Below are 72,089 nucleotides of genomic sequence, written 5' to 3' on the forward strand. Positions count from 1 at the left end.
CATCTGGGCCAGAGAGGTAGATCTGAGTGTCGTCTGCATACAGGTGGTACTGGAAGCCATGGGACTTTATGAGTTGTCCTAGGCCAAGAGTATAGATGGAAAAAAGTAGGGGTCCTAGGACAGAGCCTTGAGGGACTCCAACAGAGAGAGGGCGGGATGAGGAGGTAGTGTGGGAGTGGGAAACGCTAAATGTGCGGTTGGATAGGTATGAGGCAATCCAGGACAGGGCGAGGTCTTTGTAGAGCCCCTAGTGTGCCTAAACAGTGGAAACCCCCCACAAGTGACCTCATTTTGGAAACTAGACCCCTCAGGGAACTTATCTAGATGTGTGGGGAGCACCTTCAACCCACAGGTGATTCACAGAAATGTATAACATTGAGCCATGAAAACAAAATCACAAAAATGTTCTTTAGCCCCATTTTGTTATTTTTACAAGGGTAACAGGACAAAACGGACCCCCAAAATTGTTGTGCTATTTCTCCTGAGTATGCCAATACCCCATATGTGGAGGAAAAGTACTGTTTGGGTGCACTGCAGGGCTCGGAAGGGATGGAGCAGCATTTGACCTTTTAAACGTAAAATTGTCTGGAATCATTAGTGGATGCCATGTCACGCTTGGAGAATTCTTGATGTGCTTAAACAGTGGAAAGCCCCCACAAGTGGTTCAGACTTTGATGGAATTGTGCGTGGGTGTCATGTCGTGTTTATACATCTCGTGGTATGTCAAAACAATGGAAACCCCCCACAAGTGATCCCATGTTGGAAACTAGAACCCTCAATGAATTTATCTAGACATGTGGTGAGCACCTTGAACCCCCCAGGAGCTTCGCAGAATTTTACCACGTTTGTCTGTGAAAATGAAAACAAATTTTTTCCCACAAAACTGATGTTTTAGCCACAATTTTTTTCATTTTCACAAGGATAGCAGGAGAAAATTAACCCCAAAAATTTGCTGTGCAATTTCTCCTGAGTATGCATATACCCCATATGTGGTTGAAAACTACTTTTGAGGCACAGTGCAAAGCTCATATTGCCATATTGGAGTTCAGATTTTGCTGGATTGGTTTGAGTATGCCATGTCACATTGACAGAGCCCCTAAAATGCTAAAACAGAAACCTCCTCATATATGACCTTATGTTACAAACTGCACTCCCCAATTAATTCATTTAGGGGTGCAGTGCTCATATCAACAACACATGTGCCTCACAGAATTTTGGGCAGGGAAGAAAGAATTTTTACCCCTAAAATGTTGTTTTAGCCCCAAGTTGAATTTTTTTTCTAAGGGCTAATAGGAAAAATGGACCTGTTTGTTGTAAAAATTTCTCTTGAGTGCGCCAATACCCTACATGTAAACGGGAAATACAGGCACAGTGCAAAGCTGAGAAGGAGCGCCATATTATAGTGCAGATTTTACTGGTCTGGTTTGCGGGTGCCATGACCCACTGGGAAAGACCCTGAGGTGCCAGAACAGAACTCCTCAAAAGTGACTCCATTTTAATAAATATGCTTCTTGATGAATATTAATCTAGGGTTGCAGTGATCATATTGACACCATAGGTGTGTCAAATAAATTTATACCATTGGGCAGTGAAGAAAAAAATAATTACATTTTTACCACAAAAATTTTGTTTTAGCCCCAGATTTTACATTTTCACAAAGAGAAATGGGGAAAAAAAAATTTGCACCAAAATTTGTCCTAAAATTCAGAAATACCCCATCTGTGGCTGTACAGTACTTCTTAGCCATACGGAGAGACTCAGGAGGGACGGAGTGCTATTTGGCTCCAGAAGCCCAGATTTTCCTAGAATAGTTTGTGGACTCCATATACAGACCCCTTAAGTGCTAGAAGAGCAGAATCCTTCCTAAAGTGACCCCCTTTTGAAAATTATACCACTTTTGGAATTTGTCTACAGGCGTAGTCACAATTTTTACTCCATGGGTGTTTTCCAGAAGCAAAAAGCAGTTGATGCTACTGAGTAAATTGCAAACTGCCATTGAAATCCAGTAAGTTGCAGTGACCAGTATGTTATACCCAGCTCATGCTTCTGAAGACACGCACCTGTAAATTAGGCGGGCTCTCATCACTACAGAATTGTCAAACATGTGGGCGCTAAATGTGCTTTAGGCAGACTGGCGCTCAGAAAGGAGAGGGGTATTTGGATTTGGGAGCTCAGAATTCGCTGGATTTCTTTTGGGGTGCAAAGAGCCATGGCGCTTTTCCAGAGCCTTGGTGCTACCAGTAATGTGGAAGCCAACTATATTCCCATTGACAGATGACGGACCCAAGTGGGGACTTGCTATTTTTGTGGATTGAGTTGAAGCTTTTATTACGTTTCACATAACGTTTGGGATCACATTTATCCTGCTTTCTATGCTAAGCACTTACTTTGCGGTTTCCATCTAAGGCCGGAGTCACACTAAGGATATGTATCTCTTGGCAGAAACGCAAGTAAAAAATCCACGCTAATTTGATGCATTTTTGATGCATCTTTGGTGCGGATTTTCATGAGTTTTTTTCATGTGGATTGTATGTGTTTTTGCAGGGTAAATAAAGATCTATTATTTAACAAATAAAAAAAAAAGAATTGTGATGTCATTACTTGTCCAACCTCTTCCTTTACATACTCCATTGAAGAATAACGTTTACACACACAGATAGATATAGATCAGCGTTTCCCAAACTCCAGTCCTCACGGACCCCAACAGGTCATGTTTTCAGGATTTCCTTAGTATTGCACAGGTGATGGAAGTAACAGGAGTTCTCTCACTTGTGCAGCACTATGGAAATCCTGAAACCATGACCTGTTGGGGTCCGTGAGGACTGGAGTTTGGGAAATACTGATATAGATAGATCTATAGATAGAATAAAAATCAGGCAGCACTCCAGTTGAAGGAAAAATTGTGGGCTTTGTCAAGCACTGTGCTGTGAGGTCGAAACGTTGCACCACTTGGTGCTGGATTAAAGCCCACAATTTTTCCTTGAACTGGAGTGCTGCCTGATTTTTTTCTATTCATATTTTGTGTTGGACAACCGCATTATTCAGGAAGTATTGCACCCAAAATCTGCTCAAGTTTGTGCTGCTGTCTTTTCTATTTAGATCTATAGGTAGATAGATGATAGATAGATCTATAGATAGATGATAGATCTATAGATAGACAGATCTACACTCCACAAGGTGGGCCATTTTTATGGATACACCTAAATAAAATTGGAATGATTGGTGATATCAACTTCCTGTTTGTAGCACATTAGTATATGGGAGGGGGAGAACTTTTCAAGATGGGTGGTGACCATGGCGGCCATTTTGAAATCAGCCATTTTGGATCAAACTTTATTTTTTTCAATGGAAAGAGGGTCAGGTGACACATCAAACTTATTGAGATTTTCACAAGAAAAACAATGGTGTGCTTGGTTTTAATGTAACTTTATTCTTTCATGAGTTATTTACAAGTTTATGGGACAATGTAGAAAACGGTCAAAGGAGCGCAAAGAACACAAGGACAGGGTAGTAATTTCTTAAGCCCACAACGCGTTTTGATGGTAAACAGTCTTCATCAGGTGGTTCATCAGATGAAGACGGTTTACCGTCGAAACGCGTTGTGGGCTTAAGAAATTACTACCTTGTCCTTGTGTTCTTTGCGCTCCTTTGACCTTTTTCTACATAGTATCTGGGACAATCCTCCATTGGAGGTTCACAGCTGGAGCTGCATTGGACCGCTTATTAATTTAATTTACCTCATTCACCGCTTTCATGGCGCTCCCCAGTGACAGCTACTTTCACTGATTTTTATTTATAAGTTTATGACCACTTAAAAAAATGTGTTCAAAGTGCTGGCCATTGTGTTGGATTGTCAATGCAACCCTCATCTCCTACTCTTGACACACTGATAGCAACACCGCAGAAATGCTAGCACAGGCTTCCAGTACCCGTTGTTTCAGATGCTTCACATCTCGTATCTTCACAGCATAGACAATTGCCTTCAGATGACCCCAAAGATAAAAGTCTAAAGGGGTCAGATCAGGAGACCTCGGTGGGTGTTCATGTAGGAATGCTCAGACTTAACACCCATAATTGATGATATGGTGTGGTATATGGGGTACAAAGATAGTGGGGCCATTCTTCAGCAATGGAAACCTCAATGCCACTGGATATCTGAAATTGCTACATGATGTGTTGCCCTCTTTATGCACTAAAGATGGCACGTTCCCTGAGTTTTTCCAGCAAGATGACTTCCCCTGACGAAGCCCTCCTTTAAAGGGCAATACGCGTGGGGCTGCATTGGCCCCCTTCCTGCCTGCCTGCCTCTATACGGACTCCATACTGGTGTTCACCTCGCTCTGCGGTAACCCCTACCCCAGTATTGTCTGGGTGTCTTTTTGGTACTATGATCTGGGGCTTTCTTTGCCCACCGTCCAAACTTTGTGCCTTGGGATTTCATTGTATGACTAGTCTATATTGCATCCATGAGTGTCCCATGAGCCATGTACAGGTCCTTCTCAAAAAATTAGCATATAGTGTTAAATTTCATTATTTACCATAATGTAATGATTACAATTAAACTTTCATATATTATAGATTCATTATCCACCAACTGAAATTTGTCAGGTCTTTTATTGTTTTAATACTGATGATTTTGGCATACAACTCCTGATAACCCAAAAAACCTGTCTCAATAAATTAGCATATTTCACCTGTCCAATCAAATAAAAGTGTTTTTTAATAACAAACAAAAAAACCATCAAATAATAATGTTCAGTTATGCACGCAATACTTGGTCGGGAATCCTTTGGCAGAAATGACTGCTTCAATGCGGCGTGGCATGGAGGCAATCAGCCTGTGACACTGCTGAGATGTTATGGAGGCCCAGGATGCTTCAATAGCGGCCTTAAGCTCATCCAGAGTGTTGGGTCTTGCGTCTCTCAACTTTCTCTTCACAATATCCCACAGATTCTCTATGGGGTTCAGGTCAGGAGAGTTGGCAGGCCAATTGAGCACAGTAATACCATGGTCAGTAAACCATTTACCAGTGGTTTTGGCACTGTGAGCAGGTGCCAGGTCGTGCTGGAAAATTGAAATCTTCATCTCCATAAAGCATTTCAGCCGATGGAAGCATGAAGTGCTCCAAAATCTCCTGATAGCTAGCTGCATTGACCCTGCCCTTGATGAAACACAGTGGACCAACACCAGCAGCTGACATGGCACCCCACACCATCACTGACTGTGGGTACTTGACACTGGACTTCAGGCATTTTGGCATTTCCTTCTCCCCAGTCTTCCTCCAGACTCTGGCACCTTGATTTCCGAATGACATGCAAAATTTGCTTTCATCAGAAAAAAGTACTTGGGACCACTTAGCAACAGTCCAGTGCTGCTTCTCTGTAGCCCAGGTCAGGCGCTTCTGCCGCTGTTTATGGTTCAAAAGTGGCTTTACCTGGGGAATGCAGCACCTGTAGCCCATTTCCTGCACACGCCTGTGCACGGTGGCTCTGGATGTTTCCACACCAGACTCAGTCCACTGCTTCCTCAGGTTCCCCAAGGTCTGGAATCGGTCCTTCTCCACAATCTTCCTCGGGGTCCGGTCACCTCTTCTCGTTGTACAGCGTTTTCTGCCACATTGTTTCCTTCCAACAGACTTACCATTGAGGTGCCTTGATACAGCACTCTGGGAACAGCCTATTTGTTGAGAAATTTCTTTCTGGGTCTTACCCTCTTGCTTGAGGGTGTCAATGATGGCCTTCTTGACATCTGTCAGGTCGCTAGTCTTACCCATGATGGGGGTTTTGAGTAATGAACCAGGCAGGGAGTTTTTAAAAGCCTCAGGTATCTTTTGCATGTGTTTAGAGTTAATTAGTTGATTCAGAAGATTAGGGTAATAGGTCGTTTAGAGAACCTTTTCTTGATATGCTAATTTATTGAGACAGGTTTTTTGGGTTATCAGGAGTTGTATGCCAAAATCATCAGTATTAAAACAATAAAAGACCTGACAAATTTCAGTTGGTGGATAATGAATCTATAATATATGAAAGTTTAATTGTAATCATTACATTATGGTAAATAATGAAATTTAACACTATATGCTAAATTTTTGAGAAGGACCTGTATACAGTTAGGTCCATATATATTTGGACAGAGACAACATTTTTCTCATTTTGGTTATAGACATTACCACAATGAATTTTAAACAAAACAATTCAGATGCAGTTGAAGTTCAGACTTTCAGCTTTCATTTGAGGGTATCCACATTAAAATTGGATGAAGGGTTTAGGAGTTTCAGCTCCTTAACATGTGCCACCCTGTTTTTAAAGGGACCAAAAGTAATTGGACAGATTCAATAATTTTAAATAAAATGTTCATTTCTAGTACTTGGTTGAAAACCCTTTGTTGGCAATGACTGCCTGAAGTCTTGAACTCATGGACATCACCAGACGCTGTGTTTCCTCCTTTTTGACGCTCTGCCAGGCCTTCACTGCGGTGGTTTTCAGTTGCTGTTTGTTTGTGGGCCTTTCTGTCTGAAGTTTAGTCTTTAACAAGTGAAATGCATGCTCAATTGGGTTGAGATCAGGTGACTGACTTGGCCATTCAAGAATATTCCACTTCTTTGTTTTAATAGACTCCTGGGTTGCTTTGGCTTCATGTTTTGGGTCATTGTCCATCTGTAGTATGAAACGACGACCAATCAGTTTTGCTGCATTTGGCTGGATCTGAGCACACAGTATGGCTCTGAATACCTCAGAATTCATTTGGCTGCTTCTGTCCTGTGTCACATCATCAATAAACACTAGTGACCCAGTGCCACTGGCAGCCATGCATGCCCAAGCCATCACACTGCCTCCGCCGTGTTTTACAGATGATGTGGTATGCTTTGGATCATGAGCTGTACCACGCCTTCGCCATACTTTTCTCTTTCCATCATTCTGGTAGAGGTTGATCTTGGTTTCATCTGTCCAAAGAATGTTCTTCCTGAACTGTGCTGGCTTTTTTAGATGTTTTTTAGCAAAGTCCAGTCTAGCCTTTTTATTCTTGATGCTTATGAGTGGCTTGCACCGTGCAGTGAACCCTCTGTATTTACTTTCATGCAGTCTTCTCTTTATGATAGATTTGGATATTGATACGCCGACCTCCGGGAGAGTGTTGGTCACTTGGTTGGCTGTTGTGAAGGGGTTTCTCTTCACCATGGAGATTATTCTGCGATCACCCACCACTGTTGTCTTCCGTGGGCACCCAGGTCTTTTTGCATTGATGAGATCACCAGTGCTTTCTTTCCTTCTCAGGATGTACCAAACTGTACATTTTGCCACTCCTAATATTGTAGCAATTTCTCGGATGGGTTTTTTCTCTGTTTTCACAGCTTAAGAATGGCTTGTTTCACCTTCATGGAGAGCACTTTTGACCGCATGTTTACTTCATAGGAAAACCTTCCAAATGCAAGCACCACACCTCAAATTAACTCCAGGCCTTTTATCTGCTTAGTTGAGAATGACATAATGAAGGGATTGCCCACACCTGTCCATGAAATAGCCTTGGAGTCAATTGTCCAATTACTTTTGGTCCCTTTAAAAAACAGGGTGGCACAGGTTAAGGAGCTGAAACTCCTAAACTCTTCATCCAATTTTAATATGGATACCCTCAAATGAAAGCTAAAAGTCTGAACTTCAACTGCATCTGAATCTGAGCTATGAAGGACAATGAACACTGCGCCTGCACCAGGCAGACACGCATAGCGCAGGCGCCGGATTTAAGAAGAAACCGCGCAGGGGGCGGCGACCACATCCCCAGAAGAGAAGAGTGACGGCTGTTGGGAGATTCACAGAGGAGGCTTTGGACCGCCTCCAGGTCTAAGGACAGGTATTTAGGGCAAATTTTAAAACGCTTTATTGAGGGAATAACTGAATCAAAAACTAAAAGAGCCACCTTGTTAGACTGCAGCATTACTGCTGCACAAGGTGGCTCTTTTAGTTTATAATGGCTGGAGGGGGTGACAGTGGCCCTTTAAGTTAAAACCAAGCACATAATTGTTTTCCTGTGAAATTTTCAATAAGTGTGGCTGACTTCAAAATGGCCACCATGGTCTCCACTGATTCTGAAATATTTCCCCCTTCCCACATACTAATGTGCCACAAACAGGAAGTTGATATCACCAACCATTCCCATTTTATTTAGGTGTATCCATATAAATGGCCCACCCTCTATAGATAGATCTATCAATAGATCACCGCGGCACTCGGACCGGAGCATTCAGCTACATAGAAATACATGCAGCCACACACTCCAGTCCCGTGTGCTGGCGGCAGTGCCAGTTATTCAGGTGCGAGTTTCTCACAAGTGTGACCCCGTCCTTCAACGCAATATGTTTAATTTGAAAAAAAAATAATTTTTTTTTTAAAAAAATGGCGTGGGATCCCATGCAATTTTCTGTGCCAGAGAGTGAAAGCCAGCGACTGGGGGCAGATGTTTATAGCCTAAGAAGGGGTTAATACCCATGGATCTTCCCAGACTATGAATATCAGCCCGCAGCTGTATATTTAGCCTTTACTGGCTATTAAAATATGTGGACCCCCACAAAAAAAACAACAATGTGGGATTCCCCTATAATTAACCCCTTTCTGCCATCGGACGGAATAGTACGTCCGATGGCAGATCCCCTGCTTTGATGCAGTCTCCGGCGGTGAGCCTGCATCAAAGCCAGGACATGTCAGCTGTTTTGTACAGCTGACATGTGCCCACAATAGCAGCGGGTGGAATCGCGAATCACCTGCCGCTATTAACTTGTTCAATGCCGCTGTCAAACGCTGACAGCGACATTTAACAAGGGCTTCCGGCAATCCTGCCGGAAATGCACGCACCAGTGACCCCCTGTCAAGTGATCAGGGGTCATCGGTGCGTTGGAATAACAACCAGAGGTCCTCTGAAGACCTCTATGGTTGTTGATGCCAGATTGCTGTGAGCGCCACCCTGTGGTCGGCGCTCATAGCAATGCTGTAATTTAGCTACATAGGAGAAATCTGAGCATTGCTCCTATGTAGCAGAGCCAATCAGGCTATGCAGCTTCTAGCCTCCCATGGAGGATATTGAAGCATGGCAACAGTTAAAAAAAAAAAAAAAAGTTTAAAAAAAAATATGAAAAAAATTAATATAAAAAGTTCAAATCACCCCCCTTTCGTCCCATTCAAAATACAATAGTAAAAAAAAAAACCTACACATATTTGGTATCGCTGCGTTCAGAGTTGCCCGATCTATGAAAAAAAAAAAAAAGAGAATTAACCTGATCACTAAACAGCGTAGTGAGAAAGAAAAAATTGCAAACGCCAGAATTACTTTTTTTTGTTGCCACAACATTGCATAAAAATGCAATAACGGGCGACCAAAAGAACATCTGCACCAAAACAGCATAATTAAAAACATCAGCTCGGGGTGCAAAAAATAAGCTCTCACCCAACCCCAGATCACGGAAAATGGAGACGCTACGAGTATTGGAAAATTGCGCTTTTTTTTTTTTTTTTTTTTTTTTTTTAGCAAAGTTTGGATTTTTTTTTCACCACTTACATAAAAAATAACCTAGACATGTTTGGAGTGTATGAACTCACCTGACCTGGAGAATCATAATGGCAGGTCAGTTTTAGCATGTAGTGAACCTAGCAAAAAAGCCAAACAAAAAAAACCAGTGTGAGATTGCACTTTTTTTGCAATTTCACAGCACTTGGAATTTTTTTCCCGATTTCTAGTACACGACATGGTAAAACCAATGGTGTCGTTCAAAAGTACAACTCGTCCCACAAAAAAAATATGCCGCGATATCCATCTGCGCACGCGCGGCATCCCGCGGCCATTTTCCTGAAGCCGCGGCCAGCAGAGCGCCGCTTCTGCGCACGCGCGGCCAAAGGAAGATGGCCGCGCCCACCGATCACCAATGAAAACGAACAGCGCGCTCTTTTAAATCCCCTGGCAGAGGATTCAGGACTTTGGGCATGCGCACACCACTACGCCACCAACGGAAAACTACGCAAAATCTGGGGGAAGACAAGACGCCCTTTTGACCAGACCAGCCTGATTGACAGGCGAAAACGGAGACTTTGCAAAGGTATTTCGGCAACTTAGGTGGGTAATAAACGCATAACAAACACACTAATGTAACGCCCACCTCTGCCCCTATTTAACGCTATTTTTATCCCATCTTCCAAAAACGTGGTGACAGGTTCCCTTTAAATGGTTCAATGGTCGCAAATGAATGAAAACCTTATTAAGGAGCCCATATATTCGCTCCACAAGAAGTTCCCGCCTCTAATCTTTCAAATAGAGGCCCTGCTAGTGTCTTGTTTTTGTAGGTTTGTATCAAACAGGTGCGCGAGCCTAGCCTTAAAAACAACTAAGCGGGTTCTTCTACATTGGGTCTTCTCAACGTTTTGGGGAGACTTACCCAGTGATTGTTGATCCGAGGAGGCGGAGAGAAATGTGGGTACTTCCGCTTTTGAGGCAACGGCTGACTAAAGGACATTTCCACCGACTGTATGGTTCTCTACGCAGCCATCCAGACAAGTTTTATGAGTACTGTCGGATGAGTCTCTACATTTGACCTTCTCTTGGAGGCTGTGCAACCTGGCCTCACCTTCAAGGACACAAAGATGCACAAATGTATTTTGGCAGTGTCACAAGACACTGTTGCTTTGACAGTGAAACGCATTTTGGAATGGTGTGAGGGGAACTGTGGTGTGTCTCCTTAGGAATCCCTAAATTCCCTTTCTCTTCCACCTCTGAGCACCTTTGACTACTGAGGTTCAGACGAAGGTCCTTACCAGGATCGAAAACACATAGTAATGGATGCATAATAAAAGGAACTTTCATCTCAGATCAAAACATTTTCTGAGTGCCAAGTTTGTTTTGAATTTTCAAATATGACAATATTATATGCTGTGTGATCATGTACCACAAAATGCCAACTTCTCATCATGCGATCTGAAGGATCCAGTAGACTAAGGAACAAGCAATGGGCAGCAAAAGGCTCAATACTGACAGGACCCTTCTCCCCAGTAGTAGCACATTGGATATCTGCAGAGCCTGTCCATGAACAGACCAGGAACATTAGTATTGGGGTAAGAGAACTGCTCCACAGCACAGGCTGTGACATTGTAGGGAGAAGAACCTCCTAACCATAGCCAACATGACAATGGAGATGGGCAGAGAGATTTTAGCCTCATCTTCAATTTCTTCTTGCGCTCCTGATATGGAGATGTTTGGAAAACACAAAATGAATAGAATGTTTACACAATTATTTACTTGTGCTACTAAACTTACAAATACTAGGATATTGAAAACTTGATCAGTATTGAATTGTGGTCACCAATACAGTGATTTATTATTTATCTAAAAGGTACACACATCCCATAACATAGTTGGGTTTAATATACAGGGCACTCCATTTGTGATTAATTTGATATTGATAACTTGAAGACCATGGGTGAAGATTAGTGATGAGCGAATAGCATTGTTGATCGGGTCTCCCAGAGCACACTCGGGTGATCTCCGAGTATTTGATAGTACTCAAAGATTTAGTTTTAGTCTAATCAGCTGCATGATTTACAGCTGCTGGACAGACTGAATACATGTGGGAATTCCCTAACAAACAGGCATTCCTCACAGGTATTCAGCCTGTCTAGCAGCTGTAAATCATGCAGCTGCAGTGACGAAAACAATCTCTGAGCACTAACAAATACTCGGAGATCACCCGAGCGTGCTCTGGGAAAACCCGAGCAACGAGTATACTCGCTCATCACTAGTGAAGATATGTAGATCATTTTGTCCCTCCCTCCCATATGTAAAATTTGTGCTTAAAACCACTAAAGAATTGTCATGAACCCATGTAGTAAAGAATGTGTTCGGCTGTGTTCACATCTTCATAGAAGCCTCCATAGCGGCTAAAAGAATTTCAAAACTAAAAATTGATTTTACATTTTTTTTTTAATATGAAATATATACAGTAAGGAAAAGCAGGTGATCAATTTTCCTTGCTTATACTATACACTACATATAAAACTACGAAGCCCCTTTTCGTCTGCAAGAAAAAAAATTATATATATTTCAGTTTTCACTTTGGATCAACAGCTTCTTTAGAGTCCACATCTGTCTCCGAAAATAATAATGAAGAAAAAGAAAAACAAACCTCACACAATCTCAGACCACAACACTTGTGACATCTAAAGTAAGAAAGGAAGATGTATTTCAGATGAAAGCAAATCTTGTGTAGAAAATCACATGGCAATGTTAATGTGCTTTCAATTATCTCCAATTATCCACGAAAAAAAGTAATCCAAATCAGCTTTGTGCCTTCCTTTAAGGTCTGCAGTAAGCTATCATTTGTGAGCCTAGTCCATCGCAGGCTCTTTTTGGTATATATAGGTCTACAACTAACTCTCTAGAGTTTAATCACTTTCCGTAGTTTTCGCTCCCATGTTATTCTAATGTACATGTTACGTACATAGAACTTAGCTTCTTACACAGAGATATTAAGTTCTCATGTACTCCACATCCATAGAGTGTGCAGCACATGAGAACATAAAATATTAATACTGGTTTAATGTGACTATTTGTAACATTAAAAAAAAACTACATACCAAAAAGTAAGGGAGGAGGTGGAGGACCTGTCCACTTGCGAGGAAAACGGACGAGTGCAATCCGATAAAAAATCGGATTGCACTCGGACCAATGTTATTCAATAGGTGTCTTTTCATTTGCGTTTTTTTTCTCAGCCAAAATCGGACTGAGAAAAAAATCGCAGCATGCTGCGAGTCTCGGACGAGACTCGCCAATGCAAGTCAATGGGTGCGAGAAAAAAAAACGCATGGAATACGGACCATCCGTATTCCATCCGTTTTATACGGATACCTTACCATTCTGTGGCATAGAACACTGTAAATGGTCCTGTAAATGACTGTATAAAAATAGTTGCAGAGAAAAAAAACGGATTGCATACGGATCTCATACGGATGGTGCGATTAAAAATCGCATTGCACTCGCATGACAAACGCATGACAATCGCATACTCTGCATCCGTTTTTTCGGTCCAGATTACGGACCGTTTTTTCTCTTGCAAGTGGAAATGAGCCCTTAAGATGCATATTCACAAGTAGTTGCAGCGTTTTTACACACACATTGTATACTACTGTTTTTGAACAGAATCAGTACACTCAGGTCACAATCAAGACCAATACTCAAGACTTATTCTAAGAGTATGCTTTGCAAACGGACAGAAATCACAGTTACAGAGAGAACATTCACACAGTTGGACAAGCTGCTGTATTATTGTGCGCATTATCAAGTCTGCTGTTCTAATGGTAAAAGGCATGCCCTATATCCTAAGAGAACGGCATTACAAAGTGTCAAGATGGGTGACCGGATAGACTAGCCGCTGGCTGCTGCCTCCTCCTTGTCTTGCTTCAGTCTGTAGTCCGCCAAGGCAGCTCTGATTGCATCTTCCGCTAGCACTGGAGAAAAAAAAAAAAAAAAGTGATACATCTAAACACAGAGGACCACTGGTCCAACACTTGTGGGTTTTTTTTTACCAAATGTGTGAATGTTGCTAGTAATTTTTGTTACAGTGTCATTAAACATTTTGTATTATTTTACAGTTAGAGGTTCTGTTTCCTGCACTTTTCTGGCTACTGAGTTAACTGAGAATCCATCAGCCAGCTTGTTCTGCGATATTCACCTGTCCCCGTTCCACTGCCACGCACCGCTGTGTCTTCCGGGTCTCTGCAGTGACTGTTCAGGCAGACGGCACGCACTAACCAAGTCATCGCACCCTCTGACCTAAACGTCACAGCCAGAGGACACAGCCCAGCGGTGGAACGGGGACAGGTGAATGAACAGGGACATGGCTCACCCTCCCCGTCACACTCACCCACTCCTGGCGCGGTCTCTCTGTATGTTCCTGCTTCTCCTATGGTCTTAGGCGCACGCCGGTAGCTTGTTCCTGTGTTCAGCGGTCACGTGGTACCGCTCATTAAAGTAATGAATATGCGCTCCACGCCAACGGGAGTGGAGTCGCGTCCATATTCAATACTTCAACGAGCGGTACCACGTGACCGCTGAACACAGAAGAGCTGCAAGAACCGGAGACCATCGGAGAAGCAGGGACGTGCAGAGACCGCGCCGGGAGTAGGTGAGAATGATGTGACAGCCGCCACTCCTGCCGCTCCCCCGTCGACCCCCTGGGACAATGACTTGAGTATAAGCCGAGAGGGGCACTTTTAGCCTAAAAAAAAAAAAAAATGGGATGAAAATCTCAGCTTATACTCGAGTATATACGGTAATTACAAACTATCAAACCAAGCTCACTGATGTCTATATGGGCATGCAGGTAAATAGGAATCTGAATATAAAGATACTTTGATAACTCCCCCCTTCATGCATAATAAGCCTTGGAGGCAGAATCTTATGCAGATCAGTGTCCGGACCATAGACAGCTCATTTACATACATTAAAAACATGGATTTCTCTGTAATAAACACATTGGATGGTAGATATCAAGGTATCATTTTATTCAGCTTCCCATGACATACATGCCCACACGGCTTAGGAGGATTGATCCTAGTGACAAGATTCCATCTAAAGATTAAATCACAGAAACCAACTGTTGCTATGAAGCACAGTGAAAATTCTGCATACCATGCAATACGGCGTCCCCAGATGCAGCATAATCTGATCCAAGAGTGGACTTTTTCCCCTTAATCCCTTCAGAACCTTTGATGTAGGCTTGCATCTTTCCTGGCAGATAATGGCTGATTTAATCAGCCATCATATGTCTTTAACAGGTGCAGGTGTATCAAAACTTCGCTCACGGGTTTTAACCTGTAAATGCTTCTGTTAATCTCTGTCGAGCGCTGGCAGAGAATGCATCATTCTATGACGTGATCATGTGGCACCAATGGGTTGACATGACAGCCGGAGGTCTGCTGAAGACCTCTGTGCTTGTCATGATGATTCTCCTATGAAGGCCAGCCTGTAGCTGGCGTGCATAGGAGATCATGATTTTAATTATACGTAGCAGTGCTAATGCACTGCTATGTATAGTGCAAGCAATCACGGTAGCTTCGAATTCCAAGGGTACTATTAAATACTGTAAAAACAAAACTGAAAGATGAACTGGAGTACAAGTTGGTATACATGCAACGTGTAGGAGAAAGTTCACACTGGCCATTAAACAGACAAAATCCAAAATTAATATGCATATATACCCTGCTATAGTAAAAAGAAATATAAATAGCAGTGCACTTAGTAACCACAGCTTTTAATCAAAAAAGCGTAAAAAGTCATCCCAAGAACCAAGGTGAACCCAAGTGAGATGGCCCCTAACCTCTGGCGCCAAGCTGTATCCAACTGTTACACCTTGATGCTGAAGAGATGGCTTGCACACTATATATATTTTTTTTTAATAAACGGTTTACTAAGTACCTTGTTATTTATATGAACTATTGCTTTTTACTTCATTTTTTTTAGCTCAGGTTTGTTTAACCCCTTCACCCCCAAGGGTGGTTTGCACGTTAATGACCGGGCCAATTTTTACAATTCTGACCACTGTCCCTTTATGAGGCTATAACTCTGGAACGCTTTGACGGATCTTGGCGATTCTGACATTGTTTTCTCGTGACATATTGTACTTCATGTTAAAGGTAAAATTTATTCGATATAACTTGCGTTTATTTGTGAAAAAAATGGAAATTTGGCGAAAATTTTGAAAATTTTGCAATTTTCCAACTTTGAATTTTTGTGCCCTTAAATCACAGACATATGTCACGCAAAATACTTAATAAGTAACATTTCCCACATGTCTACTTTACATCAGTACAATTTTGGAACCAAAATTTTTTTTTGTGACGGAGTTATAAGGGTTAAAAGTTGACCAGCAATTTCTCATTTTTACACCACCATTTTTTTTTAGGGACCACATCTCATTTGAAGTCATTTTGAGGGGTCTATATGATAGAAAATACTCAAGTGTGACACCATTCTAAAAACTGCACCCCTCAAGGTGCTCAAAACCACATTCAAGAAGTTTATTAACCCTTCAGGTGTTTCACAGGAATTTTTGGAATGTTTAAATAAAAATGAACATTTAACTTTTTTTCACACAAAATTTATTTCAGCTCCAATTTGTTTTATTTTACCAAGGGTAACAGGAGAAAATGGACCCCCAAAGTTGTTGTACAATTTGTCCTGAGTACGATGATACCCCATATGTGGGTGTAAACCATTGTTTAGGCGCATGGCAGAGCTTGGAAGGGAAGGAGTGCCATTTGACTTTTCAATGCAAAATTGACTGGAATTGAGATGGGACGCCATGTTGCGTTTGGAGAGCCCCTGATGTGCCTAAACATTGAAACTCCCTACAAGTGACACCATTTTGGAAAGTAGACCCCCTAAGGAACTTATCTAGATGTGTGGTGAGCACTTTGACCCACCAAGTGCTTCACAGAAGTTTATAATGCAGAGCCGTAAAAATAAAAAATCATATTTTTTCACAAAAATGATCTTTTCGCCCCCAATTTTTTATTTTCCCAAGGGTAAGAGAAGAAATTGGACCCCAAAAAATGTTGTGCAATTTGTCCTGAGTACGCTGATACCCCATATGTGGGTGTAAACCATTGTTTGGGCGCATGGCAGAGCTTGGAAGGGAAGGAGCGCCATTTGACTTTTCAATGCAAAATTGACTGGAATTGAGATGGGACGCCATGTTGCGTTTGGAGAGCCCCTGATGTGCCTAAACATTGAAACTCCCTACAAGTGACACCATTTTGGAAAGTAGACCCCCTAAGGAACTTATCTAGATGTGTTTTGAGAGCTTTGAACCCCCAAGTGTTTCACTACAGATTATAACGCAGAGCCGTGAAAATAATTTTTTTTTTTTTTCTCAAAAATGATTTTTTAGCCCCCAGCTTTGTATTTTTACAAGGGTAACAGAATAAATTGGACCCCAAAATTTGTTTTCCAATTTGTCCTGAGTACGCTGATACCCCATATGTCGGGGGGAACCACTGTTTGGGCGCATGACAGAGCTCAGAAGGGAAGGAGCGCCATTTGGAATGCAGCCTTAAATGGATTGGTCTGCAGGCGTCACGTTGCATTTGCAGAGCCCCTGATGTACCCAAACAGTACAAACCCCCCACAAGTGACCCCATATTGGAAACTAGACCTCCCAAGGAACTTATCTAGATGTGTTGTGAGAACTTTGAACCCCCAAGTGTTTCACTACAGTTTATAATGCAGAGCCGTGAAAATAAAACATCTTTTTTTTCCCACAAAAATGATTTTTAGCCCCCCAAATTTTTATTTTCCTAAGGATAACAAGAGAACTTGGACCCCAGAAGTTGTTGTTCAATTTGTCCCGAGTACGCTGATAACACATATGTTGGGGTAAACCCCTTTTTGGGCGCACGGGAGAGCTCGGAAGGGAAGGAGCACTGTTTTACTTTTTCAACGCAGAATTGGCTGGAATTGAGATTGGACGCCATGTCGCGCTTGGAGAGCCCCTGATGTGCCTGGACAGTGGAAACCCCCCAATTCTACCTGAAACCCTAACCCAAACACACCCCTAACCCTAATCCCAACGGTAACCCTAACCACACCCCTAGCCCTGACACACCCATAATTCTAATCCCAACCCTAATCCAAACGTAAATGTAATCCAAACCCTAACCCTAACTTTAGCCCCAACCCTAACTTTAGCCCCAACCCTAACTTTACCTCCAACCCTAGCCCTAACCCTAACCCTACCCCTACCCCTAACCGTGACTGAAATACGTGGCACTGAAATACGTGGCACTGAAATACGTGGCACTTAAATAAGTGGCACTGAAATATGTGATATGTGGCACTTAAATACGTGGCACTGAAATACGTGGCACTGAAATACGTGGCACTGAAATACGTGGCACTGAAATACGTGGCACTGAAATACGTGGCACTGAAATATGTGATACGTGGCACTTAAATACGTGGCACTGAAACACGTGTCACTGAAATACGTGATACGTGGCACTGAAATACGTGGCACTGAAATACGTGCAACTGAAATACGTGGTACTAAAATATGTGGCACTGAAATACGTGATACGTGGCACTGAAATACGTGGCACTGAAACACGTGGCACTGAAATACGTGATACGTGGCACTGAAATACGTGGCACTGAAATACGTGGCACTGAAATACGTGGCACTGAAATACGTGGCACTGAAATACGTGGCACTGAAATACGTGGCACTATTACTGTCAGAAAATGTTCATTAAACGGTTAGGGGTGAGGTTAGGGGTAGAGTTAGGGTTAGGGTTTGGATCCCTTTATCACCTTGATGGTGGTGGGTGGCTTTTCAGTGTGTTTTCTGTTTTTTTCGATAAAAATGCATGCGTTTTTAACGCAAACAAACGCATGTGCTTAAAAACGCAAGAAAATACTGAAGGTTGTATTTCTGAAAATGAACGCATGCAGAAAAAAACCGCATGCGTTTGAAAACGCGACCAAACGCGTACAAAAAAACCGCATGCGTTTTCAATGTTAAATATAGGGAAAAAACGCATGCGTTTTTTTGTGCAAAAAACGCTGCAGACAAAAACGGAAGTGTGAAACCAGCGACGCTTTTTATAGCAAAAAAGTTTTTGCGTCTCCACATTTTGAGACCTATAATTTTTCCACATTTGCTCCACAGAGTCATGTGAGGTCTTGTTTTTTGCGGGACGAGTTGACGTTTTTATTGGTAACATTTTCGGACACGTGACCGTTTTTGATCGCTTTTTATTCCGATTTTTGTGAGGCAGAATGACCAAAAACCTGCTATTCATGAATTTCTTTTGGGAGAGGCGTTTATACCGTTCCGGGTTTGGTAAAATTGATAAAGCAGTTTTATTCGTCGGGTCAGTACGATTACAGCGATATCTCATTTATATCATTTTTTTTATGTTTTGGCGCTTTTATACGATAAAAACTATTTTATAGAAAAAATAATTATTTTGGTATCGCTTTATTCTCAGGACTATAACTTTTTTATTTTTTTGCTGATGATGCTGTATGGCGGCTTGTTTTTTGCGGGACAAGATGACGTTTTCAGCGGTACCATGGATATTTATATCAGTCTTTTTGATCGCGTGTTATTCCACTTTTTGTTCGGCGGTATGATAATAAAGCGTTGTTTTTTGCCTCGTTTTTTTTTTTTTTTTCTTACGGTGTTTACTGAAGGGGTTAACTAGTGTGGCAGTTTTATAGGTTGGGTCGTTACGGACGTGGCGATACTAAATATGTGTACTTTTATTGTTTTGTTTTTTTTATTTAGATAAAGAAATGTATTTATGGGAATAATATATTTTTTTTTTTTTCATTATTTTGGAATATTTTTTTTTTTTTTTTTTTTTTTTTTTTTTTTTTTTTACACATTTGGAAATTTTTTTTTTAACTTTTTTACTTTGCCCCAGGGGGGGACAATACAGATCGGTGATCTGTCAGTTTGCATAGCACTCTGACAGATCACCGATCTGCGAGAAGTGCAGGCTGCTTCACAGTGCCTGCTCTGAGCAGGCGTCTGTGAAGCCACCTCCCTCCCTGCAGGACCCGGATCCGCGGCCATCTTGGATCCGGGTCTGGAGCAGGCAGGGAGGGAGGTAAGACCCTCTCAGCAACGCGATCACATCGCGTTGCTGCGGGGGGCTCAGGGAAGCCCGCAGGGAGCCCCCTCCCTGCGCGATGCTTCCCTGCACCGCCGGCACATCGCGATCATGTTTGATCGCGGTGTGCCGGGGGTTAATGTGCCGGGGGCGGTCCGTGACCGCTCCTGGCACATAGTGCCGGATGTCAGCTGCGATATGCAGCCGACACCCGGCCGCGATCGGCCGCGCTCCCCCCGTGAGCGCGGCCGATCGGCTATGACGTACTATCCCGTCGGCGGTCATACGGGCCCACCCCACCTCGACGGGATAGTACGTCAAATGTCGGGAAGGGGTTAAACAGTCCAAAGTTAAAAAGGTTTTAAAATATGATGGGGGAGGTGCGGGGGGGGGGGGGGGGGGGGGGGGGGACTAAAGAAATTGAAAATCCGACTGCTACTTAGGCTGGGTTCACATTACGTTAGTGGCGTCCGTTAAACGGACTACGTTACACAGCGGCATAACGCGGTGTAACGTAGCCTGTTAACGCCGCCATTGACTCCAATGTCGAACGCATCACTAGCGCACGCCCACAATGGGCGTGCGCTAGCCATGTGCCATCATTGAGTGACGGACCCCGAGACTGCAGCGTTTCCGTGTCCGTCACTGCTAGCGCAGATAGAGCTAGCAGATGCTCTATCTGCGCTAGCGATGTGACAAGTCGGCACTTGCGTTAACAGCAGCCCGTTAGCGTATGTGTTGAACGGGCTGCTGTTAACGCAGTTTGAACCTAGCCTTACGTTTTTTTTTGGCCACCGCTACATTGCAATAGAACTCAATAAGAGGAGATCAAAAAGTCATATCTACCCAAAAAGGTATTAGAAAAAATGTCAGCGCAGTGAGCAAAAAAGTGAGACCTCACACCGCCCCATATTCTGGAAAAACAAAACGTAATTTTTTTAACACAAATTTCTGATTTTTTTTCTTCACTATTCAAATAATATTAATAATAATAATAATAATAATAACCTATACATATTTGGTGTGTGCATATTTGTACTTACCTGGAGAATCATATTGTCAGGTCCGTATTACCATACAGTGAACATGGTAAATAAAAAACCCAAAAAACAACTTGTAACTTGTAATTTTTCCCCCGCTTTCCAGTGCATCAAATTATAAAATTAGGTAATTCAAAAGTACAATTTGTCCCGCAAAACACAAGCCTTTATACGGCTGTGTAACATCGTAAGGCTGAAAAAAGACATTTGTCCATCCAGTTCAGCCTATATCCCGTCAGAATAAATCCCCAGATCTAGGTCCTTCTAAAGAATTTGATAACTCTAAGATAGAATACTGTTACGCTCCAGGAAGACATCCAGGCCTCTCCTGAACCCCTCGACTGAGTTCGCCATCACCACCTCCTCAGGCAAGCAATTCCAGATTCTCACTGCCCTAACAGTAAAGAATCCTCTTCTATGCTGGTGGAAAAAACTTCTCTCCTCCAGATGCAGAGAATGCCCCCTTGTGACCGTCACCTTCCTTGGTATAAACAGATCCTCGGAGAGATTTCTTTTGTCCCCTTATATACTTACTAGATGGTGGCCCGATTCTAATGCATGGGGTATTCTAGAATATGTGCCTACAACACTGCCCACGCAGCCTACAACACTGCCCACGCAGCCTACAACACTGCCCACGCAGCCTACAGCAGTGTGGGCACCATATCCCTGTTAAAAAAAAAAAAAAGAATTAAAATAAAAAATAGTTATATACTCATCCTCCGGCGTCCAGCGAAGCTGTCCCGATGCGCGCGGCTGCCGCCAGCTTCCGTTCCCAGAGATGCATTGCGAAATTACCCAGATGACTTAGCGGTCTCACGAGACCGCTAAGTCTTCTGGGTAATTTCGCAATGCATCACTGGGAACGGAAGCTGGCGGCAGCCGCGCGGGCATCGGCGGACGACAGAAGGTGAGAAGAGCAGGTTTTAAACTTTTTTTTATTATTTTTAACATCAGATCTTTTTACTATTGATGCTGCATTGGCATCATCAATAGTAAAAAGTTGGTCACACAGGGTTATTAGCAGCGTTAACGGAGTGCGTTACACCGCGGCATAACGTGGTCCGTTAACGCTGCCATTAACCCTGTGTGAGCGCTGACTGGAGGGGAGTATGGAGCGGCCATTTTGCCGCCGGACTGTGCCCGTCGCTGATTGGTCGCGGCAATACAGCCACGACTAATCAGCGACTTGGGATTTCCGTTACAGACAGACGGAAGTGACCCTTAAATTATATAGTAGATGCTTGTTGGTTACAAGCCCTCAAAAGGTGAATGGGAAAGTTGGCAAAATGAGTATGGTCAGTGCTTATAAGCAATGGGTAAAGAGCTTGTTAAGAAGGATAGTACCACCTGCAGGTCATTCTTAGGAATGACATCCTATAGAGGTACATAAATTTATTTTTATAATTTCTGTTAAAGAGAGACAGACTCTCTGTGTTTTGGGGCGGCCTATGGACTTGTCTTTCCTTGGTTTCTCTGGCTTAGAACAGGAAGATAAGATTCTGCCTACAGTCCGGCCACGGAGCACGGGCATATCATTAACTGCAACCTTTTAACATTGCTTACACAAGACTGATTTCTTCACCCCAGATATCATTTTAATCAGTGTAACACCGCCAACCTGACAGTGTCTGTAGTTTACTTGGCAAAATCCTGTTGACAGGTTCGCTTTAAGGAGGATAATTGTCCTACTCTACATTAAAGGCGGGAGTTCCATTTTTGACATATGGAGCCATAATTTCTCAATCTTTACTGGACATGGTAACAGCTGTTTAGGAGGAACACCGCTCCACCATCCTTCGCCAAGAGAAAGCATCTCTTTAGGATTAGAATGCATGAACATTACACAAAATGGTTGCTTCTTATGCCCCTTCTACAAAACAGAACAGACTGCTGACAGAGGGTCTTATAACAGACATTCTGGGTCCACTGGGGTAAATCTACTAAATCTCTGGCATGTATTAACAGTGTGGAGTTAACCTCTTCCCTCAATTCATGGTGCTTCCGAGTCTGGAAAAAATGAGGCGGGAAGGGGCAATGGCAACTAAACAATCACCAGACCAGGACCGTGGTAGCTTCGAGGGCCCCACCAAGTGTCTTTAATTATTAATAAAAATTGTCTGCTGTGGCCATCCTTATCCAAAGACTAATTGTTGTGGCTTGTCCTTTATTCTGAGACAGGGGGAGGGAATGCCGGGAGAAAGGGTAGGTGTGTTGGGTTGAAAAGTCAACCTTTCCAGAGTCATGTGTATCCAGACCTCTTAATGCACCCCATGATCCTTTTTGCCTTGGCAGCCGCTGCCCGCTCCAGGTAAGTTTATCATCTAGGATCCCCAAAGTCCTTCCCCATGTCAGATTTACCCAGTGTGGGCAGAAAAATAAAATAAGTTATGGCTCTTACAAGAAGGGGAGTAAAACTAAAACACGGAAAATCATCTGGGGGTGAAGGACTCTAGGAAAAATGTACATAAAAAAATAAATAAATAAAGTCCAAAGAGACTAGCAAAAAACACTGAAATACATGTGACTTTGTGCCATATTTTCCATTTAAAACTGTGTGAAGCTACCACCCTACCCGTTTACTAAGCCTTATTAGACTCAAAATTACATAAGGTTGGTCCTTCTCAGACGCGATTTAGTAACTGATGCTTCATACTTATTATATACTTAGAGATTCTTCACACGTTTTTTTTTTTCCTACAGCGTGTTTCTTCTGCGAGTCTCTGCCGTGAAAAAAACAAGTTTCATTGTACCAACGAAATCAAAGATTTCTGAAATCTCAAGAACATGCTGCTCGTTTTTTTCCTATGAAGTTTAGCAACATTTTCCACCCATTCAAATGGAAAAAATATTAAAAAAATTGTCAAAAATGCAGCGTTTTTTTCCTGCCAAGAGACATGTTTTTGATGGAGAAATGTCTGCAGCAAGTACTTAGTGTGTGCACATGCCCTTAAGGTAGTAGAAATCCGTTCCCCATGTACTGACCTCCAGGCACATCACAGCCTTATGCTTTATACACAATCTAATGAGAAGAGGCAGAGATACAGGACGGAGAACAGTAGACTCTGTAGCCAAACTGCAGTCACAGATCACAGCTCTGCATCACAATGTGGTCCATCTCTGATACCTTTATCCCCTACTTCGCCTATTTTTCCTGCTTCCGACACAATACATTTAAATAGACGACTGTTCACTTAGGACCCAATGTATCCCACCCTTTGAGAATGACAAATGCCATTGCCATAATATAATAAAGGTTACCCTTAGTCAATGGTTTTTTGATGTTATGCCTGATGAGCATGGATGTGACATTAAGATAGACATCTCTCTCTCTCTCTCTGTGTTTTTTTCCAGCTTCCAATACACTTGTCAGCTCACTTATTGTTCATGGGAGAGGAAGTAAAGGTACCTTCACACTCAGCAACTTTACAACGAGAACGACAGCGATCCGTGACGTTGCAGCGTCCTGGATAGTGATCTCGTTGTGTTTAACACGCAGCAGCGATAAGGATCCCGCTGTGATATCGCTGGTCAGAGCTAGAAGTCCAGAACTTTATTTCGTCGCTGATGACCCGCTGTCATCGCTGGATCGGCGTGTGTGACGCCGATCCAGCGATGTGTTCACTTGTAACAGGGTAAATATCGGGTTACTAAGCGCAGGGCCGCGCTTAGTAACCCGATATTTACCCTGGTTACCATTGTAAAAGTAAAAAAAAAAAAAAACACTACATACTTACATTCTGTGACGTCACCGCTGTTACTGCCGGTGCTGACACATTCAGTGCAGGGAAGCTCTCGGCAGCAGCGCGCCATCAGAATGTGAGTATGTAGTGGGTTTTTTTTTTTACTTTTACAATGGTAACCAGGGTAAATATCGGGTTACTAAGCGCGGCCCTGCACTTAGTAACCCGATGTTTACCCTGGTTACCCGGGTGCTGCAGGGGGACTTCGGCATCGTTGAAGACAGTTTCAACGATGCAGAAGTCGGTCCCCTGATCGTTGGTCGCTGGAGAGAGCTGTCTGTGTGACAGCTCCCCAGCGACCACACAACGACTTACCAACAATCACGGCCAGGTCGCATCGCTGGTCGTGATCGTTGGTGGATGATACAAAGATACTACAGCTTACTTAGGGTACCAGAAGGACATTTCTGCCAGATGAGAAAAGGTAAGAGTGAAATGGCGGCTCTCACTTATAGAAAACTAGATGGTAGCCCGATTCTAACGCATCGGGTATTCTAGAATATGTATGTAGTTTATTTATGAAGATTTTAGAATAATACATTTAATACACAGGACTGCGCCTGTCGCTGATTGTTCGCAGCCGGCCACGTAGTATATTGCACAGCCCACGTAGTATATTGCACAGCCCACGTAGTATATTGCACAGCCCACGTAGTATATTGCACAACCCACGTAGTATATAGCACAGCCCACGTAGTACATCCCCTTTCTGACCTTGGATGGGATAGTACGTCTGAGGTCAGATCCCCCTCTTTGATGCAGGGCTCCGGCGGTGAGCCCGCATCAAATGCAGGGCACATGTCTGTTTTGAACAGCTGACATGTGCCCTCAATAGCGGCGGGTGAAATCGCGATTCACCCGCCGCTATTAACTAGTTAAATGCCGCTGTCAAACGCAGACAGCGGCATTTAACCGGCGCTTCCGGCAGGGCATGAGCGCATCGCCGACCCCCGTCACATGATCGGGGGTCGGCGATGCTTCTGCAGAGTAACCATAGAGGTCCTTGAGACCTCTATGGTTACTGATCGCCGGTAGCTGTGAGCGCCACCCTGTGGTTGGCGCTCATAGCACACCTGCATTTCTGCTGCATAGCAGCGATCTGATGATCGCTGCTATGTAGCAGAGATCTGATGATCGCTGCTATGTAGCAGAGCCGATCGCGTTGTGCCAGCTTCTAGCCTCCTATGGAGGCTATTGAAGCATGGCAAATGTGAAAAAAAATAAATAAACAAATAAAATATGAGATTATATATATATATATATATATATATATATATATATATATATATATATATATATATATATATATATATATATATATATATATATATATATATATATATGTTCATATCACCCCCCTTTCGCCCCATTCAAAATAGATTTAAAAAAAAAAAAAAAATCAAACCTACACATATTTAGTATCGCCGCGTTCAGAATCGCCCGATCAATAAAAAAAAAAAAAGCATTAACCTAATCGCTAAAAGGCGTAGCGAGAAAAAAATTCGAAACGCCAGAATTATTATTTTTTGGTCGCCACGACATGGCATTAAAATGCAATAACTGGCGATAAAAAGAACGTATCTGCACCGAAATGGTATCATTAAAAACACCAGCTCGGCATGCAAAAAATAAGCTCTCCACCGACCCAAGATCATGAAAAATGGAGATGCTACGAGTATCGGAAAATGGCGCAATTTTTTATTTTTTTTTAGCAAAGTTTGGAATTTTTTTTCACCATTTAGATAAAAAATAACCTAGTCATGTTAGGTGTCTATGAACTCGTACTGACCTGGAGAATCATAATGGCAGGTCAGTTTTAGCATTTAGTGAACCTAGCAAAAAAGCCAAACAAAAACAAGTGTGGGACTGCACTTTTTTAGCAATTTCACCGCACTTGGAATTTTTTTCCCGTTTTCTAGTACACGACATGCTAAAACCAATGAGGTCGTTCAAAAGTACAACTTGTTTCGCAAAAAATAAGCCCTCACATGGCCAAATTGACGGAAAAAAAAAAAGCTCTGGGAAGGAGGGGAGCGGAAAACGAGCACGGAAAAATGGAAAATCCCAAGGTCATGAAGGGGATATTGCACAGCCAAAGTAGTACATTGCACAGCCCACGTAGTACATTGCACAGCCCACGTAGTATATAGCAATGTGGGCATCATATCCCTGTTAAAAAAAAAAAAGAACTAAAATAAAAAATAGTTATATACTCACCTTCCGTTGGCCCCCAGATCCAGGCGAAGCGGTTACCGACGCTCCTCGCGCGCTCTGGTCCCAAGAGTGCATTGCGGTCTCGAGAGATTATGACGTAGCGGTCTCGTGAGACCGTTACGTCATCATCTCGCGAGATCGCAATGCATGGAGCGGTCACCGCAGCGTCGCGAGGGGCCGACGGACGGTGAATATATAACTATTTTTTTATTATTATTATTAACATTAGATCTTTTTACTATTGATGCCGCATAGGCAGCATCAATAGTAAAAAGTTGGTCACACAGGGTTAATAGCAGCGTTAACGGAGTGCGTTACACCGCGGCATAATGTGGTCCGATACAGGGTTAATGGCAGCGTTAACGGAGTGCGTTACACCGCGGCATAACGTGGTCCGTTAACGCTGCCATTAACCCTGTGTGAGCGCTGACTGGAGGGGAGTATGGAGCGGCCATTTTGCCGCCGGACTGTGCCCGTCGCTGATTGGTCGCGGCAATACAGCCACGACTAATCAGCGACTTGGGATTTCCGTTACAGACAGACGGAAGTGACCCTTAAATTATATAGTAGATGCTTGTTGGTTACAAGCCCTCAAAAGGTGAATGGGAAAGTTGGCAAAATGAGTATGGTCAGTGCTTATAAGCAATGGGTAAAGAGCTTGTTAAGAAGGATAGTACCACCTGCAGGTCATTCTTAGGAATGACATCCTATAGAGGTACATAAATTTATTTTTATAATTTCTGTTAAAGAGAGACAGACTCTGTGTTTTGGGGCGGCCTATGGACTTGTCTTTCCTTGGTTTCTCTGGCTTAGAACAGGAAGATAAGATTCTGCCTACAGTCCGGCCACGGAGCACGGGCATATCATTAACTGCAACCTTTTAAAGGGCCACTGTCACCCCCCCCTGCAGTAATGCTGCAGTCTAACAAGGTGGCTCTTTTAGTTTTTGATTCATTTATTACCTCAAAAAAGCGTTTTAAAAATTGGCCACACACCAGATATTATACCAGGAGGCGGTCCGAAGCGTCCTGTATGAATCCCCCAACTGCCGTCACTCTACTCTTCAGGGGCGATGGTCCCCGCCCCCTGAGCGATGTTATCTTCTGAAATCCGGCGCCTGCGCTGTGCGTGCCTGCGCAGTGTTCATTGTCAGTCGGCCACACTGTTGCTGAAGCCCCCGCCCCGCACTGTTATTCATTATGCACAGTGCGGGGCTGGGGTTCCTGGGAAGGCGGGGGAGCGTCTAAACAGCGCAGTGCGCATGCCCAGGAACCCCAGCCCCGCACTGTGCATAATGAATAACAGTGCGGGGCGGGGGCTTCAGCAACAGTGTGGCCGCACTGACAATGAACACTGCGCAGGCCCCAGGCAGGCACGCACAGCGCAGGCGCCGGATTTCAGAAGATAACAGCGCCCAGGGGGCGGGGACCATCGGCCCTGAAGAGAAGAGTGACGGCAGTTGGGGGATTCATACAGGACGCTTCAGACCGCCTCCAGGTATAATATCTGGTATGTGTGGCCAATTTTTAAAACGCTTTTTTTGAGGTAATAAATGAATCAAAAACTAAAAGAGCCACCTTGTTAGACTGCAGCATTACTGCTGCAAAAGGTGGCTCTTTTAGTTTATAACGGCTGGGGGGGGGGTGACAGTGGCCCTTTAACATTGCTTACACAAGACTGATTTCTTCACTCCAGATATCATTTTAATCAGTGTAACACCGCCAACCTGACAGTGTCTGTAGTTTACTTGGCAAAATCCTGTTGACAGGTTCGCTTTAAGGAGGATAATTGTCCTACTCTACATTAAAGGCGGGAGTTCCATTTTTGACATATGGAGCCATAATTTCTCAATCTTTACTGGACATGGAAACAGCTGTTTAGGAGGAACACCGCTCCACCATCCTTCGCCAAGAGAAAGCATCTCTTTAGGATTAGAATGCATGAACATTACACAAAATGGTTGCTTCTTATGCCCCTTCTACAAAACAGAACAGACTGCTGACAGAGGGTCTTATAACAGACATTCTGGGTCCACTGGGGTAAATCTACTAAATCTCTGGCATGTATTAATACATTTTCCCTAATTTTGAGACACTGAAAGTAAACTGAGGCTATGTTCACATGTAGCATTTTATAGTACCAGCAAAGCCATGAAATTTCAGAAATCTCATGCACACACTTGTTTTGTAAACGGTTTGCAGCATTTTTATACCATCCATAGAAAGCAATGAGAAAAACTGCATTTTTTGCAACGGTTTGGTCAATAAAACTATCTTTATTACCCTATTAACAACATATATTTACATCGTATGTCTTCCCTGCCTTTGATGCGGGCTCACATGCTTAGCCCACATCTTTCTCAACACGATATCTGATTAAATCAGCTGTCAAGTGCCTTTAACAGCCGTGGATGGATCAGAGCTCCACCAGTGGCTGTTAGCCAGTTAAATCCCGCTGTCAATCTCTGACAGCAGGATTTAATACATGTCGTCCTGAAGCACATCATTAATGCCACCCATTGGCGCCTCTGTAACATGATCTCAGGAGGCTGATGGGTTATGACAGCAGAGGGTCTGCATTAGACCTCTGTGCCTGTCATTACCATACTCCTGTGATCATGATTTCTGCTATTACTGTTATGTATAGCATAGGTGATTGGACAATGGCAGCTTCAAGTCTCGTAAGGCTTCTTTCACACTTCCGTCGTTTTGGGAAAAAAAACGAATCCTGCAAATGTGCCCACAGGATGCGTTTTTTTTCCATAGACTTGTATTGCCAATGGATCGCGACGTATGGCCATACGTCGCGTCCGTCGTGCGGCCATACGTCGCGTCCGTCGTGCACTGGATGCGTCCTGTTTTGGCGGACCGTCACGAAATAACATTCAAGGGATCGTTTTTCCGTATGTCGGGTCCTGCATTTCCTACCGCGCATGCGCGGTCGGAACTCTGCCCCCTTCTCCCTGGGACTTTTGAATGGGCAGTGGATGCGCTGAAAAACTGCATCCGCTGCCCACGTTGTGCTGAATTTTTACAATGTCCGTCGCGCCGATGCTTTGTGACGGCCTTGTACCGACGGAAGTGTGAAAGAAGCTTAAGAGGACTATTAAATAAGGTAAACAAGAAAAAAGAAAAAAAAAAAAAGTTCAAACTTCCCCCTTTTTGCCCCATTTAAGATTAAAAAAAAAAAAAACAAAAAAAAAACAACATTTTTTGTATTGCTGCATTCAGAAAAGTCAGATCGAAATATAAAATGAATACAACTGGTAAACAGCGTAAAGCGAGAAAAAAAAAAAAAACGAAGCCAGAATTACGTTTTTTGTGGCTGCCATAACATTGCAATCAAAACACTGCATCCAGCCCAATATGTTATCAATAAATACATCAGGTCAGGGACCAAAAAAATAAGCCCCAGATCCTGAAAAATGGAAACACTACAGGTCTCAGAAAATGGCGACAAATGCAAAAATCTGTTTTTCATACAAATTTCACTTTTTTTTTTTTTTTTTTTTCACCACTTAAATAAAAGTATACCTGCATAGTCGTACTGACTTGGGGATTCATATTGGCAATTTTACCATATAGTGAACAGGGTAAATTAAAAAAAAAAATCCCCAATTTTGGAATTGCACTTGGAATTTTTTTTCCCCATTTTCCAGTACACTATATGGTAAAATCAATGGTGTCAGTCAAAAGTGCAACTCATCCCGCAAGAACTCATACAGCTATATTGATGGAAATATAAGAAAGTAATGGCAAAAACCGGCATGAAGCAAAAAATGTGACAAAACACACGTCAAAAACGTGTTTTGAACATAGCATTTTTACTGCCAAAAGAGCAGGTTTTGGCTGCAGGAAAAAAAAGCAGCAAATATGCTGTGTGTGTGAACATAGTCTAAGTCCCGTCTGCATGAGTAAGAGATCTTGAAATCAAGAAGAATAGAGAACAGAAAAACAGCATTTGATAAAACGGAAATAAGCCTTGACATTTTAGGCCAGTTGGCCATTATAAAAGAGAAAGTTATTAGAATGCATATTGGATAAAAAAAGCTAGTATTTCGTCTGCCACCCAGTACCCCCCACAGGCATGGTGATAAAATACTTACTAGAACAATGAAGCTTCACTGGTGGAAGGCAGAGCTCTTTGGCAATATCAGTATTCTTGATGGTCATTGCCTCATCAACCTATGAAAGGATACAATATTACTGACGAGAACATTATAGCAAATTTGTTTTTCTTCATTACGTTCACTAATAAGATGTGACTATTAGGGATGAGCAAATAACTCCTAAGGCCTCTTTCACACTTCAGTTGTTTGGCGTCAGTCTAAAACCGCCAGTTTCCTCAAATAACGGATCCGTCGTTTTTTTTTTGGCAGATCCGTTATTTTCCCATAGACTTGCATTGGCGACGGATTGTGACGGATGGTCGTCCGTTCCATCCGTCATGCGACGGATCCGTCGAAATTTGGCGGACATTGTCTAGACATAGACGGACATTGAAACGTTTTTTGTCAACGCCGAAATGATGGTTTGCGGCGGATCCGTCGCGTCCGTCATTCCATAGAATGGCCGAATCCGTCGCGACCGTCATTTCGGCGGATCCGTCGCCCCAATCCGCTTTTTCAATTGCGCATGCTCCAAAAAGTAGATACTTTTCCCAGACAACCCCCAAGTAACGGATCCGTCAAAAAAAATGGATCCGTTAGAACAGTTTTCTCAACAATTGTGACGGATCCGTCACTATGTCGGAGCAGACTGACGCCAAACAACTGAAGTGTGAAAGAAGCCTTATCCGAATAGCTGCATCGGGAACCCGGATACCTGGAGTGCTCCCAACTAACAGGCTCTCCATGCATGTGGTGTGACAGTCACACAGCTGTGACACATGCAGCTGTGGCGCCGAACAGCTGATTATCGGGAGCACTCCAGGTATCCGGGTTCCCGATGCAGCTATAAAGATAAGGAGTTATCCAAAGCTATTCGCTCATCCCTAGTGACTATCCAAGGAGGGAGGGGAGTGGACAGCCCTAAACCATACAAAAGGAAAATGTAAAATAAGCCAATTATTTTTACCGTTTTGCCCTTCACCCATTCTGTAGCTAGAGAGCTGGAAGCAATTGCAGAACCACAGCCAAATGTTTTGAACCTGGCATCAACAATTTTGCCATTTGCATCCACTTCAATCTGCAAGATGACGAACACAAGTTATCTCTTCTGAAAAGTAGCAACGTTGAAAAATAATATGCACCAATTAAAACCAACTAATTCAGGTAAAAAACAAACCCTCACATATATCTCTAATATATAAAAAGGTGTGTAGGTGTAGGTGTAGGTGTGTGTGTGTGTGTGTGTGTGTGTGTGTGTGTGTGTGTGTGTGTGTGTGTGTGTGTGTGTGTGTGTGTGTGTGTGTGTGTGTGTGTGTGTGTGTGTGTGTGTGTCCAGGATTGGAATCTGCACCGTCGCAGCTACAGCCACACGTCTGGACCCTGAGAGCATCATAGGCTATGTTGTGAGGCGAAATTTTAACCCCACGCGTCCCAATTCACCAAACAATTTTGTCCCATCTACATAATGGGGAAAAAGTGAAAGGAAAAGTGTTGGAGGCGAATTGACAGCTGCCAGATGTGAACAAGGGGGACTTAAAGAGTGAGAGCGATGGCGCCAAAGAGTATATACTGTACAGTTGCTAAGGTGGGGCCCCGACATGGGATAATCACCAGACACGGGGATATGAACACACACACACACACACACACAATGCGCCACACACTACCACGTGCTTGAACACGTAGACCACCCTCCGCACACATTTCACCACACATACACCAACCTCACCACATAAAAGTCGAAACACAAAAGTCACCGCACAAAACTCGCCACGTGCAAAATTCGCCACATGCAAAACTCGCCACACGTACAAAACTCACCTCATGGAAAACTACACGCAAAACTTGCACACGCGAAAAAATTGCCACATGCACAAAAGTTGAAACACATGCAAAAGTTGCCTCACAGAAAGCTTCCACATACTCAAAATGCACCACAAAAACTCGCTACGCGCAAAACTTGCTGCACACAACTTGCTACACTAACCAGTCACATGCAACAAAAAGTTGCTAAACGCATGTCACCACACAAAACTCATCTCACAAAAGTCGCTACATGCATGTCGCCACACGCAACTCAACACACACAACTTGACACATGAAAATCGCCCTAAAACACACACAAGTCTGGTATTATCCATCAAAAATAAAAATCTGATTAATAAGTAGACAAACTACAAGAGCAACAAATGTACCATATAGGAAATATGGCAGCTGTCAGTCACATGACCTGTCTATTATGTGTATGTGAGATAATATATACTGCCAGGGGGGAGGGGCTTCCTGTTGGCTGGGGATTTATCTGGCTGCCAATAGCAACCAATCACAGCTCAGCTATTTTGCTACAGTTAATTAATTTGAGCTCCGATTAGTTAATATAGGCAACAAAGCTTGTGTATATACACGTGTGTGTGCGTATATATATATATATATATATATATATATATATATATATATATATATATATATATATATATATATATATATATATATATATATATATATATATATATATATATATATATATATATATATATATATATATACACACACACACACCAAAAAAGGGAAAAATACATATACACACATACACACACATCTCTATAACATAACGCTCATTCTGTCCGAAGCCTTTATAGACTGCTCAAGCGCCAGCGCAGTCTGGACCCCACAGAGTGACGCTCCCAGGTCGCGGTATGCGTAAGCACTGAACGCACACCGCGATCTCCAACGGAGAAGCAGGGACGAGCCAGGAGGGTGAGTATGCTATATTCACCTGTCCCGTTCCACCGATGCGCGCTGCTCCATCCTCCACATCCTCTGCCTGTGACGTTCAGTTCAGAGGGCGCGATGACGCGCTTAATGCGTTCAGTCACAGCCAGAGAATGTGGAGGATGGAGCAGCACGCATCGGTGGAACGGGGGACAGGTGAATATAGCAAGTGTCGGGGGCCTGAGCTAGCGGCGACTCCGGCACCTGACCCCCACAGCGTGCCGGTGTCGCAGCCCGCCCGAACTCAGAACAGCCGCCCGCCCGAACTCAGAACAGCCGCCCGCCCGAACTCAGAACAGCCGCCCGCCCGAACTCAGAACAGCCGCCCGCCCGAACTCAGAACAGCCGCCCGCCCGAACTCAGAACAGCCGCCCGCCCGAACTCAGAACAGCCGCCCGCCCGAACTCAGAACAGCCGCCCGCCCGAACTCAGAACAGCCGCCCGCCCGAACTCAGAACAGCCGCCCGCCCGAACTCAGAACAGCCGCCCGCCCGAACTCAGAACAGCCGCCCGCCCGAACTCAGAACAGCCGCCCGCCCGAACTCAGAACAGCCGCCCGCCCGAACTCAGAACAGCCGCCCGCCCGAACTCAGAACAGCCGCCCTTGGGCAGTAGAGCTGGAGAGAGAAAGATGGGAGCAACATATGGCAGAATGGAAACAGGAACAGGCAGAATGGGTGCAGCACATTACAACAGAATGGGGGAGCAGGATGGGAGCAGCACATGATAGAATGGGGGCACAGGATGGGAGCAGCACATGACAGAATGGGGGTGCACACATGACAGGATGGGGGTGCAGGATGGGAGCACATGACAGGATGGGGCGCAGGATGGGAGCACATGACAGGATGGGGGCACACACATGACAGGATGGGGGTGTAGGATGGAGCAGTATATGACAGGATGGGGGCACACACATGACAGGATGGGGGTGTAGGATGGAGCAGCATATGACAGGATGGGGGCACACACATGACAGGATGGGGGTGTAGGATGGAGCAGCATATGACAGGATGGGGGCGCAGGACGGAGCAGCACATGACAGGATGGGAGAGCAAGATGGGAGCAGCACATACCAGGATGGAGACCATATACCAATATAAATGCTCGCCACCTATACACACTTATACAGACTTATCTTGCACTCCTCCCATTGACCTTGCAGGTGGCGGTAATCAACTCTACCTGCCCATAAATTGTAGGTTTAGCCCAGAGTGACATGTTTTGTCCAGAGTTGTAGGCTGGTGGCCCAAGAGTGGCATCTATGGTAGAGTAGGACCTATCAGGGGGATATCACCTTGCCGTGGTTGATGGGCACACATGAATTGGCCAATTTATGCGCTAAGAATCTCCATTTCATCTTTAACTAAGTTTTATGAAATTTTTTTGAGAAATGTATATTTGTCTGTGTTATCACATGGCCGATTCATGCACATGTGCTGCTGTGAATATATATATATATATATATATATATATATATATATATATATATATATATATATATATATATACATACATACATACATACATACATACATACATACATACATACATACACACATACACACACATATATACATGCAATACAGACCAAAAGTTTGGACACGCCTCATTTAAATATTTTTCTGTATTTTCATGACTATGAAAATTGTACACATTCACACTAAAGGCATCAAAACTATGAATTAACACATGTGGAATTATATACTTAAGAAAAAAAAAAAAGTGAAAACTGAAAATATGCCTTATATTCTAGGTTCTTCAAAGTAGCCACCTTTTGCTTTGATGACTGGTTTGCACACTCTTGGCATTCTCTTGATGAGATTCAAGAGGTAGTCACCGGGAATGGTTTTCACTTCACAGGTGTGCCCTGTCAGGTTTAATAATTGGGATTTCATGCCTTATAAATGGGGTTGGGACCATCAGTTGTGTTGCGCAGAAGTCTGGTGGATACACAGCTGATAGTCCTACTGAATAGACTGTTAGAATTTGTTTTATGGCAAGAAAAAAAAGCAGCTAAGTAAAGAAAAACGGGTGGCCATCATTACTTTAAGAAAAGAAGGTCAGTCAGTCCGAAAAATTGGGAAAACTTTGAAAGTGTCCCCAAGTGCAGTGGCAAAAACCATCAAGCGCTACAAAGAAACTGGCTCACATGAGGACTGCCCCAGGAAAGGAAGATAAAGACCACCGAACACAAAATACAAGCAACCAAATGGTCCCAAAACACTTATAAATATTTATTAACAACACATAAAAGCCAACAGGTAAGTAAAACGATGCAAGATGAGGGAAAACATGCATTTCTGTCAGTCATGCTGAAGGTCAAACCAACCACGCATACCATGCCTGAATGTGGCAATGTGCCCTATGTACAGCCCATTGCTTCATATGCTATTATATCACGGAGCAGTGCCATAGCATAAAAAATAGTGATGTATAGTAGCTCAATGCGAGCACATACCTGATGTTACCGTCACAGGCAGGATGCGTGGGTGACCCGACACAGACCCCGACGCGCGTTTCGGAGCTAACAACTCCTTCCTCAGGGGGTAATCCCAGGAAAGGAAGACCAAGAGTCACCTCTGCTTCTGAGGACAAGTTTATCCGAGTCACCAGCCTCAGAAATCGCAGGTTAACAGCAGCTCAGATTAGAGACCAGGTAAAAGCCACACAGAGTTCTAGCAGCAGACCCATCTCTACAACAACTGTTAAGAGGAGACTTTGTGCAGCAGGCCTTCATGGTAAAATAGCTGCTAGGAAACCACTGCTAAGGACAGGCAACAAGCAGAAGAGACTTGTTTGGGCTAAAGAACACAAGGAATGGACATAAGACCAGTGGAAAACTGTGCTTTGGTCTGATGAGTCCAAATTTGAGATCTTTGGTTCCAACCACTGTGTCTTAGTGCGACGCAGAAAAGGTGAACGGATGGACTCTACATGCCTGGTTCCCACTGTGAAGCATGGAGGAAGAGGTGTGATGGTGTGGAGGTGCTTTGCTGGTGACACTGTTGGGGATTTATTCAAAATTGAAGGCATACTGAACCAGCATGGCTACCACAGCATCTTGCAGCGGCATGCTATTCCATCCGGTTTGCACTTAGTTGGACCATCATTTATTTTTCAACAGGACAACGACTCCAAACACACTCCCAGGCTGTGTAAGGGCTATTTGACCAAGAAGGAGAATGATGGGATGACCTGGCCTCCACAGTCACCAGACCTGAACCCAATCGAGATGGTTTAGGGTGAGCTGGACCGCAGAGTGAAGGCAAAAAGGGCCAACAAGTGCTAAGCATCTCTGGGAACTCCTTCAAGATTGTTAGAAGACCATTCCCGTGACTACCTCTTGAAGCTCATCAAGAGAATGCCAAGAGAGTGTAAAGCAGTCATAAAAGCAAAAGGTGGCTACTTTGAAGAGCCTAGAATATAAGACACATTTTCAGTTGTTTCATACTTTTTTGTTAAGTATATAATTCCACATGTGTTAATTCATAGTTTTGATGCCCTCAGTGTGAATGTACAATTTTCATTGTCATGAAAATACAGCGCAGCATAACGCAGTCTGTTAACGCTATTAACCCTGTGTGATCAACTTTTTACTATCGATGCTGCCTATGCAGCATTAATAGTAAAAAGATCTAATGTTAAAAATAATTAAAAAAATAAAAAATCATTATATTCTCACCTTCCGGCGCCTTTCCCGCTCCTCGCGATGCTGCGGTCCCAACAATGCATTGCGGCAATGACCGCTACATCATCACGTGTTATTGCCGCAATGCATTCTTGGGACCGGAGCGTCGCGAGGAGCATAGCTAAACACCTGGGCTGGATCCGGGGGCCGCCGGAAGGTGAGTATATAACTAATTTTTATTTTAATTATTATTATTTTTTTTTTTTAACAGGGATATGGTGCCTGCGTGGCCTGTGCTATACACTGCGTGGCCTGTGCTATATACTATACATATTCTAGAATACCCAATGCGTTAGAATCGGGCCACCATGTAAAATAAAATATATATATATATATATATATATATATATATATATATACATATATACACACATACATATATTTTTACACAATTTAATTTTAGGGACAATAAGTACAATCTGGAAAATGGTTAAAGATGAATTTCACCTAGCAGTGCTCCCTACCCTGTATTATGTAACATGATTACAAACCTGCAGTTTCATAACATCTCCACACGCTGGCGCACCCACTAGGCCCGTTCCAACATTCTTGGCGTTCTTGTCGAGAGAGCCAACGTTCCGTGGGTTCTCATAGTGGTCAACAACCTGTTAACATCCAGATAGAGAACGTGTTATTGGGTGAAGGTCAAAAGAGATTTTACTGCCCTTGACATTGTAGCTTTGCCAATTTGTTACGCAGTAAATGTTAGAACACCAAGCCTGAACTACACAAGCAAAAAAATAAAATAAATAATTAGAATTCAAATAAAAAAAAAAGTCTCACAATTATAGAGGGGTGGAGGACAGAATATTAACACTAAAGACACCCAGAGGTCCCCTACGCAACGCTAGGAAAGGTTTCAGGAGTCACTTAGATTTACAATAGTTGTTGGGTCTATTCCTGCAAATACAGCAAAACTGCATACAATTCAGCACCTTCTGGTGCACTAACATCACAACTCCATAATGTTCTTCTACCAAGTAACTATAAAGTGCTTTATTGCAATCACTGAATGGACGTCCTCCTATGATCAAACAGTTAGATCCATACGAACATTTCAGGATGTTGAGTTTCGGCATGTGAAAGCTAGTTCATTATCTACCAATAAAGTGTCAACTGTGCTTCACCCCAACATCATAAAAATGGGCGTAAGGAGAAAATCTAAACAATTGTTAATATTAACTCAATAAAATACAAAGCAAAAAATTGATCATATTGCACCATTTACTCCAGGGGAAGATGTCACTGGCACAGCTGCTGAGCGATCACTGAAGAGCTTTTAATGCAAATAATGTCACCCGTCAGTCATCACTAGCCGACTAAAGAGTACTTGTCATTTCAGGTGACTTTTCAGAACAAAATGTGTATACATGAGGTGCAAGGCCACGTTGACACCTTCAGTATTTGGTCAGTATTTTACATCAGTATTTGTAAGACAAAACCAGGAGTGGAACAATAAGTATAATAGAAAAACAGAAACAATTAGAGTCCAGCTCAACAGGACTGGATTTCCCTTTTCTCTTTCAATTTACATGGTCGACATGACCGAGTTGACGCGTTTCGACTGCTCATGAGTAAGACTGCTTCATGCTGTCGACCATGTAAATTTTTATTTTGCATGCACTACATTTTCTTTTGAAAAATAAAAAGAAAAGGAAAATCCAGTCCTGTTGAGCCGAACTCCATTTTTTTTCTATTTTCTTTGATGTGATGCCAGGGCGAGGCCAGTGTCTGATTCCCAAGTGAATGAGCATAAAGCTACTAGGTGAGCTGGAATCAAGTTTTTATAATAGAAAAACTTCACCACTTCTGTATTTATCTGACAAATACAGAAGTGAAATACTAACCATATACTGACCGTTAGCACGTGGCTTTATACGATTTCTGGCCATATAATGTCCATGCTGATGGCTCATTTCTAGCTTGTCTGCGAGATAGTGGGTGCAGACTGGCTGTTAAGATGTCCCCAAACACCGTACACAAGATATGAGGCATTCCTGCACTTAGGCATCTCGGTAACACATATTCAGAAGGAGCAGCAGCATAGAAGACAAAGAACTGAACACTTTCACTGTGCAGTTACTTATTCAAATCTGTGAAAATGGGTTGTTTGCCCACGTTGATGCCAATTCTGATGCCCAGAACCCATTTGGGCCAGGCTGTAAGAACCTGGATTTGATGCAGGGCATCACTATCTATGTATTCTTAGTGAGATCAGTGGCCCAAAGTCATTTAACCCCTTAAAAAACACCAGTTACTTATTCAAATGCGCAAAATCGGCTGTTTGCCCACTGATGCCAATTCTGATGCCCAGAACCCATTTGGGCCAGGCTGGGGAGACCTGGGTTTGATGTGGGGCTCCCTCTTCTATGTGTCTGCAGTATGACATCAGTGGCCCAAAGTCATTTATTCCTTTGATTAATGCCCTTCGGTGCCCACTTTGATGCTCATTTTTGTGCCAGTTCTATAATTGCTGTATTTTTAAGTGTATTCACATCAGTGCACCTCACTGTATTGTATGTTATTATTGTGATGCTTATTTTTTGTTGTTAAACATATAACAAACAAAAGAAAAATTGCCGAATAAGAAACTAACGAATAAGAAACCAACTTCAGCCTCGTCAAAGACACAGGAAAAATGTCAGGCCAAATCATAAATGAAGACTAGAGATTATATCTTGGCATCATATTAAGTCTCAGCTTTCACACGTAGCCTGACTCGATATTCTAGGTACAGGCGCTCAAAGTCAGGAGTACTGACGAAGCTGCACGCAAAACGTGCGTCGGGGTACTGGACGGTGTGGTCTGACACATTATGGCATATGCTATGGTTTACTCTTGACTGGGGTTTATTGCTGTTATTAGGGGCAATTTAAGCACGGTTGGTATATTGTATATTTAACCCTATAAACGTATTGGCGTTTCTTTTATGTCAGCTATATCTATTGGATACACTGAATTTGTATATACCATATATTCTGTTATTCTGATTTTTCATGTAGTGACTGACATTTATGATTGTGCATGCCTTCCTTTCCATGATTTATGGAATACCATTGTGCCTTAGTAAATATTGCTCCACACTGTCCTTTTAATGAGTTTTATGGGGATTTTTTAAAGGTTTTATTTTGTGTAATAAAGATTAATTTGACGCATCTGGCTTTATACAATTTATTATTCTAATTGGTGGTAATAGTTGAATTACAATCTGCCTTTGGTATCTGCCTTTAATACATATTCATATGGATACGAGTCATTTCTAATTATTTGCAATAAATACTTAAAAAACAGGCAGGAGATGTTTTACCTGCGCCCTTACAGGGCCCTTATAATAAATACTCTATATATTGAAAAAACAAACAAAAACAAACACCTCCAGCAGGCAGGCACCTGTGCTGCAGCATGAGCCGCATGTAAAATAAAGTCATTAAAAAAAAAAAAAAATGTCTCCTCAAAGATGGCGCCATCTTTGAAGAGGCAATTATTTTTTTCTCTAGCAAGATGGCGCACAGTAGAATCTATTGGCGATCGCAGGCTACCGCGCAGGCGGCGCCATCTTGGAGGAGTTTTTTTTTTTTTTGAAAATCTTTTTATTAGAGTTTGAAATATAATATAGTACATAACATTCATTTCCAATGATAATGATACAGAAATGTGATAGTGTTAACAATAATGTATCCCCAAACCCTCCCACCCCTACCCAAACCAAAAATTCAAACCTCTGGGCTTTGTGTACATCCAACCATAAAGGTACCTCAAGGAATTGGTGAGTCACCACCTATCCGCTGCAATAAGTACCATTGAGTATTTTCAAATTGTGCTCTCAGCTTCTCCCTAGTTTCCAAAGGGAGCGATGGAATAAAAGTAGCCCATGTAGAAAAAAATTTGCCTACTTGTTTTTCTTTGTTAGTCAGTGCATCCAACCACTCCATTCTAAATATATACTGTATTTTTGTGCGAATGAAAGAGAGTGAAGGAACTAAAGGATTTAACCACTGATGCAAAATACTCTTTCTAGTTGCTGAAGCCCATATCGTAAGTGTTGCCTTGATATGTTTGGGTAGTTTTCGAGATGTTTCATCTAGGATATTAAAAATAGCCCATTGTGGGGTAAGTGCAAAATTCGTTCCACAAATTTTTTGCAGTTCTTTATGTACCTCTCCCCAAAGTTCCCGAATTTGCGGGCAACTCCATAAGTGATGGTATATGTCAGTATTACTGGCTTTACATTTGGAGCATGAGTAAACGACAGATGGGGACATTTTAGATTGCATGCAAGGTGTGATATAGGCTCTATGTAATATTAGAAGTGCCATGTCAGTATAACTGCTATATGGTAAAATTTTTCTTTGTGTCTGGAGGAGTTTTTTTAATGTATTTATAGCACTAATTAACTGAATTATATGCACATTTTACACGCGGATCTTTTTTTTTTTTTTTTTTTTTTTATCTTCGAGAAAAATAGATCCCCACTCTGATCAGAGCCTGACTAGCATCATCAGACCAGTTTTCTCAGATGGGGAGTAAACAGCAGTGTGGCCCTGGCCGGACAGCGAATCTCTGGTCCCACCAGGTACAGCCTAGGCATGGAAGTCCTCTAACCCCAAGAGCAGGCAGAGGACATGCTGTACACAATAGGACTTTCCGGCACAGTCCCCACAGGAGACACTGGTGCCCTGAACTGGGAAGCCCGGACCTAGGGGTCAGCAGCAGTCCACCCCTGACAGCCCCCAACACTGGTGCCCTGACCTGGGAACCCCGGACCTAGGGGGAGGGCAGCAGTCCACCCCTGACAGCCCCCAACACTGGTGCCCTGACCTGGGAAGCCCGGACCTAGGGGTCAGCAGCAGTCCGCCCCTGACAGCCCCCAACACTGGTGCCCTGACCTGGGAAGTCCGGACCTAGGGGGACAGCAGCAGTCCACCCCTGACAGCCCCGAACACTGGTGCCCTGACCTGGGAAGCCCGGACCTAGGGGTCAGCAGCAGTCCGCCCCTGACAGCCCCCAACACTGGTGCCCTGACCTGGGAAGCCCGGACCTAGGGGGACAGCAGCAGTCCACCCCTGACAGCCCCCAACACTGGTGCCCTGACCTGGGAAGCCCGGACCTAGGGGTCAGCAGCAGTCCGCCCCTGACAGCCCCCAACACTGGTGCCCTGACCTGGGAAGCCCGGACCTAGGGGGACAGCAGCAGTCCGTCCCTGACAGCCCCCCAACACTGGTGCCCTGACCTGGGAAGCCCGGACCTAGGGGGACAGCAGCAGTCCGCCCCTGACAGCCCCCAACACTGGTGCCCTGACCTGGGAAGCCCGGACCTAGGGGACAGCAGCAGTCCGCCCCTGACAGTCCCCAACACTGGTGCCCTGACCTGGAAAGCCCGGACGTAGGGGGACGGCAGCAGTCCGCCCCTGACAGCCCCCAACACTGGTGCCCTGACCTGGGAAGCCCAGACCTAGGGGTCAGCAGCAGTCCACCCCTGACAGCCCCCAACACTGGTGCCCTGACCTGGGAAGCCCGGACCTAGGGGTCAGCAGCAGTCCACCCCTGACAGCCCCCAACACTGGTGCCCTGACCTGGGAAGCCCGGACCTAGGGGTCAGCAGCAGTCCACCCCTGACAGCCCCCAACACTGGTGCCCTGACCTGGGAACCCCGGACCTAGGGGGACGGCAGCAGTCCGCCCCTGACAGCCCCCAACACTGGTGCCCTGACCTGGGAACCCCGGACCTAGGGGGACAGCAGCAGTCCGCCCCTGACAGCCCCCAACACTGGTGCCCTGACCTGGGAAGCCCGGACCTAGGGGACAGCAGCAGTCCGCCCCTGACAGTCCCCAACACTGGTGCCCTGACCTGGAAAGCCCGGACCTAGGGGGACGGCAGCAGTCCGCCCCTGACAGCCCCCAACACTGGTGCCCTGACCTGGGAAGCCCGGACCTAGGGGTCAGCAGCAGTCCGCCCCTGACAGCCCCCAACACTGGTGCCCTGACCTGGGAAGCCCGGACCTAGGGGGACAGCAGCAGTCCATCCCTGACAGCCCCCAACACTGGTGCCCTGACCTGGGAAGCCCGGACCTAGGGGGACGGCAGCAGTCCGCCCCTGACAGCCCCCAACACTGGTGCCCTGACCTGGGAAGCCCGGACCTAGGGGTCAGCAGCAGTCCGCCCCTGACAGCCCCCAACACTGGTGCCCTGACCTGGGGAAGCCCGGACCTAGGGGGACAGCAGCAGTCCGCCCCTGACAGCCCCCAACACTGGTGCCCTGACCTGGGAAGCCCGGACCTAGGGGACAGCAGCAGTCCGCCCCTGACAGTCCCCAACACTGGTGCCCTGACCTGGGAAGCCCGGACCTAGGGGGACAGCAGCAGTCCGCCCCTGACAGCCCCCAACACTGGTGCCCTGACCTGGGAAGCCCGGACCTAGGGGACAGCAGCAGTCCGCCCCTGACAGTCCCCAACACTGGTGCCCTGACCTGGGAAGCCCGGACATAGGGGGACAGCAGCAGTCCATCCCTGACAGTCCCCAACACTGGTGCCCTGACCTGGGAAGCCCGGACCTAGGGGTCAGCAGCAGTCCACCCCTGACAGCCCCCAACACTGGTGCCCTGACCTGGGAAGTCCGGACCTAGGGGTCAGCAGCAGTCCACCCCCGACAGCCCCCCAACACTGGTGCCCTGACCTGGGAAGTCCGGACCTAGGGGTCAGCAGCAGTCCGCCCCTGACAGCCCCCAACACTGGTGCCCTGACCTGGGAAGCCCGGACCTAGGGGACAGCAGCAGTCCGCCCCTGACAGTCCCCAACACTGGTGCCCTGACCTGGGAAGCCCGCTCCTAGGGGGACGGCAGCAGTCCATCCCTGACAGCCCCCAACACTGGTGCCCTGACCTGGGAAGCCCGGACCTAGGGGACAGCAGCAGTCCGCCCCTGACAGTCCCCAACACTGGTGCCCTGACCTGGGAAGCCCGGACATAGGGGGACAGCAGCAGTCCATCCCTGACAGTCCCCAACACTGGTGCCCTGACCTGGGAAGCCCGGACCTAGGGGTCAGCAGCAGTCCACCCCTGACAGCCCCCAACACTGGTGCCCTGACCTGGGAAGCCCGGACCTAGGGGGACAGCAGCAGTCCACCCCTGACAGCCCCCAACACTGGTGCCCTGACCTGGGAAGCCCGGACCTAGGGGGACGGCAGCAGTCTGCCCCTGACGGTACCCATCCACAGGCAGCGCCAGCAGCCTCAGCACGGTCCAATGGCCGGTTACCTGACAGGACACAGCTGCCGGCCGCTCAGCAGTGACGTCCCCTCACCCCACGTAACACAGCAGGGCAATGTACGCTACCTTCTTGTGATAGGCGGCACACGGGGCTCGGAGCTCTGGCGTCGCACACCTACTCCACACGGAGCAAAATAGCCGTCCCACTCCTGCCATTGCGTCTGTTCAACAAGACAGCAGAGATGGCGGCCCGGTGACACTGCTGTGTACGGAAGTCACGTGGTCAGCTCACAGTAGCCTGAAGAGAGGCCTCTGCTAGATCCTGCCGTCCTGCGTCACGTGATGGGGCGTGTCTTGTATTATGCAAGGACTTGCAATGCCTGTTGTGTGTGCGCCTGCGCGGCTGTGAGAAGGACTCTCGGATATCCGTCAGCGCTCTGGGCTGTCAACACAGGAGGAGGAGGGAGGAGGATCTGACGGCACAGCAGGCTATACAATAGGGGAGGAGGATCTGACAGCACAGCAAGTTATACAATGGGGGAGGAGGATCTGACAGCACAGCGGGCTATACAATGGGGGAGGAGGATCTGACAGCACAGCAGGCTATACAATGGGGGAGGAGGATCTGACAGCACAGCGGGATATACAATGGGGGGGAGGAGGATCTGACAGCACAGCGGGATATACAATGGGGGAGGAGGATCTGACAGCACAGCAAGTTATACAATGGGGGAGGAGGATCTGACAGCACAGCGGGCTATACAATGGGGGAGGAGGATCTGACAGCACAGCAGGCTATACAATGGGGGAGGAGGATCTGACAGCACAGCGGGCTATACAATGGGGGAGGAGGATCTGACAGCACAGCAGGCTATACAATGGGGGAGGAGGATCTGACAGCACAGCGGGATATACAATGGGGGGGAGGAGGATCTGACAGCACAGCGGGATATACAATGGGGGAGGAGGATCTGACAGCACAGCAGGCTATACAATGGGGGAGGAGGATCTGACAGCACAGCAAGTTATACAATGGGGGAGGAGGATCTGACAGCACAGCAGGCTATACAATGAGGGAGAAGGATCTGACAGCACAGCAGGCTATTCAATGGGGGAGGAGGATCTGACAGCACAGCGGGCTATACAATGGGGGAGGAGGATCTGACAGCACAGCGGGCTATACAATGGGGGAGGAGGATCTGACAGCACAGCAGGCTATACAATGGGGGAGGAGGATCTGACAGCACAGCAAGTTATACAATGGGGGAGGAGGATCTGACAGCACAGCAGGCTATACAATGAGGGAGAAGGATCTGACAGCACAGCAGGCTATACAATGGGGGAGGAGGATCTGACGGCACAGCAGGCTATACAATAGGGGAGGAGGATCTGACAGCACAGCAAGTTATACAATGGGGGAGGAGGATCTGACAGCACAGCGGGATATACAATGGGGGAGGAGGATCTGACAGCACAGCAGGCTATACAATGGGGGAGGAGGATCTGACAGCACAGCGGGATATACAATGGGGGGAGGAGGATCTGACAGCACAGCGAGATATACAATGGGGGAGGAGGATCTGACAGCACAGCAGGCTATACAATGGGGGAGGAGGATCTGACAGCACAGCAAGTTATGCAATGGGGGAGGAGGATCTGACAGCACAGCAGGCTATACAATGAGGGAGAAGGATCTGACAGCACAGCAGGCTATACAATGGGGGAGGAGGATCTGACAGCACAGCGGGCTATACAATGGGGGAGGAGGATCTGACAGCACAGCAGGCTATACAATGGGGGAGGAGGATCTGACAGCACAGCGGGATATACAATGGGGGAGGAGTAACTGACAGCACAGCAGGCTATACAATGGGGGAGGAGGATCTGACAGCACAGCAGGCTATACAATGGGGGAGGAGGATCTGACAGCACAGCAGGCTATACAATGGGGGAGGAGGATCTGACAGCACAGCGGGATATACAATGGGGGAGGAGGATCTGACAGCACAGCGGGCTATACAATGGGGGAGGAGGATCTGACAGCACAGCAGGCTATACAATGGGGGAGGAGGATCTGACAGCACAGCAAGTTATACAATGGGGGAGGAGGATCTGACAGCACAGCAGGCTATACAATGAGGGAGAAGGATCTGACAGCACAGCAGGCTATACAATGGGGGAGGAGGATCTGACAGCACAGCCGGCTATACAATGGGGGAGGAGGATCTGACAGCACAGCGGGCTATACAATGGGGGAGGAGGATCTGACAGCACAGCAGGCTATACAATGGGGGAGGAGGATCTGACAGCACAGCAAGTTATACAATGGGGGAGGAGGATCTGACAGCACAGCAGGCTATACAATGAGGGAGAAGGATCTGACAGCACAGCAGGCTATACAATGGGGGAGGAGGATCTGACAGCACAGCTTGCTATACAATGGGGGAGGAGGATCTGACAGCACAGCAGGCTATACAATGGGGGAGGAGGATCTGACAGCACAGCGGGATATACAATGGGGGAGGAGGAACTGACAGCACAGCAGGCTATACAATGGGGGAGGAGGATCTGACAGCACAGCAGGCTATACAATGGGGGAGGAGGATCTGACAGCACAGCGGGATATACAATGGGGGAGGAGGATCTGACAGCACAGCGGGCTATACAATGGGGGAGAAGGATCTAACAGCACAGCAGGCTATACAATGGGGGAGGAGGATCTGACAGCACAGCAAGTTATACAATGGGGGAGGAGGATCTGACAGCACAGCAGGCTATACAATGAGGGAGAAGGATCTGACAGCACAGCAGGCTATACAATGGGGGAGGAGGATCTGACAGCACAGCGGGCTATACAATGGGGGAGGAGGAACTGACAGCACAGCAGGCTATACAATGGGGAGGAGGATCTGACAGCACAGCGGGATATACAATGGGGGAGGAGGATCTGTCAGCACAGCAGGCTATACAATGGGGGAGGAGGATCTTACAGCACAGCAGGCTATACAATGGGGGAGGAGGATCTGACAGCACAGCGGGATATACAATGGGGGAGGAGGATCTGTCAGCACAGCAGGCTATACAATGGGGGAGGAGGATCTGACAGCACAGCAGGCTATACAATGGGGGAGGAGGATCTGACAGCACAGCGGGCTATACAATGGGGGAGGAGGGTCTGACAGCACAGCAAGTTATACAATGGGGGAGGAGGATCTGACAGCACAGCGGGCTATACAATGGGGGAGGAGGGTCTGACAGCACAGCAGGCTATACAATGGGGGAGGAGGATCTGACAGCACAGCGGGCTATACAATGGGGGAGGAGGGTCTGACAGCACAGCAGGCTATACAATGGGGAGGAGGATCTGACAGCACAGCAGGCTGTACAATGGAGGAGGATCTGTTATCACAGTAGATTATACAAAAGAGGACAGGTTCCTGAGCTGACATTTCTTCATTGCTGGGCAAGAGATGCCAAATTTTGCGACTTTTAAAAATGGCACAAATGAATTCGCCATAAACATCGGTAAAGCCCAAATCCTACTAACAATGCTGAACAGAAAAAAAAGAATAAGTAAAATAAACTTTAAAAAGCCGCAAATTAAAAGATTGAAGTGCAAACGAAAAACTGCAAAAGCTAGACAAAAGGCTGAAATGCGATAAGAAATTGGGAGCATCACCTTTCTTCTTCTCTTTGACCTGTTGTGCGATTTTTCTGCACAGTCACACCTCTGCTAAAATATCACATTTGCGCCATAATTTTAGGTGTATGTAAAATCACTGAAGGAAGGGCAGACAGGACTGAACCTGGAATCTGCGGTGCCAATATGTCCAAGTCCAACAAAGGAGACCAGTTGGCTGGTAAGGCTACTTTCACACTTCAGGTTTTTGCAATCCAGTTTTTTGCTGGAGCCTTTTTTTTTTTTTTTTTTTTAAGTGAACCTTGGGATAGAGTTTGGACTTCCTGTTTCGGGGGGGAGAGAGAGACTCCAGAATTGAAAATGAAGGAACGGGGCACGCTCAGTGCAAAGAAAACGGAATCGGTAGCCGGATCCAGTCAATACACCACACTTTTCATCCGTTTATCGCTGGAAGCGTCGCTGGGCGTTTTTTCGCCGGACAGAAAAAAACATTCATATGGACGTTTTCTCCATCCGGCGGAAAATAAATTTTGAATGGATCCGGCAAAAAACGGAGTAGATTGTGTGGCCCTCATGCCGCATATGGAGGAGGCTGTGTGTGGCTCATGCTGTATATAGGGAGGCTGTGTGGGGCTCATGCTGTATATAGGGAGGCTGTGCGGGGCTCATGCTGTATATAGGGAGGCTGTGCGGGGCTCATGCTGTATATAGGGAGGCTGTGCGGCCCTCATGCCGCATATGGAGGAGGCTGTGTGTGGCTCATGCTGTATATAGGGAGGCTGTGTGGGGCTCATGCTGTATATAGGGAGGCTGTGCGGGGCTCATGCTGTATATAGGGAGGCTGTGCGGGGCTCATGCTGTATATAGGGAGGCTGTGCGGGGCTCATGCTGTATATAGGGAGGCTGTGCGGGGCTCATGCTGTATATAGGGAGGCTGTGCGGGGCTCATGCCGCATATGGGGGAGGCTGTGTGGGGCTCATGCTGTATATGGAGGAGGCTGTGTGGGGCTCATGCCGCATATGGGGGAGGCTGTGTGGGGCTCATGCTGTATATAGGGAGGCTGTGTGGGGCTCATATCGCATATGGGGAGGCTGTGTGGGGCTCATACCGCATATGGGGAGGCTGTGTGGGGCTCATACCGCATATGGGGAGGCTGTGTGGGGCTCATACCGCATATGGGGAGGCTGTGTGGGGCTCATGCCGCATATGGGGGAGGCTGTGTGGGGCTCATGCTGTATATGGAGGAGGCTGTGTGGGGCTTATGCTGTATATGGAGGAGGCTGTGTGGGGCTCATGCCACATATGGCGGAGGCTGTGTGCGGCTCATGCTGTATGTGGGGACGCTGTGTGGGGCTCATGCCGCATATGGGGGAGGCTGTGTGGGGCTCATGTTGTATATGGAGGAGGCTGTGTGGGGCTCATACCGCATATGGGGGAGGCTGTGTGGGGCTCATGCTGTATATAGGGAGGCTGTGTGGGGCTCATACGACATATGGGGAGGCTGTGTGGGGCTCATGCCGCATATGGGGAGGCTGTGTGGGGCTCATACCGCATATGGGGAGGCTGTATGGGGCTCATACCACATATGGGGAGGCTGTGTGGGGCTCATACCGCATATGGGGAGGCTGTGTGGGGCTCATACTGCATATGGGGAGGCTGTGTGGGGCTCATACCGCATATGGGGGAGGCTGTGTGGGGCTCATGCTGTATATGGAGGAGGCTGTGTGGGGCTCATGCCGCATATGGGGAGGCTGTGTGGGGCTCATACCGCATATGGGGAGGCTGTGTGGGGCTCATGCCGCATATGGGGGAGGCTGTGTGGGGCTCATGCTGTATATGGAGGAGGCTGTGTGGGGCTCATGCCACATATGGGGGAAGCTGTGTGGGGCTCATGCTGTATGTGGGGAGGTTGTGTGGGGCTCATGCCGCATATGGGGAAGGCTGTGTGGGGCTCATGCTGTATATGGAGGAGGCTGTGTGGGGCTCATACCGCATATGGGGGAGGCTGTGAGGGGCTCATGCTGTATATGGGGAGGCTGTGTGGGGCTCATACCACATATGGGGAGGCTGTGTGGGGCTCATGCTGTATATGGGGAGGCTGTGTGGGGCTCATACCACATATGGGGAGGCTGTGTGGGGCTCATGCCGCATATGGGGAGGCTGTGTGGGGCTGCGTAAGTTCGAAGGGCAGCGCAACTGCCGTGAAGTGGCGGGGTAGCTCAAAGAATTGATCAATTGTTTGCTAAATGTCTCATATTTGAAATACAGATAGAATTTAGTATGTGCATGTGCACCTTATGTATTGTGTCCTGACCACAAGCAGTGGTGGCTTCTCCTCTTTTTTGTTTTTACATTGGTATGTGGCTGACCACCACTGTTGCCGCACACGCTGGGTTAGGTACGCCATTCTTTCTGTGTTCACTGTGATTGATAGGCTGCTGTCCCGGACGAAGCTGACGCGAAACGCGCGTTGGGGCAACGGTGTGGTCCTCTGCCTGACGCCAACATATGGGTAAGAACTTGGGGGGTATTTGGTTACGCTTATGACACTCTTGAGCCTGTGTACAGGGCTCATGTACTGTCCTCCACGTGTTTACTACTCCCCCGGTTACAATACCCCTATACACTTGCACTATGCACTTTATGGTGGTATATGGCGTTTTTTTAGACCCACACTAGTTTTTGGTCTGTGCTATTCGGTTCCTCTCAATCTGAATGAGTGACAATTGTCTTGATTTTTGTACATATTTGTATTTTGTGACTTTGTGTTCTAATAAAATTGTATTTAATTATCTATGGACATGTACTCCATTGTTTTTTCTTGGTATATATCCAGCTTTCTTGGAGTGTCCTAAAGTACCTTGTGTAGGTATACTTCTCCCCTGTAAGCCCTCCCCATTGTGGTGTTGGGCATGGTGGAGAATAGCCGAATTGTACCCTCCTTTTTGGGCTTATTTCTCGATATTAATATTGAGTAGAATTAATTTCAGCCTACTGGTTCGGCCGTCCACAACAGTCACGGTCGATCATGTGACCCCTCAGAGAAAATTAATTGCCCACCCCTCCTATAGAGTCTGCCTATGGGGAGTGCATTATACTATACAGTCTGCCTATGGGGGTGGCGTGCATTATACTATGTAGAGTCTGCCTATGGGGGTGCATTATACCATAGTCTGCCTATGGAGAGTGCATTATACTACAGTATAGAGTCTGCCTATAGGGGGTGCATTATACTATATAGGGCAGAGGTGTCAAACTGCATTCCTCGAGGGCCGCAAACAGGTCATGTTTTCAGGATTTCCTTAGCATTTCACAAGGTGCTGGAATCATTCTGTGCAGGTGATTAAATTATCACCTGTGCAATACAAGGAAATCCTGAAAACATAACCTGTTTGTGGCCCTCGAGGAATGCAGTTTGACACCTCTGATATAGGGTATGCCTATGGGGAGTTTGTTACACTATATTGAGGACTATCTGGTGCATTATGCTATATGGAGGCTATCTAAGGGGCAATCATACAGTGTAGAGATTACAGTGAGGGGGGCATCATACAGTGTGGGAGCCATCAAACAGTTTTGGGGTTACTAAGGGGTCAGTATACTGTGTGGGTGGTACTATACAGTGAGGGGGCATTATACTGTGTATAAGAGAGCATCATACTGTGTATAGGGGAGCTGTACAGGGGGAGACTTGGGACATTATCAAATGTAAAGTGGGCACTTATTGTTATAGGGGAACTCAGCTTACTGTGACTGTCAAAGGGACACATATGACATTATTACTTTTTAGGGGACAAGATATGGGCACCGTTTTCTAGGGCACTTGCACACGGCATTACTATATTCTAGAGGGTTGCTCTAGAATCTAGGGGGCACACAATACCACACAGCAGGTGCAGTAATAGGGACACATACGGCAGCCGCTCAGCATTGAGGTATCAGCAGGATTCCTCAGGAATTCTGTACCCCAGCACGTCCGGTTATCCACCACATTTGGATCCTTCAAAAGAAACCTGAAAAACCACCTCTTCAAAGAAGCTTAGAGCCTGTAATGACCACACGGCCACCTCAACACCATCGGAGCTACTGCAACCCTCGACCTACTGTCTTCTTCCCCATAATCCTGTAGAATGTAAGCCCGCAAGGGCAGGGTCCTCTTCCCTCTGTATCAGTCTGTCATTGTTAGTTTGTTTACTGTAAGTGATATTTGTATTTTGATGTAACCCCTTCTCATGTACAGCACCTGGAATTAATGGTGGTATATAAATAAATAATAATAATAATAATAAAAAATAATAATAATAAGGAGATGCAGGTTGTGAATAGTCTAATTGGTGAAAGTGCTGAAAATATTAGATGTGAAATGCGTCTTTGTTGTTTTCTCTCCAGAAGAGTCCTGGCTGGAAGAAGTTGTCATGTCGGTCTGGGTCAGATGGAAAAGATGTGAAAAGTGAACGATTCCATCAGAAAGAACATCAGCTGTAAGTCACCATCTTAACTGTGCTGTAATCTCTTACAGTGGGGAAAAAAAGTATTTAGTCAGCCACCAATTGTGCAAGTTCTTCCACTTAAAAAGATGAGAGAGGCCTGTAATGGACATCATAGGTAGACCACAACTATGAGAGTCAAAATAAGAAAACAAATCCAGGAAATAACCTTGTCTGATTTATTTTGCAAATTATGGTGGAAAATAAGTATTTGGTCACCTAAAAACATGCAATATTTCTGTCTCTCACAGGCCTGTAACTTCTTTAAGTGTCCTCCACTCATTACCTGTAGTAATGGCACCTGTTTGAACTTGTTATCAGTATGAAAGACCATACCTCCCAACTTTTGAAGATGGGAAAGAGGGACAAAGTTAGCGGCGCGCGAAGCGCGCCGCGGCAAATTTTAGGCCACGCCTCTGACCACACCCATTCATAATTAGTCACACCCATATCCACGTCCCAACTACACCCATTTAGCACTGCTGATCACACTGTTTCATATACAATAGTTATAAACAAAAAAATATGGCCACACAGTGCTCCATACTGTATAATGACCGCACATGACGCTCCATACTGTATAATGGCCACACATGACGCTCCATACTGTATAATGGCCACACATGACGCTCCATACTGTATAATGGCCGCACATGACGCTCCATACTGTATAATGACCGCACATGATGCTCCATACTGTATAATGACCGCACATGATGCTCCATACTGTATAATGACCGCACATGATGCCCCATACCGTATAATGGCCGCACATGATGCTCCATACTGTATAATGACTGCACATGATGCTCCAGACCGTATAATGACCACACATGATGCCCCATACTGTATAATGGCCACACATGACGCTCCATACTGTATAATGGCCACACATGATGCTCCATACTGTATAATGACCGCACATGATGCTCCGTATTGTATATTGACCGCACATGATGCTGCATACTGTATACTGGCTGCACATGATGCTCCATATTGTATAATGACTGCACATGATGCCCCATACTGTATAATGGCCACACATGACGCTCCATACTGTATAATGACCGCACATGATGCTCCATACTGTATAATGACCGCACATGATGCTCCATACTGTATAATGACCGCACATGATGCTCCGTATTGTATATTGACCGCACATGATGCTGCATACTGTATACTGGCTGCACATGATGCTCCATATTGTATAATGACTGCACATGATGCTCCATACTGTATAATGGCCGCACATGATGCTCCATACTGTATAATGACCGCACATGATGCTCCATACTGTATAATGACCGCACATGATGCCCCATACTGTATAATTGCCACACATGACGCTCCATACTGTATAATGACCGCACATGATGCCCCATACTGTATAATTGCCACACATGACGCTCCATACTGTATAATGAACACACATGACGCTCCATACTGTATAATGACGGCATGCATACCGTATAATGGCCCCACATGATGCTCCATACCGTATAATGGCCGCACATGACGCTCCATACTGTATGATGACCACACATGATGCTCCATACTGTATAATGACCGCACATGATGCTCCATACTGTATGATGACCACACATGATGCTCCATACTGTATGCTGGGTGCACATGATGCTTCATACTGTATAATGACCACACATGATGCTCCATACTGTATAATGACCGCACATGATGCTGCATACTGTATAATGACCGCACATGATGCTCCATACTGTATAATGGCCACAGTTCTCCATACTGTATAATGACATACAGGCACGCAGCTCACACACACACGCTCACACACATGCACACGCACACAGCTCACACACACGGCCCACACACACGCAGCACACACACAGCTCACACACGCACGCAGCTCACACACATGCAGCATCACACACACAGTATCACACATACACACGCAGCATCACAAACGCAGCTCACAAACACATGCAGCTTTGACACAAATGCATCACATACGCAGCCTTCACACACACACCCATCACACACACACGCAGTCATCACACACACACACGCAGTCATCACACACACACACGCAGCCATCACACACACACACACACGCAGCCATCACACACACACACACACGCAGCCATCACACACACACACCCAGCCATCACACACACGCAGCCATCACACACACACACGCAGCCATCACACACACACACACAGCCATCACACACACGCAGCCATCACACACACACACACACGCAGCCATCACACACACACGCAGCCATCACACACACACACCCAGCCATCACACACACACACACCCAGCCATCAGACACACACACACCCAGCCATCACACACACACCCAGCCATCACACACACACCCAGCCATCACACACACACACCCACAGCCAGGTTGGCACTAGGAGGGTGCTGGCTGGCACTGTTAGAGGTGTTACAGTGCTACCTGTGGATGGAGAGGTGCATGGACACACTGCACTATCTGGTTTGCAGGCTTCTCCCTGCCGCCCCTTATCCGCCATACACAATGCATGCCGGTGTGTGCCGGTAATGATGACCGCCTCCCTCCCCCTCACACGCCGCTGCCGCCTCCGAGTGACACAAGGACCAGACTCTGCGCCTCAGCATCGGGTACGTACCACAGATTCCCGCGCATGCGCGTTGCGGTGCGTGGTGGGGGAGACACCAGGCTGGAGTCGGCGCCGCGCACGCAGCTGGTCCCTCCTTCCCCGATCTCCTGGCCCAGATTTACTAAACAAAGGCTGCAGAGTGTGATCATGCCGGCCGCTTACGTCACTGACCCCGCCCGGAGTGCGGGACTAGTCCTAATCGTCTCTACGTCCCGGAAGTGGGCGGGGCTTCACCGGCGGCCGCAAATTCGGGATTTTAAATGCCCGAAGCGGGACAGCGGGACCCCGGTGCCAAAGCGGGACTGTCCCGCTGAAATCGGGACGGTTGGGAGGTATGTGAAAGACACCTGTCCACAACCTCAAACAGTCACGCTCCAAACTCCACTATGGTGAAGACCAAATAGCTGTCAAAGAGCACCAGAAACAAAATTGTAGCCCTGCACCAGGCTGGGAAGACTAAATAGGCAAGCAGCTTGGTGTGATGAAATCAACTGTGGGAGCAATAATAAGAAAATGGAAGACATACAAGACCACTGATAATCTCCCTCGATCTGGGGCTCCACGTAAGATCTCATCCCGTGGGGTCAAAATTATTGCAAGAACGGTGAGCAAAAATCCCAGAACCACATAGGAGGACCTAGTGAATGACCTGCATAGAACTGGGACCAACATAGCAAAGGCTAGCATCAGTAAAACACTACGCCGCCAGGGACTCAGATCCTGCAGTGCCAGACGTGTCCCCCTGCTTAAGTCAGTACATGTCCAGGCCCATCTGAAGTTTTCTAGAGAGCATTTGGATTATCCAGAAGAGTATTGGGAGAATGTCATATGGTCTGATGAAACCAAAGTAGATGTCATGTCGGACGCTGTTCAGACCAGGTCCTCCGACAGACAGCGGTAATTCCGCTTTTGTCCACTATGTGCTCATTGGCGTCGGCTAGATTTTATCTGGCTGTTCCGGGGTTAATTTACCTGGTGCTCAGATTGGAAGCTGGGCCATGCTCACTGCCTTTAAATAGTTCTCCTGAACATTGGGCGTCGCCGATTATAGCTTCAGTCTTGTGCATGGTTATCTCGGTCTGGAGTGGTGAGCTAGTATTTGGAGTATCGTTGCTGGTGGTGCATTTCCCTTTGTCTTATTTGCTCCTTCCCATATTTGTATTTGTTTTGCCCTTTGCATTTATAGTGTATTCCTGAGTGACTGCGGCGTAGTGCTTATTTTTCCGTTATCCTTGTCTGTGCTAACTGTGGGTATTGGAGTGTGATCTCTTCACTGGGTGGTGGGCGGTGGTATCAGCCTAGGGTTGATACAGGAGATAAGGCGAGGATGGAGGCCCAGACATGCACACCATCAGTGTAAACTCTGGGAGAGGGACAGTCAGGGTTTCCCTAGTCTGAGGGAAATCTCAGGGGCCCGGGTTATTAGCACTTTCCTACCAAGGTCTCCCGTGACAATATAATCGGCCAACATTATTTCCATGGATCCCATGATTTCCATAACCCGCCAGTTGAAGGCGCTGTCCCTACAGGTCACTGAGTTGAGGGGGGCAGTGCGGCAACAGGGACTAGCAGTATCTAATGTGCAAGCCGGAGTTACAGGTAAAGTTACTGAGCCTAAGTTTCCTTTGCCTGAAAAGTTTACGGGGGAACGCAGTAAATTTGTTTCTTTTCGTGAAGCTTGCAAACTGTATTTCCGTATGTGCCCGGCCTCCTCCGGTAATGAGGCTCAGCGTGTGGGCCTGGTGTTGTCATTATTAAGTGGGGATCCCCAAGCATGGGCGTTTTCTTTGCCGTCTGATTCTGCTACATTTAACTCTGTGGAGAGTTTTTTTTCTGCTCTAGGACACATCTACGACGATCCGGACAGAATGGCTCTAGCAGAGTCTAAGATACGCATTATTCGCCAGGGGGAGCGTGTTGCAGAGGATTACTGTTCTGAATTTCGCCGCTGGGCGGTCAACACACAGTGGAATGATTCCGCGCTGCGGAGTCACTTTATTCATGGAGTTTCTAATAGGGTTAAAAAAGCCCTCCTGATGTACGAGACTCCTGTTTCACTAGATTCCGCTATGAGTCTTGTTGTCCGCATTGATCACCGTTTGCGTCAGGGGGATCATGAGACGCCGCCGTGGGAGAAGGTTTAGGTTCACGTGAGGTTGCTGCAGGTGAGCCCACGGAATGGAACCTATGCAAATCGCAGGGGTATCACATGTTAAGCATCGAGCCCCTGTACTCAGGAAGCAGGGAGCCTGTTTTTGCTGCGGTAAAACTGGTCATTTTATTAATATCTGTCCTCTGCTGTCAAAGAAAAACGCAATGGCGGAAAAACTTCTAAGCTCAGAGGGTGTGGACGAGTCCAATCTGAGCTTATGTATATCCTCCATGATGGTTTCTCAGTGCATGCTCCCTGCCAAAGTTGTTGTCGCTGGCAGAGAGCTGCCAATCACTGTTTTTGTGGATAGTGGTTCTGCCACAAATCTCATTGATGAGGAGTTTGCGCGCACTGCTGGTTTTAGGATCGAAAAACTGCCTCATCCTATCCGCGTTGTCACCATCAATTCTGCTCCTCTCCCACAGGGGGAGATTACTGAGTTTGTGGCTGAGGTTAAACTCCACATTGGGGTTCTTAATTTTGAGCAGGTTACATGTAAGGTGCTCAAGAGTCTTCCGGCACAATTGGTTCTGGGTTTTCCATGGTTGTCTACACACAACCCGGTTATTGACTGGAAAACTCAGGACATAATTCAGTGAAGTGATTTCTGTCAGGAGAATTGCTTGGCCACATGTGTTTCTGCTGTGACTCCAAGCGTTCCTGAGTCACTTCTGGATTTTGTGGATGTGTTCTCTGAGAAGGGTTGTTCGGAGTTACCGCCACATCGCTCCTATGACTGTACTATCAGGTTTAAACCAGGGGCCAAATTGCCTAAAGCAAGGATGTTTAACATCTCCGGTCCGGAGAAACAAGCACTAAAGGAGTACATTGCTGAAAGTTTGAGCAAAGGGCACATCAGGCCTTCATCCTCACCTGTGGCAGCGGGGTTCTTCTTCGTTAAGAAGAAAGATGGTGGACTACGGCCGTGTCTGGATTTCAGGGAGTTAAACCAGATTACGGTTCGTGATCCATACCCTATGCCATTGATACCGGATTTGTTCAACCAGGTGGCAGGTGCTAAGTGGTTTACCAAGCTTGACCTCAGGGGGGCGTACAACCTCATAAGAGTCCGTCAAGGTGATGAGTGGAAGACGGCTTTTAATACCCCTAAGGGTCATTTTGAAAATTTGGTGATGCCATTTGGGTTGACAAACGCACCTGCAGTGTTTCAACATTTCATAAATGATGTGTTCTCGCATGTTTTGGGGAAATTCGTTATTGTGTACCTAGATGACATCCTCCTATATTCATGCGACAGTGATACTCATTTAGATCATGTCAGGCAGGTGTTACAGCTTCTCAGAGAGAATAAGCTATATGCAAAACTGGAGAAATGTGTGTTTTCGGTACAGGAGTTGCCTTTCTTGGGCTATATTGTGTCTGCTTCTGGTTTTAAAATGGACGCCGCTAAGGTGCAAGCGGTGTTGCATTGGGAACGGCCTGATAACCTGAAAGCACTTCAGCGTTTCCTTGGGTTTTCTAACTACTATAGGAAGTTTATCAAGGATTTTTCTATCATTGCTAAACCGCTAACTGACATGACTAAAAAGGGTACCAATTTCTCCGTTTGGCCTGAGGCTGCTGTGTGCGCTTTTGAATCTCTTAAGAACAGGTTTGTTTCGGCTCCCATTCTTGTGCAGCCTGATGTATCGAAACCCTTTGTTGTAGAAGTCGATGCGTCTGAGGTTGGTGTGGGGGCGGTGCTGTCACAGGGCTCATCCATGAGCGGTTTGCGTCCATGTGCCTAATTTTCCAAGAAACTGTCACCCGCCGAACGTAACTACGATATCGGCAACAGAGAGTTGTTGGCAATCAAATTGGCCTTTGAGGAATGGCGACACTTCTTGGAGGGGTCGGTTCATCAGGTTACTGTTATTACCGACCATAAAAATTTGCTTTATTTGGAGTCTGCCAAGCACCTGTCTCCCAGGCAGGCTCGCTGGGCATTGTTGTTCACGCGGTTCAACTTTGTTGTCACTTACAGACCTGGTTCTAAAAACACTAAGGCGGATGCTCTGTCCAGGTGTTTTCCGGGGGGAGAGCCTCGGGAAGATCCAGCACCCATACTCCAAAAGGGTGTTGTGGTTTCGGCTCTCACTACCGAGGTTGAGGCTGAGATTGCCGAGGCCCAGGAGGAGGTACCATCTGAGCTTCCCATCAACAAAACATTTGTACTGCTTCATCTCCGCTTAAAGGTTTTGGCGGAGCATCATGATGCTGTCCTGGCTGGCCATCCAGGGGTTAGGGGTACCTTGGAGTTGGTGTCACGTCGGTTTTGGTGGCCCAAGATCCGACAGGACGTGGTCTCATACGTATCAGCTTGCACCACGTGCGCTAGGACTAAGACGCCACGCTCCCGTCCTGTTGGCACACTACTTCCTCTCGAGGTACCTAGTAAGCCATGGACGGAAATCTCCATGGATTTTATCACTGACTTGCCCTCCTCAGCTGGGAACACGGTCATCTTGGTGATTGTTGATCGGTTCTCAAAAATGTCGCACTTTGTGTCTTTGCCTTCGTTGCCTAACGCTAAGACTCTGGCTCAGGTATTTGTGCAGGAGGTGGTCAGACTTCATGGGGTTCCGTCTGACATCGTTTCTGATAGGGGGTCTCAGTTTGTGGCAAAATTTTGGAAAGCATTTTGCTCATGGCTGGGGATCAAGTTGTCTCATTCTTCGGCGTTTCATCCTCAGTCAAATGGTCAGACCGAGCGTATGAACCAAAATTTGGAACAGTACTTACGCTGCTTTGTTTCGGATAACCAGGAGGAGTGGTCGAAGTTCCTTCCTTTGGCTGAGTTTGCCATCAATAATCACCGCCAGGAGTCGTCTGGGGAGTCTCCGTTTTTTTGTGTTTACGGGCTTCATCCTCAATTTTGTACTTTGAGTCAGGGGGGCTCTTCCGGCGTCCCGGAGGAAGACCAGTTAGGAACACAATTATCATCAGTCTGGAGGAGAGTTAAATAGCGCCTGTTGAGTGTGGGTGCTAGGTACAAACGTGTGGCTGACAGTAGGCGTGCGCCAGGTCCGGACCTGAGTGTGGATGACTGGGTGTGGTTATCCACAAAAAACATAAGACTCAAAATACCATCCCTTAAATTGGGTCCACGGTTTATTGGTCCATTTAGGGTCGCCGCTGTCATTAACCCAGTAGCGTACCGGTTGGAGCTCCCTACGGTGTATAAAATACACAACGTGTTCCACAGATCGTTGTTAAAGAAGGTGGTGGGTCTTGTGGACACGACACCGATGCCTTCTCCGGTCTTGGTGGATGGTAATTTAGAATTTGAAGTCTCCAAGGTGGTTGACTCTCGTGTAGTGCGCCGCACTTTACAGTACTTGGTACACTGGCATGGTTATGGGCCTGAGGAGAGGTCCTGGGTACCAGCCTCGGACGTTCATGCGGATCGGCTGGTCAGGTTGTTTCACCGCCGTCATCCGGACAAGCCAGGTCCTATAAGCCGTGAGGGCTCTGGGGTCCCTCGTAGAAGGCGGGGTAGTGTCATGTCGGACGCTGTTAAGACCAGGTCGTCCGATAGACAGCGGTAATTCCGCTTTTGTCCACTATGTGCTCATTGGCGTCGGCTAGATTTTATCTGGCTGTTCCGGGGTTAATTTACCTGGTCCTCAGATTGGAAGCTGGGCCATGCCCACTGCCTTTAAATAGTTCTCCTGAACATTTGGGCGTCGCCGATTATAGCTTCAGTCTTGTGCGTGGTTATCTCGGTCTGGAGTGGTGTGCTAGTATTTGGAGTATCGTTGCTGGTGGTGCATTTCCCTTTGTCTTATTTGCTCCTTCCCATATTTGTATTTGTTTTGCCCTTTGCATTTATAGTGTATTCCTGAGTGACTGCGGCGTAGTGCTTATTTTTCCGTTATCCTTGTCTGTGCTAACTGTGTTTATTGGAGTGTGGTCTCTTCTCTGGGTGGTGGGCGGTTGTATCAGCCTAGGGTTGATACAGGAGATAAGGCGAGGGTGGAGGCCCAGACATGCACACCATCAGTGTAAACTCTGGGAGAGGGACAGTCAGGGTTTCCCTAGTCTGAGGGAAATCGCAGGGGCCCAGGTTATTAGCTCTTTCCTACCAAGGTCTCCCGTGACAGTAGAACTGTTTGGTAGAACCAAAACTTGACGTGTTTGGAGGAGACAGAATGCTGAGTTGCATCCAAAGAACACCATACCTACTGTGAAGCATGGGGGGTGGCAACATCATGCTTTGGGGCTGTTTCTCTGCAAAGGGACCAGGACGACTGATCCGTGTACATGAAAGAATGAATGGGGCCATATATCGTGATACTTTGAGTGCAAAACTCCTTCCATCAGCAAGGGAATTGAAGATGAAATGTGGATGAGTCTTTCAGAATGATAATGATCACTAGCACACCGCCAGGGCAATGAAGGAGTGGCTTCGTAAGAAGCATATGAAGGTCCTGGAGTGGCCTAGCCAGTCTCCAGATCTCAACCCCATAGAAAACCTTTGGAGGGAGATGAAAGTCCGTATTGCCCAGCAACAGGCCCAAAACATCACTGACCTATGTCATTGCCAACAAAGGATATATAACAAAATATTGAGATGAACTTTTGTTAATGATTAGTGATGAGTAGTGTTGAGCGATACCTTCCGATATCGGAAAGTATCGGTATCGGAAAGTATCGGCCGATACCGTCAAAGTATCGGATCTAATCCGATACCGATACCCGATCCCAATGCAAGTCAATGGGACGAAAATATCGGAATTAAAATAAACCCTTTCTTTCCTTGTAGGTTCATTCTACATGAAGGAAAACAACTAAGAATAATGTAGGATGTATTGGGGGAGGTGGCGGAGACATTAAAGGTACAGAGGTTTATCCCAATCAAATAGAATAGCAGGATTTTTTTTTTTTTTATGACGTTCGGCGTTAGAAAGATTTTGACTATGTTATTTTTTTTTTTTATTTTGTCAGATATTGATGTTTCACTACTTCCACGCCCTTCACCTTCTTTTTTACTTCTCCCACACTTTCTTCTTCATTATCCTCATCATCAGCTTCTTTGACATCAACTATCTTCACCTTATTCATCTCCTTCTTCATCTTCTACCTATAATTATTTTTTTTTACATTGTTCATATTCTTTTTATTTAACTATTATCTTCTTCATATTCAACTTCTTCATCATATTCTTATTTGTGACAGGCATTCCCGTAGTTGTTATCTATAAAAGTTTGAAGATTACACCTTCTGTTCTGCCTGTCACAAAAGAGTTACATTTGTCCGCGTTCAGTTTGGCCTGCAGCATCAGGCTTTATCCAGGGGCACCACGAGGAGGAACGGACTCACCCCCATACACTGCTTAGTCTTCTTCTGCTTATAATTTAGATAATATCTTTTGCTCTGATATTTAGTGTTATGCTTAATGTTCTTCTGCTCTTTGTTCTGCAGCCTCTTGTTCTTCTGCTTCTCGGTCTCCCATGTCGTCGTCGTCTCCAGGGTCGTCGTCTCCAGGGTCGTCGTCTCCGGGGTTGTCGTCATCGGGGTGGTCTTCAGGGTCATCGTCTCCAGGGTCGTCGTCATCTCAGTGGTTGTCGTCTCTGGTGTCGTCGTCATCTTAGGGGTGGTCTTCCGGGTCGTCGTCTTTAGGGTCTTGAACTTGGAACTGTAGCAGAAGGTACAAGAAGGCTGAGAAAATGCCGAGAACCAGCTGACGGTACTGGAACCCGGATGGGTAGCTGAAGGTCCAAGAGCCAATGGAACTACCGAGGACCAGCTGACGTTACTGGAACCCGGTTACTAAGCAGGAGGTACCCGTACCTGAAAGCACTACCAAGGACCACCTGACGTTGGTGGAACTCGGATACCCAGAGGGAGGCACCTAAGCCAAAGGCTCTGCCCGGAACCAGCTGACGGTACTGGAACCAGGATGGGGAGCAGAAGGTACAAGAGCAAAAGACACTGCCGAGAACCAGCTGACGGTACTGGAACCCGGATGGGTAGCTGAAGGTCCAAGAGCCAATGGAACTACCGAGGACCAGCTGACGTTACTGGAACCCGGTTACTAAGCAGGAGGTACCCGTGCCTGAAAGCACTACCAAGGACCACCTGACGTTGGTGGAACTCGGATACCCAGAGGGAGGCACCTAAGCCAAAGGCTCTGCCCGGAACCAGCTGACAGTGCTGGAACCAGGATGGGGACCTATTCAAGCTTGTCTTCCTAGAGCCCCAACTAGCGGTGTTGGAGCAAAGGGTCAGCAGGGGGAGCAGAGTGTAGGCCGAAGCCTTCACTGGAGGCATTTGTAGGTCTGTTGCGTCTGCGTGGCTGTTGCAGGACACGTTGCCGGCTACACAGCAGGGGAACAGCTGGCGGTGCTGAACCCCACTGACACATTGGCGAGGTGTTTTTCTCTGTGCAGCCAGCACTTCGGGGCACCAACTGGCGGTGTTAGAGCCCAGGCTCTGCAGGGGGAGCAGAGTGTAGGCCGAAGCCTAATTGAACCAATTTTAAAGGTAACCTTTAACCCCCCCTCAGGTGTTACAAACTAGAAGAGCCACGCCTGATGCAGCAGTAGTGCTGCACAAGTCAAAGGTTGCTCTTTTAATTTTGTTCCTTGCACAAGCTGAATGAAACACGTACAACATTTTGGCCCTTATACAGTAAATCTGTCTTGGAGGCGGGAGTTCCCTTCGTAATGAGACGCAGCACAGCTGGCAAAAATACCACCTTGGTGCTTGGCGCGGCCTCCTGAGCATCGCATTTTGATGTACAGGAGTCTGCGTTGTTGCGTTATCCCTTGGCCATGCGCTGCCCGTCTTCTGACATCATTTCATGTCAGCTGGTGCGGTTCGCGATGCCCATGAATCCCAGCCCCGCAGTGTCTTTACAGTGTTTCACACTGCGGGGCTGGGATTCATGGCCTGGCGCAGTACATATGTTCGCCTCTCGCTCGTGTCCTTACACCTGCTACAGACTGTGCGGCGTCAGCTGATCCCTTATCGCATGCCACGGCCATGAAGCCGCACAGTCTGAAGAAGGCGGAAGGAGCTGAGTGACAGCCTGGCGAAGATATGCACTGCTCATGCCCGTCAATCACACCCTCGCAGTCAAAATAAATAAGACACCGAGGGGCGTTGTGTCGGGCAGGGCGGCCGCAGAGGCGCAGCCAGCCAAACAATGATGGCAGAAGAAGGGCTGTGCTACCAAGGGGGTCGTTGCGTGTCATTACAAAGGAAAGTTACACCTCAGGGACATTTTAATGGTCTCAGGGGACACATTGTAGACGTGTTCTGTTCCACGGGTGCAAGGAGAATAAGTTTATGAGCCACCTTGCACACATGCAGCATTACTGCTGTACAAGGTGGCTGTAAAACATACAAACACCTGGGGGTGGGGCGACAGGATCCCTTCAATTTCAGTTCTTGTGTCTGCGTGGCTTTTGCAGGACACGATGCCGGCTACACAGCAGGGGAACAGCTGGCGGTGCTGAACCCCACTGACACATTGGCTGGTATTTTTCTCTGTGCAGCTAGCAGTACCGGGCACCAACTGGCGGTGTTAGAGCCCAGGGACAGCAGGAGGAGGAGAGGGAGCAGAGTGTAGGCCGAAGCCTGCACTGGCGGCAGCTTTGTGTCTGCGTGACTGTTGCAGGACACGTTGCCGGCTTCACAGCAGGGGAACAGCTGGCGGTGCTGAACCCCACTGACACATTGGCGAGGTGTTTTTCTCTGTGCAGCCAGCACTTCGGGGCACCAACTGGCGGTGTTAGAGCCCAGGCTCTGCAGGGGGAGCAGAGTGTAGGCCGAAGCCTAATTGAACCAATTTTAAAGGTAACCTTTAACCCCCCCTCAGGTGTTACAAACTAGAAGAGCCACGCCTTATGCAGCAGTAGTGCTGCACAAGTCAAAGGTTGCTCTTTTAATTTTGTTCCTTGCACAAGCTGAATGAAACACGTACAACATTTTGGCCCTTATACAGTAAATCTGTCTTGGAGGCGGGAGTTCCCTTCGTAATGAGACGCAGCACAGCTGGCAAAAATACCACCTTGGTGCTTGGCGCGGCCTCCTGAGCATCGCATTTTGATGTACAGGAGTCTGCGTTGTTGCGTTATCCCTTGGCCATGCGCTGCCCGTCTTCTGACATCATTTCATGTCGGCTGGTGCGGTTCGCGATGCCCATGAATCCCAGCCCCGCAGTGTCTTTACAGTGTTTCACACTGCGGGGCTGGGATACATGGCCTGGCGCAGTACATATGTTCGCCTCTCGCTCGTGTCCTTACACCTGCTACAGACTGTGCGGCGTCAGCTGATCCCTTATCGCATGCCACGGCCATGAAGCCGCACAGTCTGAAGAAGGCGGAAGGAGCTGAGTGACAGCCTGGCGAAGATATGCACTGCTCATGCCCGTCAATCACACCCTCGCAGTCAAAATAAATAAGACACCGAGGGGCGTTGTGTCGGGCAGGGCGGCCGCAGAGGCGCAGCCAGCCAAACAATGATGGCAGAAGAAGGGCTGTGCTACCAAGGTGGTCGTTGCGTGTCATTACAAAGGAAAGTCACACCTCAGGGACATTTAATGGTCTCAGGGGACACATTGTAGACGTGTTCTGTTCCACGGGTGCAAGGAGAATACGTTTATGAGCCACCTTGCACACATGCAGCATTACTGCTGTACAAGGTGGCTGTAAAACATACAAACACCTGGGGGTGGGGCGACAGGATCCCTTCAATTTCAGTTCTTGTGTCTGCGTGGCTTTTGCAGGACACGATGCCGGCTACACAGCAGGGGAACAGCTGGCGGTGCTGAACCCCACTGACACATTGGCTGGTATTTTTCTCTGTGCAGCTAGCAGTACCGGGCACTAACTGGCGGTGTTAGAGCCCAGGGTCAGCAGGAGGAGGAGAGGGAGCTGTCATGGTTCCCAATGGCAGGGGAACGTCAGGACACATAAATAACGAACGAGCTCTTGGGTGATGGAATCTCGAGCTGACCGTGAGCTAAACCTACCACACAACTAATAGTGGCCGGGGGGCGTGCCTACGTTTTATCCCTAGACGTCTCTCGCCAGCCGGAGAACTAACTTACCCTAATAGAGGAAAAAACAGACCTGGCTTACCTCTAGGGAAATTCCCCCAAAAAGGAGACAGAAGCCCCCCACATATATTGACGGTGAGTTCAGAGGAAAAGACATACGCAGTATGAAGGTAGGTTCAGCAAAGCGAGGTCCGCTTACTAGATAGTAGAAAGATACAAAAGGGAACTGCACGGTCAGCTGAAAACCCTTTTAAAATACCATCCTGAAATTACTTTAAACTCATGTGTCAACTCATGACACCGGAGTGGTAATTTCAGCCCACAAGAGCTTCCAGCTACAGAGAAAGACTTAACTGTAAACTGGAACAAAAATGCAAACAAACTTAGGACTAAGAGTCCAACTTAGCTGATCAGTAGTCTAGGAGCAGGAACATGCAACAGAAAGGCTCTGGTTACATTGATGGCCGGCAAGGCAATGACTGAAGAGCAGGAATAAATAGCAACTCCCCACTACTGATGAAAACAGGTGAACTGAGAAAGAAAACACACCCGAGTCACCAGTACCGCAAGCCACCACCAGAAGGAGCCCAAAAGCAGATTCACAACAGTACCCCCCCCCTCAAGGAGGGGGCACCGAACCCTCACAAGAACCACCAGGGCGATCCGGATGAGCCCTATGAAAGGCACGAACCAAATCAGAGGCGTGAACATCAGAAGCAGTTACCCAAGAATTATCCTCTTGACCATAACCCTTCCACTTAACGAGATATTGTAGTCTCCGTCTGGAAATACGGGAGTCCAAGATTTTCTCCACAACATACTCCAATTCACCCTCAACCAGCACAGGAGCAGGAGGCTCGGTAGAAGGAACAACCGGCACCTCATACCTCCGCAACAACGACCGATGGAAGACATTATGGATAGCGAAAGATGCCGGAAGGTCTAAACGAAAGGATACAGGGTTAAGAATCTCCAAAATCCTATAAGGACCGATGAACCGAGGCTTAAACTTAGGAGAAGAAACCCTCATAGGGACAAAACGGGAAGACAACCACACCAAGTCCCCAACACGAAGACGAGGACCAACACGACGACGGCGGTTGGCAAAATGCTGAGTCTTCTCCTGGGACAACTTCAAATTGTCCACCACCTGTCCCCAAATCCGATGCAACCTATCCACCATAGTATCCACTCCAGGACAATCCGAAGACTCCACCTGACCGGAAGAAAAACGAGGATGAAACCCCGAATTGCAAAAGAAAGGAGAAACCAAAGTGGCAGAACTAGCCCGATTATTGAGGGCAAACTCTGCCAACGGCAAAAAGGCAACCCAGTCATCCTGATCCGCAGACACAAAACACCTCAAATAAGTCTCCAAGGTCTGATTAGTTCGCTCCGTCTGGCCATTAGTCTGAGGATGGAACGCAGACGAAAAAGACAAATCAATGCCCATCCTAGCACAGAACGCCCGCCAAAATCTAGACACGAACTGGGTCCCCCTGTCAGAAACAATATTCTCCGGAATACCATGCAAGCGAACCACATTTTGAAAAAACAGAGGAACCAATTCGGATGAGGAAGGCAACTTAGGCAAAGGCACCAAATGAACCATCTTTGAAAAACGGTCACACACCACCCAGATGACAGACATTTTCTGAGAAGCAGGGAGATCAGAAATAAAATCCATAGAGATGTGAGTCCAAGGCCTCTTCGGAATAGGCAAAGATAACAACAATCCGCTAGCCCGAGAACAACAAGGCTTGGCCCGAGCACAAACATCACAAGACTGCACAAAAACTCATACGTCTCGAGACAGGGAAGGCCACCAGAAGGACCTAGCCACCAAATCCCTAGTACCAAAGATTCCAGGATGACCTGCCAACGCAGAAGAATGAACCTCCGAGATGACTCTACTGGTCCAATCATCAGGAACAAACAGTCTACCAGGCGGGCAACGATCAGGTCTATCCGCCTGAAACTCCTGCAAAGCCCGTCGCAGGTCTGGGGAAACAGCAGATAATATCACCCCATCCTTAAGGATACCTGTAGGTTCAGAATCACCAGGGGAATCAGGCTCAAAACTCCTAGAAAGGGCATCTGCCTTCACATTTTTAGAACCTGGTAGGTATGAGACCACAAAATTAAACCGAGAGAAAAACAACGACCAGCGCGCCTGTCTAGGATTCAGGCGCTTAGCAGACTCAAGATAAATCAGATTCTTGTGATCGGTCAATACCACCACCTGATGTCTAGCCCCCTCAAGCCAATGACGCCACTCCTCAAAAGCCCACTTCATAGCCAAAAGCTCCCGATTACCAATATCATAGTTTCGCTCGGCGGGCGAAAATTTTCGAGAAAAGAACGCACAAGGTCTCATCACGGAGCAGTCGGAACTTTTCTGCGACAAAACCGCCCCAGCTCCGATCTCGGAAGCGTCGACCTCAACCTGAAAAGGAAGAGCAACATCAGGCTGACGCAACACAGGGGCAGAAGAAAAGCGGCGCTTAAGCTCCCGAAAGGCCTCCACAGCAGCAGGGGACCAATCAGCAACATCAGCACCCTTTTTGGTCAAATCAGTCAAAGGTTTAGCAACATCCGAAAAACCAGTTATAAATCGACGATAAAAATTAGCAAAGCCCAAGAATTTCTGAAGGCTCTTAAGAGAAGTAGGTTGCGTCCAATCACAAATAGCCCGAACCTTAACAGGATCCATCTCAATGGAAGAAGGGGAAAAAATGTACCCCAAAAAAGAGATCCTTGAACCCCAAAAATACACTTAGAACCCTTCACACACAAGGAATTAGCCCGCAAAACCTGAAAAACCCTCCTGACTTGTTGGACATGAGAGTCCCAGTCATCCGAAAAAATCAAAATATCATCCAGATACACAATCATAAATTTATCCAAATATTCACGGAAAATGTTATGCATAAAGGACTGAATGACTGAAGGGGCATTTGAAAGACCAAAAGGCATTACTAAATACTCAAAATGGCCCTCGGGCGTATTAAATGCGGTTTTCCACTCATCCCCCTGCTTAATTCGCACCAAATTATACGCACCGCGAAGATCAATCTTAGAGAACCACTTAGCCCCCTTTATTCGAGCAAACAAATCCGTCAGCAGTGGCAAAGGATACTGATATTTGACTGTAATTTTATTCAAGAGTCGATAATCAATACACGGCCTCAAAGAGCCATCTTTTTTAGACACAAAGAAAAAACCGGCTCCTAAGGGAGATGACGAAGGACGAATATGTCCCTTTTCCAGAGACTCCTTAATATACTCTCGCATAGCAACATGTTCAGGTACGGATAAATTAAACAAACGACCCTTTGGAAATTTACTGCCTGGAATCAGATCTATGGTACAATCGCAATCTCTGTGAGGAGGGAGTGAACCAAGCTTAGGCTCCTCAAAAACATCACGATAATCAGACAAAAATGCCGGAATCTCAGAGGGAATAGATGATGAAATGGAAACCAAAGGTACGTCCCTATGAGCCCCCCGACATCCCCAGCTTAACACAGACATTGCTTTCCAGTCAAGGACTGGATTATGAGATTGTAACCATGGCAATCCAAGCACCAAAACATCATGTAGATTGTACAGCACAAGGAAGCGAATCACCTCCTGATGGTCTGGAGTCATACGCATAGTCACTTGTGTCCAGTATTGTGGTTTATTACTAGCCAATGGCGTAGAATCAATACCCTTCAGAGGTATAGGGACTTCCAGAGGCTCTAGATTAAACCCACAGCGCCTGGCAAAGGACCAATCCATAAGACTCAAAGCGGCGCCAGAGTCGACATAGGCGTCCGCGGTAATTGACGATAATGAACAAATCAAGGTCACAGATAGAATAAACTTAGACTGTAAAGTGCCAATTGAAACAGACTTATCAACCTTCTTTGTGCGTCTAGAGCATGCTGATATAACATGAGTTGAATCACCACAATAGAAGCACAACCCATTTTTTCGCCTAAAATTCTGCCGTTCGCTTCTGGACAGAATTCTATCACATTGCATATTCTCTGGCGCCTTCTCAGAAGACACCGCCAAGTGGTGCACAGGTTTACGCTCCCGCAAACGCCGATCAATCTGAATAGCCATTGTCATGGACTCATTCAGACCTGTAGGCGCAGGGAACCCCACCATAACATCCTTAATGGCATCAGAGAGACCCTCTCTGAAATTCGCCGCCAAAGCGCACTCATTCCACTGAGTAAGCACAGACCATTTACGAAATTTTTGGCAGTATCTTTCAGCTTCATCTTGCCCTTGAGACAGGGCCATCAAGGCTTTTTCAGCCTGAATCTCTAAATTAGGTTCCTCATAAAGCAACCCCAAAGCCAGAAAAAACGCATCCACATTGAGCAACGCAGGATCCCCTGGTGCCAATGCAAAAGCCCAATCTTGAGGGTCACCTCGCAGCAAGGAAATTACAATCTTAACCTGCTGTGCGGGATCTCCAGCGGAGCGAGGTCTCAGAGAAAGAAATAATTTACAGTTATATTTGAAATTCAAAAAACGAGATCTATCTCCGGAGAAAAATTCTGGTATAGGAATTCTAGGTTCAGATATAGGAGCATGTATAACAAAATCCTGTAAATCTTGAACTTTTGTGGCAAGATTATTCAAACCTATAGCCAAACTCTGAGGATCCATTTTAAGCAGGTGAGATCAGAGCCATTCAAGGGTTAGAAGGAGAGGGAGACAAAGACTGCAATTAGAGCTGAAATGCAACTGATTCAACTATAGAGCAAACACAGAGGGGAAAAAAAAAATAAAAAATTTGCAGACTTCTTTTTCTCTCCTTTCTTCTGCCAACAGTTTTAACACGTGGCCGGCCATACTGTCATGGTTCCCAATGGCAGGGGAACGTCAGGACACATAAATAATGAACGAGCTCTTGGGTGATGGAATCTCGAGCTGACCGTGAGCTAAACCTACCACACAACTAATAGTGGCCGGGGGGCGTGCCTACGTTTTATCCCTAGACGTCTCTCGCCAGCCGGAGAACTAACTTACCCTAATAGAGGAAAAAACAGACCTGGCTTACCTCTAGGGAAATTCCCCCAAAAAGGAGACAGAAGCCCCCAACATATATTGACGGTGAGTTCAGAGGAAAAGACATACGCAGTATGAAGGTAGGTTCAGCAAAGCGAGGTCCGCTTACTAGATAGTAGAAAGATACAAAAGGGAACTGCACGGTCAGCTGAAAACCCTTTTAAAATACCATCCTGAAATTACTTTAAACTCATGTGTCAACTCATGACACCGGAGTGGTAATTTCAGCCCACAAGAGCTTCCAGCTACAGAGAAAGACTTAACTGTAAACTGGAACAAAAATGCAAACAAACTTAGGACTAAGAGTCCAACTTAGCTGATCAGTAGTCTAGGAGCAGGAACATGCAACAGAAAGGCTCTGGTTACATTGATGGCCGGCAAGGCAATGACTGAAGAGCAGGAATAAATAGCAACTCCCCACTACTGATGAAAACAGGTGAACTGAGAAAGAAAACACACCCGAGTCACCAGTACCGCAAGCCACCACCAGAAGGAGCCCAAAAGCAGATTCACAACAGGGAGCAGAGTGTAGGCCGAAGCCTGCACTGGCGGCAGCTTTGTGTCTGCGTGACTGTTGCAGGACACGTTGCCGGCTTCACAGCAGGGGAACAGCTGGCGGTGCTGAACCCCACTGACACATTGGCGAGGTGTTTTTCTCTGTGCAGCCAGCACTTCGGGGCACCAACTGG

General features: G+C 46.3%; 1 protein-coding gene across 1 annotated transcript; it reads right to left on the minus strand.

Annotated features, from left to right (window-relative positions):
* Positions 1-11,936: 11,936 nt before the first annotated feature.
* Positions 11,937-44,822, minus strand: ISCU (iron-sulfur cluster assembly enzyme). The gene is made up of 5 exons (XM_077296243.1): positions 44,542-44,822; positions 37,706-37,819; positions 31,719-31,829; positions 30,749-30,827; positions 11,937-13,478 (listed from the first exon to the last, which is right to left on the minus strand). The coding sequence occupies exons 1-5, from the start codon at positions 44,629-44,631 to the stop codon at positions 13,396-13,398; spliced, it is 477 nt and encodes a 158-aa protein (XP_077152358.1). The 5' UTR covers positions 44,632-44,822; the 3' UTR covers positions 11,937-13,395.
* Between the last annotated feature and the right edge of the window lie 27,267 nt (positions 44,823-72,089).

This window comes from Ranitomeya variabilis, chromosome 1, assembly GCF_051348905.1.
Source record: "Ranitomeya variabilis isolate aRanVar5 chromosome 1, aRanVar5.hap1, whole genome shotgun sequence".
In the NCBI taxonomy this organism is placed as follows: Eukaryota; Metazoa; Chordata; class Amphibia; order Anura; family Dendrobatidae; genus Ranitomeya; species Ranitomeya variabilis.

Bases quoted from the DNA above. Each gene is read 5' to 3' on its own strand.
- ISCU (XM_077296243.1), bottom strand. From the start codon at position 44,631: ATGGCAGGAGTGGGACGGCTATTTTGCTCCGTGTGGAGTAGGTGTGCG. The intron at 37,820-44,541 runs GTAGCGTACATT...GGATGTTAACAG, and splicing joins GTGCCGCCTATCACAAGAAG to GTTGTTGACCACTATGAGAA. The intron at 31,830-37,705 runs GTTTGTAATCAT...GTCATCTTGCAG, and splicing joins GAGATGTTATGAAACTGCAG to ATTGAAGTGGATGCAAATGG.